This window comes from Callorhinchus milii, unplaced genomic scaffold, assembly GCF_018977255.1.
Source record: "Callorhinchus milii isolate IMCB2004 unplaced genomic scaffold, IMCB_Cmil_1.0 Scaffold29, whole genome shotgun sequence".
NCBI classification, from domain to species: domain Eukaryota; kingdom Metazoa; phylum Chordata; class Chondrichthyes; order Chimaeriformes; family Callorhinchidae; genus Callorhinchus; species Callorhinchus milii.
Genome location: NW_024704770.1, coordinates 111,100 through 181,553, shown reverse-complemented (window position 1 = coordinate 181,553; position 70,454 = coordinate 111,100). Strand labels below are relative to the sequence as shown.

General features: G+C 48.7%; 4 protein-coding genes across 4 annotated transcripts in view; all 4 read right to left on the bottom strand.

Annotated features, from left to right (window-relative positions):
- LOC121851088 (adhesion G protein-coupled receptor E1-like) overlaps positions 1-3,419 on the bottom strand; it is an 11,543-nt gene extending 8,124 nt beyond the window's left edge. Inside the window, exons 1-4 of the mRNA XM_042344604.1 lie at positions 3,410-3,419; positions 3,125-3,204; positions 1,442-1,613; positions 238-354 (exon numbers count right to left, since the gene is read on the bottom strand). Of these exons, the coding sequence (XP_042200538.1) occupies positions 238-354; positions 1,442-1,613; positions 3,125-3,204; positions 3,410-3,419 (379 nt within the window). The remainder of the gene's footprint in view (positions 1-237; positions 355-1,441; positions 1,614-3,124; positions 3,205-3,409) is intronic.
- Positions 3,420-39,105: 35,686 nt separating this feature from the next.
- LOC121851125 (adhesion G protein-coupled receptor E3-like) lies at positions 39,106-43,654 on the bottom strand. The gene is made up of 4 exons (XM_042344696.1): positions 43,647-43,654; positions 41,360-41,448; positions 40,528-40,696; positions 39,106-39,309 (listed from the first exon to the last, which is right to left on the bottom strand). Exons 2-4 carry the CDS (start codon positions 41,392-41,394, stop codon positions 39,262-39,264), a joined length of 252 nt encoding a protein of 83 aa, XP_042200630.1. The 5' UTR covers positions 41,395-41,448; positions 43,647-43,654; the 3' UTR covers positions 39,106-39,261.
- Positions 43,655-48,704: 5,050 nt separating this feature from the next.
- On the bottom strand, positions 48,705-54,602 carry LOC103173425 (adhesion G protein-coupled receptor E1-like). Its single transcript, XM_042344603.1, has 8 exons — positions 54,518-54,602; positions 54,216-54,359; positions 52,296-52,439; positions 51,932-52,017; positions 50,710-50,811; positions 50,073-50,250; positions 49,612-49,731; positions 48,705-48,964 (listed from the first exon to the last, which is right to left on the bottom strand). The coding sequence occupies exons 1-8, from the start codon at positions 54,600-54,602 to the stop codon at positions 48,705-48,707; spliced, it is 1,119 nt and encodes a 372-aa protein (XP_042200537.1).
- A 360-nt stretch (positions 54,603-54,962) lies between these two features.
- Positions 54,963-58,382, bottom strand: LOC121851124 (adhesion G protein-coupled receptor E1-like). Its single transcript, XM_042344695.1, has 5 exons — positions 58,286-58,382; positions 57,670-57,762; positions 55,900-56,043; positions 55,416-55,518; positions 54,963-55,015 (listed from the first exon to the last, which is right to left on the bottom strand). The coding sequence occupies exons 1-4, from the start codon at positions 58,317-58,319 to the stop codon at positions 55,481-55,483; spliced, it is 309 nt and encodes a 102-aa protein (XP_042200629.1). The 5' UTR covers positions 58,320-58,382; the 3' UTR covers positions 54,963-55,015; positions 55,416-55,480.
- Positions 58,383-70,454: the final 12,072 nt, after the last annotated feature.

Sequence of the window (70,454 nt, the reverse complement as noted above, 5' to 3'; positions counted from 1 at the left end):
GGGGGTTGCAGAGGTGTGTGAGTTGGTGGGGGGGAGATTGATGGAGGGATTTAAAGACAAGAAGGAGGATATTGAACTTGATCCATGGGGTGTTGGGGCAGTCAGTGGAGCCAAGCGACGATGGGGGTGACAGGGGACATGGGCTCTAGAGTTCTGGATGGTGTGTAGTTTGGGTAAAAGAGAGCTGGGCAGTGTGGCAAAGAGAGCATTAGTATAATTAAGCCATAGAAACATTACCAGATTGGTTCTCTGCAGTTACAATCCTCCAATAAGTGTTCAATGTGTTGTCAGTCATGTCTAATGCCAGCGTATCATTCAGAGAGACATTCTCTGGAGCAACATGCACTTCAATATCTGGTAAATTAAACAGAAAATGGGGGTCAATGTAGCTTTCTCCTTGTCAACACTGTAATCCCCCCACCAGCCTGTCTCAGTGGTACCACTCTCGCCTCACCGTCATTAGGTTTGTCAGTCCAAGCTTCTATTTGGGAACTTGGAGTCACATAGACTAAGCTGACATTGGCTGCTGTGCGAACCCACAAAATACACAGTTGCTACACTTTACAGTATATCCTGTGAAGCGCTTTGGGACATCCTCCCCTTGTGAAAAGCACAATAAGAAATATAAGGATCATTGAAACAATAACATGTGTTTATACAGTGCCCTTTGGAAGGTAGCGTCTCAGAGTGCTTATAGTGTACAGGGGAAGAAGGTTAAGCCAGAAATATGGGGGAAAGCCATTTTGTCTGTCTTAAGAGGTGTCCGCGGTTAAGCCAAAATACTATTCCTGCCCACCAGATGGGAGGCAGTGGTGCCACATAATAATATGCAATAATCTTGATTCATTCGAAGCAATGTTCACTAACCAAACAGACATCAGGTATTTTAACTTGAAATATCGTCACAGATTTATCCAGTAAAAATCTAGTAAGCTTTGCTTGGTTACAACATTCCCACCCAGAGAGGAGTGAGGGCGGTGCCTCCTCCCTCCCATTACCATTGGTGTCAGGAAGGGGAACCATTAGCGGTGCCTCCGAGGTGATAGACAGCCTTGAGGCCGCTCGTGAGCGGATGGGTTCCACCCATTCACAGGCAGCTCCGGCTGTCAATCAATCACTCCTCCCATTCCCTCCCTTGTTTATTCCCCGTCCCTCTTCCCCCGCCCTGATTGACAGCCCGACTTGTGACTGGCTGGAGTCCGCTGTCAATCAATCACAATTGGACTCGTCCCATCTCCCTCCTGGAACCACTCGAGACACAGAAGGCATTCAGCAGTGACCAGCGTGGTATTTTGACCGGATTAACTGGATTTCTGTCTGAATCTACCGGTGTAGATAGGAATACAAATGAATCAGGGCCGGGCGTGTGTTCTATCTGATCGGCATCCGGCTGAAGCAATTCCATAGTATATTGTAGAGCGCAGAGACTGTGTGTATTTACCTATATATTGGGATGTTACTGACACTCTTCCATTGGATGCATTGAAAGTCTCCAACACGTAGTTTGCCACTGTGTCCAGCAATGATGAAGCTGCCCTGTGTCTGTCTCTGCGATCTATTTGCTCCCACTGCTTCGTGTTGCTCACAATGCTGTCTACCAACTTCACAACACCCTGTGGGTACAACACAATACAAAGTTACATTTGTATGGAGCCTTTCACTTTGGGAGGATGTCCCAAGATGCTGGACAGTCAGGGATTTGGACCCAAGCGGGGTGGGGCGCGGTTGGGGTAAGGGAGGTTGGAGCGCATGGACGGTGACTGAAGGCACGGTTGAAGAGGAGGGTCTTGAGACTTGCCTTGAAGGTGGCAATGGAGGTACTGAGGCAAAGGGTCTGTGGCATGGGGTTCCAGAGGTTGGGGGTTGAGAGGCTGAAGGCCTGACCGCCGATGGTGGGGCTGGCCGGGCGGGGGACGTGGAGCAGGCCGGAGACTGCTGAGCGGAGGAAGCGGTTAGCAGGTCCCAGAGGTAGGAAGGGGCAAAGCGACGGAGGGCCTTATAGGCAAGGACAAGGATTTTGAACTCTATCTTCTGAGGGATGCGGAACCAGGAGAGCCGAGAGCGGGTGGGGTGATGTGGTCATGGCATCTGGTGTGGGAGAGGACATGAGCTGCAGAGGTCTGGGACATCCTCCCAACATTTTGTTGTTGTTGTTGGATGATCTGCAGCAGTGTGGAGAGGTCCCGATGCCATGGTGAGTGTGGAGAGCACCTGATGCCATGCTCAGTGAGGAGCACTCCTGATGCCATGCTGAGTGTGGAGCACTCCTGATGCCATGCTGAGTGAGGAGCACTCCTGATGCCATGCTGAGTGTGGAGCACTCCTGATGCCATGCTGAGTGCGGAGCACTCCTGATGCCATGCTGAGTGCGGAGCACTCCTGATGCCATGCTGAGTGCGGAGCACTCCTGATGCCATGCTGAGTGTGGAGCACTCCTGATGCCATGCTGAGTGTGGAGCACTCCTGATGCCATACTGAGTGTGGAGCACCCTGATGCCATGCTCAGTGTGGAGCACTCCTGATGCCATGCCGAGTGCGGAGCACTCCTGATGTTGTGTGTGTGTGAGTGTGTGTCCGCTCTGAGTTTGTGAGTATCTGAGTGTGTGTTTCTCCTCTGTATGTGTGTGTTTGTGTGTTTGTATATATTTCTGAGTGTGTGTGTGTGTGTCTCTGTGTGTGCGTTTGTCTGTCTTTGATTGTGTGTATGTGTTTATGTCTGTCTCTGAGTGTGTGTATGTGTGTGTGTCTGTCTCTCTGTTTGTATATGTCTCTCTCTCTCTCTCACGCACACACTCTCTCTCTTCCTCGTTTTCTCTCTCTCTCTCTCTCTCTGTGTGGTGATGGGTCCTGAGAGACAGCAGGTTCCGGCCTCCTGGAGCCCCGCAGTTGTTCTGGGGTTTTTGTTAAAGAAAACTTTAATCTTTTTTTTTGCAGCAATAACAATGGGTTATTTCTTCATGTTCAGTTTTTATCAATAAAGTGAAAAAAATGTACGTTTGGCTGTAAAATGTACCCCTCAATGGCACCAACCACCACTGCAATTTTTCCGCAGAGCGCATGAAATTTCTCCACAATTTTTGGGAAACGTTTCCGCAATTTTCTATTTTCCCTGCTCATAACTTACCGATAATGATTGAGAATTGTTCCCCAGCAGATTGTAGATGTTCAGAGTAGTCAAGTCAAAGAAGCTCTTCAAATCGATTTCTGAAATTCAAATAATAAATATCGTAACTTGGATCCTTTCTTCCAACATGTAAAAGCTCATCTGATCTCATGCCTGACCTCTCCGCACCAGCTGCCGTACACACAACAGCCAACAGAGAGTGAGTGGACAACCAGTAGAGAGTTACCCAGTCGGGGTGAGGGAAGGCAGTGAGGTGGGAGGGTGACCGAAGGTACGCCCTCCTACTTCTCTTCATCAATGCACCTCAAAGTGCATCATCTAAATCACTGTAAAGTGCAGCGACTACGTGTTTTGTGGGTGGAAGTCCTACATAGCACCATGGAATGAATGGCCGGTTTTATGCTCGGGATGTTGGCCAGGAAACCGGGAGCGAGAAGCTCCCTTCTCTTTTCCAATTGTGCTGTGGGACCTGTAACATTCACCTGAAAAGGCACAGATGGGGCTTTGGTTTCATCTGAAGGACGAATGGGCTATAGATTAATATTTGCAATTTGTTTTTTCTAATCTATTGTGTCCAATTCATTCCAAATTTTCTCCATCCTCAGAAACACTATTTCAGTGAGTGAGCAGTAAATGTATGGAACAGACACCTTGGGAGTCAGAGCTGCAGAAAGTGTTGATTGTTTCAAAAACAAATGAGATCATAGAATCATAGAATTGTACAGCACAAAAAGAGGCCATTCGGCCCATCGAGTTTGTGCGGCTCTTTGAATAGAGCAATGTAATGTCAGTCCCACTCCCCGACCCTTTCCCCATAACCCGCAAACCCGTCCTCCTCAAATACCCGTCCACCGCATTTTTAAAAGTTGTTATTCAATCGGCCTCGACCGCCCTTTCAGACGATGCGTTCCAGATTCCAACAACTCGCTGCGTGAAAACATTTCTTCTCACCTCCTCTCGGTTTCTTTTAGAAACTATTTTGAATCTGTGACCGCGAGTCACCGACACACCCACCAGTGGAAACAGATTTTCCCTTTCTAACCTATCAAATCCCCTCATGATTTTGAAGACCTCTATTAGGTCCTCGTAACCTTCTCTGCTCCAATGAGACTAATCCCGGCCTCTCTCGCCTTTCCTCATCATCACGGTCCCTCATTCCTGGTCCCATCCTCGTAAATCTCCTCTGCGCCCTTTCCAACGCCTTCACATCCTTCCTATAGTGTGGTGCCCAGAACTGGGCGCAGTATTCTAACTGAGGCCTAACCAGTGTTTATATAGGTTAATCATAACCTCCGGACTCTTGTACTCTATGCCCCTATTTATAAAGCCTAAAATCCCATACGCCCTTTTTACAGCCTTATCTTCCTGTCCTGACACCTTCAAGGATTCATTTACCTGCATCCCCAGGTCTCTGTTCTTTTGTCCCCCTTAAGATTGTATTACCGCCTATATTGCATTCCCTCTTTCTTTCTACCAAAATGCATTACCCGCATTTCTCCACATTGACACTCATCTGCTGTGTCGCCCATTTTACTATCTGTCTCTGTCTTCCTGCAGTCGGCTCCTATCCTTCTCACTGTTTACCCCCTCCCTAAACTTTGTCGTCCGCAAACTTGGAAATGGTACTTGCTATACCCAAGTCCAGATCATTTATGTACATTAAGAAGAGCAGTGGTCCTAATACCGATCCCTGGGGGACACCACTGTACACTTCCCTCCAGTCAGAAAAGCAGCCGTTCACCACAACTCTCTGCTCTCTGTCTCCCGGCCCGTTCTGGATCCGCTGACACTGTCCCTTTTATACCGTGGGCTTCTATCTTTCTTACAAGTCTTTCACGTGGCACTTTGTCAAATGCCTTTTGAAAGTCCATATAAACTACATCAACTGCACTACCTTTATCCACCCTCTCCGTTACCTCATCGAAAAATTCGAAAATTATAGATTTCTGCTTGGAAATAATAGTTGAGGACACAATAAAAAGTTTGGGACACGACCTGTGCATGCGACTGCCAGGATGGTACAAGGTGAACTGGATGGACCTTGGTTTCTTTTGTCCAATAATTCTTATGTTATTACGATTGCAGGTCCAATGATTGCAGGAGATGAAAAGAGATCAGTAAGTGCTTCAGATCAGGATGAATCCAATCTGAGAGACATCTTATTGCAACAAGAAAACCCGAATGACAAAGGATCGTAGCCCCAAAACAAGGACATGAGACGACATCAAGGAAGTGCCCAGGAAGGCCAATCTGAGACCCATCTTATCGTCACCAGTACCAACCTCCACACCCCAATTATCCCAATCCTCGCCAGCCTCCACTGGCTCCCTGGCTTTGAAAGGATTGATTTCAAACTGAACAAACACAAACAGAAGTACAGCGCCACTGCTCTGGGATTGACTGCAACAAAAGCACAAACTACATTAATACAGTGCCTTTCACATCAGGAGGACATCACAAGGTATTGGACAGTCAGGAATTGTGCCTGAGCTGGGGATTGGTATTAGGAGGGGTGGAAGGCAGGGAGGGTCAGGGTAGGAGGGTGACCGAATGCGCTGTCAAAGAGGAGCATCTTGACTCATTCCTTGAAGCAGACGGGGAGGGAGTGAGGCGACGGGACTGAGGAATGGAATTCCAAAGGATGGAATTCCAAAGGATGGGAGCAGAATTCCAACAGAAGCACAGCGCCATTGCTCTGAGATTGACGAGAGGGCAAGTCAAGCCTTTACCTTCAGAGTGATTGGTTGTGTTGTTGGGGAGGCAGAACCTGGATCAAACGTGCAGTGGAAACTTCCCTCCGTATTGTGACAAGTTTCGTTGGAGCCACATGGGCTGCTTTCACACTCGTCGCGATCTGTAATAAGAAAATCCTAGTAATTGTTTTCTGTGTGAAAACAGCCACAGTTTCAGGGAACGTGGACTTTCTGTGATAAGATCAAAAGATGGGTATAACATGGACTATAGCTTTGGTAATTGTATGATGACGCCATCTCCACCCTGGACTTCCTTCAACTTCCTCCCTCCCTCACATCATTTAAGATCTGTCTCAATGACTTCCTCTTTGACCACACACACAAGATCACAAGATGGGTTTCGGTGAAGACAACCCTTCAGCCCATCTGATCTCATCATCTCTACAACATTCGTTCAACCATCCACCCATTAACAGCCTCCGCAGGAATGGGGAACCTTAGCTATGAGGACAGGCTGGAGACGTTATGACTTTTCCCATTAGAGCAACGAACGTTACTTGGGGACCTGATATAAGTCTTCAAGATCATGAAAGGTTTCGACAGGCGAGATAGGGAAAAGCTGTTTCCGCTGTAGGTGTGTCTGTGACTCGTGGTCACAGTCTTAAGATATCTACCAAAAGAAGCAGAGAGGAGGTTAGAAGAAATGTTTTCACTCAGCGAGTTGTTGGAATTTGGAATGATCCGCTCGAAAGGGCAGAGAAGTCCGATTCGATAACAGCTTTTAAGAGAGAACTGGACAGGTATCCGGGGAAGACGGGTTTGTGGGGTTATGGGGAGAAAGCTGGTGATTGGGGTTTGTGAAAGTGACGCTCTGTCAAAGAGCCACACAGACTCGATGGGCCGAATGGCCTCCTTCTGTGCCGTAACATTCTATGAATCTATGAATCTATGAAAAAAGAGGTTTCTGCAATGAGTCGAGCATCCAGGTGTTATGATTAAAATATATGCTGTATAATCTCACAGCAGTTAAAGTAGTTCCATGAGTAAATGCAATCAAAGCAGATGTAAGATGTTAATTGTAAAAGCTGTTATCACTCTTATGAGACAGTTTGCAGGCAGAACCAAGTCTGAACAACAGAACCAAGGTCACGGTGCGGAGTGCGAAGCAGAAGGATGAGTGGGAAACAGGAAGCGGTTGTGTTGCTGTTACTCATGTTGCCCGGCAGGGAAACTGACTTATGAGCTTTTTGTATTAAACAGAATTAGACTTTAGTTTTGTCTAGTCTGAATTCTTTACACAGGCCTCAGTCAGCCTTCCTGACAAATGATCCAAGGCATCAATACCAATTTGGTAAAGAAATACTTCCTGGTGCCCGCCCTGCCCAACGCAACCCTGAAGCTGCGCCAGCTTGTCCTGCTGCCTCGGTGCAATGGAAAGTATTGTTCTGGGTTTACTGTCTGAATCCCATGAAAATTCTTGTACATCTCTACATGGCCAACTCTAAGACATCTTCTTTTAAGCCGAAAGAGTCTCCAGCTTCTCTAAACATTGTCGAACAGCAACAACAACAATTTGCATTGAAACATTACATTTCAGGTAGGGATGACATCCCAAGGCGCTGTATAGTTTGTAACTGAGCTACAGACTGGTGTCAAGAGGGTGAAGGTGGAAGGCTGACCAAAGGCCTGGTTAAAGAGTAGGGTCTTGAGATGGGCGTTGAAGGAGTCAACGGAAGGAGAGAGAATGAGGGGCTCTGGGATGGGCTGAAGGCCTGACCGTCAATGGTGGTGTGGGCACGGCGGGGACGTGGAGCAGGCCAGTGGCCGCTGAGCAGAGGGAGCGGACAGTTTGGTATGGTTCTCGGAGGTCACAGAGGTGGAGCAGAGCAATGCCGTGGATGGCTTTAAAGGTGAGGACAAGGATCTTGAACTCGATCCTCTGGGGGATGGGGAGCCAGTGAAGCCTGGTGAGGATCGGGGTGATCGGTCCATGGAGCCTAGTGTTGAGAGGGAAATGCACACCTGGGGGTCGACTTTGTATTATGAATTCTTCTTCTTAATAATGATATTAATCCTTACATTTTGAGGATTTGCTGTAAAGTGCAGTGACTGTGTTTTGTGAGAAAAGACAGCAGCCAATTTTGCACACAGTCATGTCACACAGAGAGCCATGGAGTTAGTGACTAATTGTGTCTGGGGGATTGTCGGCCATGACACTGGGAGAGAGAAACTTCCTTCTCTCGGATTAATGTCTCATCCAAAGGACGGCCGGCAGTGTACAGTGCATTGCTGCAACAAGAACGATTTCATCTTATTGTTTAGCAACCAGGGGTCAAAAGCCTTCAATAGCCACACTCAAAGCCAAACAACACCAACGTGCATTTATACACTGCCCCTCACACAGTGTAGCTCCCAGAGCACAAACAGTGCATGGAATGGTCTCCACAGGGATACGAGCCGGGCACATGCCGAGGAAGGCGACTGCAGGACATGAAGAAGGAGCAGGGAATGGGGATATGGGTGGATGGTTTGTTGGAGGAGCAAACACTGGCACAAACAATGGGCCAAAAGGCCTCCGACTGTGTTGCCCATTTCCATGGATGGGACAGATATGGAGCAACGACAGCAGATGTCAAGGAAGATCGAAGCCAAACAGAAGCGCAGTTCCATCGCTGTGGGATTGTCTGAGAGGGACAGTCAAGTCTTTACCTTTACAGTCAGTGATGGTGTTGAAAGAACCTTCTCCGGGGCCGGAGACAAACCCTTTGTCACATACACACTGGAAACCTCCCTCTGTGTTGTCACAAGTTGCGTTGGAGCCACACGGGCTGGACTGACACTCATTGATATCTGTAATAAAAACATCTGATGAGAAAGGATCACAACAACAACACCAGCAACTTGGATTTATGTAGTGCCCTCCACGGCATATGGCGTCTCAGAGCGCTTCACAGTAACAGGTCCTGGGGCCGAGCCAGGGTGAGGGGGAGGAGCCAGGGGGAGGGGCCAGGGGTGGGGGAGGAGCCAGGGGAGGGGCCATGGGGGTGGGGGAGGAGCCAGGGGAGGGGCCATGGGGAGGGGGAGGAGCCAGGGGGAGGGGGAGGAGCCATGGGGAGGGGGAGGAGCCAGGGGGAGGAGGAGGAGCCGGGGAGGGGGAGGAGCCAGGGGAGGGGGAGGGGCCAGGGGTTGGGGGAGGGGCCAGGGGAGGGGGAGGGGAAGGTGACCAAAGGTGTGGAAGAAAATAAAGGTCTTCAGCAGAGACCTGACAGTAGGAGGAGAAGGGGCGAAGCGAAGGGGGAGAGTGAGTCCCAGAGCCTCGGGACACAGTGACTGAAGGCACAGCCGCTGAAATAAGCTCAGGAACGGGAACTGATAAAAATACAATTTTGTTTCTATTGCTCCTCTATTTTTTGCTCTCTCTCTCTCTCTTTCCTTCTTTCTCTCTCTCTTTTTCTACCTCTATCTATTTTTTTCCTCTATCTCTCTGTCCTCTAATCCTCTATCTCTCTCGGGGAGTCCTGCAGCTCAGTGGTTAGAGCACTCGCTTTGCAAGTGAGAGACCAGAGTTCAATTCCCGGCAGTCAGGGCCAAACCTCGGGCGAGTTTCCTTACTCCACACAGAGCCTAATAATACTCCCTCCAAAACCAAAACAATAATAAATTGGTCATTTTCAATCCACGACTGTTTGTAGGACATTGCTGTGCGCAATTGGCTGCCGCGTTCGCCCACAAATATACAGTCAATTCAGTTTACAGTCTATTCTGTGAAGCGCTTTGAGACATCTCGAAGATGTGAAAAGCATTATAGTAAATGCAAGGATTATTATTATTATTGTCTTCCTCTCAGGTTCTTTCTTGCCCTTTCTATCTTTGTATATCCCTCCCTCCCTCCCTCCCTCCCTCCCTCACTCACACTCACTCAATCACTCACACACACACACACACACACACACAGAGTATCTCCCAGAGCACAAACAGTGCATGGAATGATCTCCACAGGGATACGAGCCGGGCACATGCCGAGGAAGGCGACTGCAGGACATGAAGAAGGAGCAGGGAATGGGGATATGGGTGGATGGTTTGTTGGAGGAGCAAACACTGGCACAAACAATGGGCCAAAAGGCCTTCTACTGTGTTGCCCATTTCCATGGACGGGACAGATATGGAGCAACGACAACAGATGTCAAGGAAGATCAAAGCCAAACAGAAGCGCAGTGCCATCGCTGTGGGATTGTCTGAGAGGGACAGTCAAGTCTTTACCTTTACAGTAATTGATGGTGTTGAAAGAAGCTGTTCCGGTGTTGGAGACAAACCCTTTGTCACATACACACAGGAAACCTCCCTCTGTGTCGTGACAAGTTGCGTTGGAGCCACATGGGCTGGACTGACACTCATTGATATCTGTAATAAACACATCTGATGAGAAAGGATCCCAACAACAACAACACCAGCAACTTGGATTTATGTAGTGCCCTCCACGGCATATGGCGTCTCAGAGCGCTTCACAGTAACAGGTCCTGGCGCCGAGCCAGGGGGAGGGGCCAGGGAGAGGGGGAGGAGCCATGGTGGAGGGGGAGGAACCAGGGGGAGGAGGAGGAGCCAGGGGGAGGGGGAGGAGCCATGGGGGAGGGGGAGGTGCCGGGGGAGGAGGAGGAGCTAGGGGAGGGGGGGAGCCAGGGGGAGGGGGAGGAGCCAGGGGGAGGGGGAGGGGCCAGGGGGAGGGGAAGTTGACCAAAGGTGTGGACGAAAATAAAGGTCTTCCGCAGAGACCTGACAGTAGGAGGAGAAGGGGCGAAGCGAAGGGGGAGAGTGAGTCCCAGAGCCTCGGGGCACAGTGACTGAAGGCACAGCCGCTGAAATAAGCTCAGGAACGGGAACTGACAAAAATACAATTTTGTTTCTATTGCTGCTCTCTTTTTTGCTCTCTCTTTCCTTCTTCCTCTCTCTCTTTTTCTACCTCTATCTATTTTTTCCTCTATCTCTCTTTCCTCTAATCCTCTATCTCTCTCGGGGAGTACTGTAGCTCAGTGGTTAGAGCACTCGCTTTGCAAGTGAGAGACCAGAGTTCAATTCCCGGCAGGTCAGGGCGAGACCTCGGGCAAGTTTCCTTACTCCACACAGAGCCTAATAATAATCCCTCCAAAACCAAAACAATAATAAATTGGTCATTTTCAATCCACGACTGTTTGTGGGACATTGCTGTGCGCAATTGGCTGCCGCGTTCGCCCACAAATGTGCAGTCAATTCAGTTTACAGTCTATTCTGTGAAGCGCTTTGAGACATCTCGAAGATGTGAAAAGCACTATAGTAAATGCAAGGATTATTATTATTATTGTCTTCCTCTCAGGTTCTTTCTTGCACTTTCTATCTTTATATATCCCTCCCTCCATCCCTCCCTCCCTCCCTCCCTCTCTTCCGCCCTCCCGCTCTCCCTCACTCACACACGCAGTGTAGCTCCCAGAGCACAAACAGTGCATGGAATGGTCTCCACAGGGATACGAGCCGGGCACATGCCGAGGAAGGCGACTGCAGGACATGAAGAAGGAGCAGGGAATGGGGCTATGGGTGGATGGTTTGTTGGAGGAGCAAACACTGGCACAAACAATGGGCCAAAAGGCCTCCTACTGTGTTGCCCATTTCCATGGACGGGACAGATATGGAGCAACGACAGCAGTTGTCAAGGAAGATCAAAGCCAAACAGAAGCGCAGTGCCATCGCTGTGGGATTGTCTGAGAGGGACAGTCAAGTCTTCACCTTTACAGTCAGTGATGGTGTTGAAAGAAGCTGTTCCGGTGTTGGAGACAAACCCTCTGTCACATTCACACCGGAAACCTCCCTCTGTGTTGTAACAACCTGCGAAGGATCCACATGGGCTGGACTGACACTCATTGATATCTGTAATAAAAACATCTGATGAGAAAGGATCACAGCTCCGAAATCAGCTCAGGAACGGGAACTGATAAAAATACAAGTTTGTTTTTCTTTCTCCTCTCTTTTTTGCTCTCTCTCTGTCTCTCTTTCCTTCTTCCTCTATCTTTATTTTTCTACCTCTATCTATTTATTCCCTCTATCTCTCACTCTCTCTGTCTGTCTGTCTGACTGTCTGTCTGACCCACACACCCACTCACACACTCACTCACTCACTCACTCACTCACACTCGGTAGTTCCCAGAGCACGAACATTGCTTCCAATAAGCTCCACAGTGAAACACGCCAGGCACAAACAGAGGAAGGCTACTGCAGGACATGAAGAAAGAGCATAAGAACATAAGAACATAAGAATTAGGAGCAGGAGTAGGCCATTCGGCCCCTCGAGCCTTCCCCGCCATTCGATGAGATCATGGCTGATCTTCAGACCTAACCCTAATTATCTGCCCTCTCCCCATATCCCCTAATCCTTCTATTTTTAAAAAATCTATCAGTCTCAGCCTTGAAGATGTTAAGGACTGAGCATCTACAGCCTTCTGGGGGAGTGAATTCAAGGTCTCACCAAGGCCCTGTACAGTTGCAGCAAGACTTCCCCACTCTTGTACTCTAAACCTTTTGCAATGAACGCTAACGTGCCGTTCGCCTTCTTAGTTGCTGCTGTACCTGCAAACTAACTTTTTGAGACTGGTGTACAAGGACACCCAAATCCCTCTGAACACTAACACTATCTAATCTTCCCCTCTAGAAAATAATCTGTTTTTCTATTTTTTCTACCTAAGTGAATAACTTCACACTTCCCCACATTAAATTCCATCTGCCACCTACTCGCCCACTCCCCTCGCCTGTCTATATCCCGTTGCAATCTTTTTGCAACACCCTCAGAGCTTACTCTCCCACCGACTTTAGTGTCATCCGCAAATTTAGATACGTTACATTCAATGTCCTCGTCCGGATCATTGATGTAGATTGTCAATGGCTGAGGCCTAAGCACTGATCCTTGTGGCACTCCACTAGTCACATCCTGCCAACTCGAGAAGGACCCGTTTATCTCTACTCTCTTTTCTACCCGTTAGCCACTCTTCAATCCATGTTTATAAGTTCCCATTAATCCCGTGGGCCTTAACCTTGTGCAATAGCCTTTTGTGTGGCACTTTGTCAAATGCCTTTTTAAAATCTAAATATACTACATCTACTGGTTCCCCCCTCTCTAACCTGTGAGATACATCTTCAAAAAACTCTAAAAGATTAGTTAAGCATGACTTCCCTTTTGTAAAGCCGTGTTGACTGTCTAATCTTGTTATGGTTTTCCAGGAATCCCATAACGACATTTTTAATTATGGACTCAAGAATTTTCCCCACCACTGATGTCAGACTAACTGGTCTATAGTTCCCCATCTTCTGTTTCAGATCCTTCTTAAATAATGGTGTTATGTTTACAATCTTCCAATCAATGGGAACCGTTCCAGAATCCAGAAGAGAATTTTGGAAGATCAAAGACAAGACGTCCACTATCTCAGTAGTCACCTCTTTTAAAACCCTGGGATGTAGGCCATCAGGTCCACGAGATTTATTAGTTTTAAGACCTGACATTTTACCTCAAACCATTTCTTTACTAATATTAATTCCCCCAAGTTGCTCACTAACATTGTCTCCTTGGTTCCCCTCTATTCTTGATAGTTAATGAGCAGGGAATGGGGCTATGGGTGGATGGTTTGTTGGAGGAGCAAACACTGGCACAAACAATGGGCCAAAAGGCCTCCTACTGTGTTGCCCATTTCCATGGACGGGACAGATATGGAAGAACGACAGCAGATGTCAAGGAAGATCAAAGCCAAACAGAAGCGCAGTGCCATCGCTGTGGGATTGTCTGAGAGGGACAGTCAAGTCTTTACCTTTACAGTAATTCATTGTGGTGTTGAAAGAAGCTGTTCCGGTGTTGGAGACAAACCCTTTGTCACATACACACAGGAAACCTCCCTCTGTGTCGTGACAAGTTGCGTTGGAGCCACACAGGTCGGACTGACACTCATTGATATCTGTAATAAAAACATCTGATGACGAAGGATCACAACACCAACAACTTGATTTATATAGTGCCCTCCACACGATACGGCGTCTTAGAGCGCTTCAGAGTAATAGATCCCGGGACCGAGCCATGGGTAGGGGGAGGAGCCAGGGGGAGTGGAGGAGCCAGGGGGAGTGGCCAGGGGGAGTGGCCAGGGGGAGTGGGAGGTGCCATGGGAGGAGCCAGTGGGAGGGGGAGGAGCCAGGGGTGGAAGGAGCCATGGGAGTGGCCAGGGGGAGGGGCCAGGTGGAGGGGGAGGAGCCTGGGTTGGGAGGAGCCAGGTTAGGGGCCAGGGGGAGGGGCCAGGGGGAGTAGCCAGGGGGAGAGGGAGGATCCAGGGGAGGGGGAGGAGCAAGGGGAGGGGGAGGGGCTGTGGGGAGGAGCCATGGGGAGGAGCCAGGGTAGGGGGAGGAGCCTTGGGGAGGGGGAGGAGCCAGGGGGAGGGGCCAGGGGGAGGCGGAGGGGAAGGTGACCAAAGGTGTGGACGAAAAGAAAGGTCTTCAGCAGAGACCTGACAGTAGGAGGAGAAGGGGCGAAGCGAAGGGGGAGAGTGAGTCCCAGAGCCTCGGGACACAGTGACTGAAGGCACAGCCACTGAAATAAGCTCAGGAACGGGAACTGATAAAAATACAATTTTGTTTCTATTGCTCCTCTCTTTATTGCTCTCTCTCTCTCTTTCCTTCTTCCTCTATCTTTCTTTCGTTCTTTTTCTACCTCTATCTATGTTTTTCCTCTATCTCTCCGTTTCTCTTCCTCTCGGTTTCTTTCTTGCTCCTTTCTGTCTGTCTGTCTGTCTGTCTGTCTGGCTGTCTGTCTGTCTGTCTGTCTGTCTGTCTGTCTGTCTGTCTGTCTGTCTGTCTGTCTGTCTGTCTGTCTGTCTGTCTGGCTGTCTGTCTGTCTGTCTGTCTGTCTGTCTGTCTGTCTGTCTGTCTGGCTGTCTGTCTGTCTCATTCACTTGTGCTGTGGGACCTGTAACATTCACCTGAAAAGGCACAGATGGGGCTTTGGTTTCATCTGAAGGACGAATGGGCTATAGATTAATATTTGCAATTTGTTTTTTATAATCTATTGAGTCCAATTCATTCCAAATTTTCTCCATCCTCAGAAACACTCCTTCAGTGAGTGAGCAGTAAATGTATGGAACAGACACCTTGGGAGTCAGAGCTGCAGAAAGTGTTGATTGTTTCAAAAACAAATGAGATCATAGAATCATAGAATTGTACAGCACAAAAAGAGGCCATTCGGCCCATCGAGTTTGTGCGGCTCTTTGAATAGAGCAATGTAATGTCAGTCCCACTCCCCGACCCTTTCCCCATAACCCGCAAACCCGTCCTCCTCAAATACCCGTCCACCGCATTTTTAAAAGTTGTTATTCATTCGGCCTCGACCGCCCTTTCAGGCGATGTGTTCCAGATTCCAACAACTCGCTGCGTGAAAACATTTCTTCTCACCTCCTCTCGGCTTCTTTTAGAGACTATTTTGAATCTGTGACCTCGAGTCACCGACACACCCACCAGTGGGAACAGTTTCTAACATATCAAATCCCCTAATCATTTTGAAGACCTCTATTAGGTCCTCGTAACCTTCTCTGCTCCAATGAGACTAATCCCGGCCTCTCTCGCCTTTCCTCATCATCACGGTCCCTCATTCCTGGTCCCATCCTCGTAAATCTCCTCTGCGCCCTTTCCAACGCCTTCACATCCTTCCTATAGTGTGGTGCCCAGAACTGGGCGCAGTATTCTAACTGAGGCCTAACCAGTGTTTATATAGGTTAATCATAACCTCCGGACTCTTGTACTCTATGCCCCTATTTATAAAGCCTAGAATCCCATTTGCCCTTTTTACAGCCTTATCCTCCTGTCCTGACACCTTCAAGGATTCATTTACCTGCATCCCCAGGTCTCTGTTCTTTTGTCCCCCTTAAGATTGTATTACCGCCTATATTGCATTCCCTCATTCTTTCTACCAAAATGCATTACCCACATTTCTCTACATTGACACTCATCTGCTCTGTCGCCCATTTTACCATCTGTCTATGTCTTCCTGCAGTCGGCTCCTATCCTTCTCACTGTTTACCCCCTCCCTAACTTTGTCGTCCGCAAACTTGGAAATGGTACTTGCTATACCCAAGTCCAGATCATTTATGTACATTAAGAAGAGCAGTGGTCCTAATACCGATCCCTGGGGGACACCACTGTACACTTCCCTCCAGTCAGAAAAGCAGCCGTTCACCACAACTCTCTGCTCTCTGTCTCCCGGCCCGTTCTGGATCCGCTACCACTGTCCCTTTTATACCGTGGGCTTCTATCTTTCTTACAAGTCTTTCACGTGGCACTTTGTCAAATGCCTTTTGAAAGTCCATATAAACTACATCAACTGCACTACCTTTATCCACCCTCTCCGTTACCTCATCGAAAAATTCGAAAAATATAGATTTCTGATTGGAAATAATAGCTTAGGACACAATATATAGTTTGGGACACGACCTGTGCATGCGACTGCCAGGATGGTACAAGGTGAACTGGATGGACCTTGGTTTCTTTTGTCCAATAATTCTTATGTTATTACGATTGCAGGTCCAATGATTGCAGGAGATGAAAAGAGATCAGCAAGTGCTTCAGATCAGGATGAATCCAATCTGAGAGACATCTTATTGCAACAAGAAAACCCGAATGACAAAGGATCGTAGCCCCAAAACAAGGACATGAGACGACATCAAGGAAGTGCCCAGGGAAGGCCAATCTGAGACCCATCTTATCGTCACCAGTACCAACCTCCACACCCCAATTATCCCAATCCTCGCCAGCCTCCACTGGCTCCCTGGCTTTGAAAGGATTGATTTCAAACTGAACAAACACAAACAGAAGTACAGCGCCACTGCTCTGGGATTGACTACAACAAAAGAAACAAACTACATTTACACAGTGCCTTTCACATCAGGAGGACATCACAAGGTATTGGACAGTCAGGAATTGTGCCTGAGCTGGGGATTGGTATTAGGAGGGGTGGAAGGCAGGGAGGGTCAGGGTAGGAGGGTGACCGAATGTGCTGTCAAAGAGGAGCATCTGGACTCATTCCTTGAAGCAGACGGGGAGGGAGTGAGGCGACGGGACTGAGGAATGGAATTCCAAAGGATGGAATTCCAAAGGATGGGAGCAGAATTCCAACAGAAGCTCAGCGCCATTGCTCTGAGATTGACGAGAGGGCAAGTCAAGCCTTTACCTTCAGAGTGATTGGTTGTGTTGTTGGGGGATGCAGAACCTGGATCAAACGTGCAGTGGAAACTTCCCTCCGTATTGTGACAAGTTTCGTTGGAGCCACATGGGCTGCTTTCACACTCGTCGCGATCTGTAATAAGAAAATCCTAGTAATTGTTGTCTGTGTGAAAACAGCCACAGTTTCAGACTACGTGGACTTTCTGTGATAAAATCAAACGATGAGTATAACATGGACTATAGCTTTGGTAATTGTATGGTCGTTTGTCCTACACCATCTCCACCCTGGACTTCCTTCAACTTCCTCCCTCCCTCACATCATTTAAAATCTGTCTCAATGACTTCCTCTTTGACCACACACACAAGATCACAAGATGGGTTTGGGTGAAGACAACCCTTCAGCCCATCTGATCTCATCATCTCTACAACACTCGTCCAACCATCCATCCATTAACAGCCTCCCCAGGAATGGGGAACCTTAGCTATGATGACAGGCTGGAGACGTTAGGACTTTTCCCATAAGAGCAGCGAAGGTAACGCGGGGACCTGATAGAGTTCTTCAAGATCATGAAAGGGTTCGACAGGCGAGATAGGGAAAAGCTGTGTCCACTGTAGGTGTGTCTGCGATTCAAGGTCACAGTCTTAAGATATCTACCAAAAGAAGCAGAGGGGAGGTAAGAAGAAATGTTTTCACTCAGCAAGTTGTTGGAAGTTGGAATGATCTGGTAGTATTTTGTGTCATGAAACAGGGCTGATCAGCAAACTGGAACTTAAGGCTCCTCTCGGGCAAAGCGATCATAATATGGTGGAATTTAGCATTAAGTTGGAGGGGGAAGTAGTTTAGTCTGAACCAAAAGTCTTCAATTTAAATCGAGCCAACTTTGCTGGTATGAGAGAGGATTTAGCAGAATAAACTGGGAGACTAAACTTAAAGATTTGACGGTAGACCAGCAATGGCAGACATTCAAGGAGATAGTGCAAAATTCCCAACGAGCACATATTCCTTTGAGGAATAAGAATGCCATGGGAAAGGTGGTGCAGCCATGGCTAACTAGAGCAGTTAGGGAAAGTATCAAATCAAAAGAAAAAGCCTATAAAACAGCGAAGATGAGTAGTAAACCCGAGGATTGGGAGAACTTTAGGGAACAACAGAGGAGGACCAAAAAATTGATCAAGAGGGAGAAAATAGATTACGAGGGCAAACTAGCAAAGAACATAAAAACAGACTCCAAGAGTTTTTACAAATATATAAAGAGGAAAAGGCTAGCGAGGGTGAATGTGGGTCCATTACAGGCAGAGACCGGAGGAATTATAATAGGGGACAAAGACATGGCAGAGTCATTAAACAAGTATTTTTCTACAGTCTTCACCGTAGAAGACACTGGAAACATACCAAAAATAGAGGACCAAGAAGACAATGTTAGCGAGCAACTTAGGGAGATTAACATTAGTAAAGAGATGGTTCTAGGTAAATTGTCGGGTCTTAAAACCGATAAATCCCCTGGACCGGATGGCCTGCATCCGAGAGTTTTAAAGGAGGTGGCTACTGAGATAGTGGATGGCATGTCTATAATCTTCCAAAAGTCTGTGGATACTGGAAAAGTTCCCATTGATTGGAAGATTGCAAACGTAACTCCACTATTTAAGAAGGGTGGGAGAGAAAATAGGGAAAACTATAGACCAGTTAGTTTGACGTCAGTTGTAGGGAAAATTCTTGAGTCCTTAATAAAAGACGTAGTTATGGGATACCTGGAAGACCATAAAAAGATTAGGCAGAGTCAACATGGCTTTACAAAAGGGAAGTCATGCTTGACTAACCTTTTAGAATTTTTTGAGGATGTATCCAGCAGGTTGGATAAGGGGGAACCAGTAGATGTGGTATATTTGGATTTTAGGAAGGCATTTGACAAGGTGCCACACAAAAGGCTGTTACTCAAGATCAAGGCCCACGGGATTAATGGGAAAATATTAACATGGATAGAAGAGTGGCTATCGGGTAGAAAGCAGAGAGTAGTGATAAACGGATCATTCTCGAATTGGCAGGAGATGTAACTAGTGGAGTGCCACAAGGATCAGTGCTTGGGCCTCAGCTATTTACCATTTACATCAATGATCTGGACGAGGACATTGAATGTAATGTGTCTAAATTCGCGGATGATACTAAACTCGGTAGCAGAGTGAGCTCTCAGGATGATGCAAAAAGATTGCAACAAGATATAGATAGGCTCGGGGAGTGGGCAAGTAGGTGGCAGATGGAATTCAATGTTAGCAAGTGTGAAATTATTCACCTCGGTAGCAAGAATAAAAGAACAGATTATTTTCTGGAAGGGGAGAAGTTAGATAGAGTTAGTATTCAAAGGGATTTGGGTGTCCTTGTACACCAGTCCCAAAAAGTTAGTTTGCAGGTGCAGCAGCAACTAAGAAGGCGAACGGCAGTTAGCGTTCATTTCGAAAGGTTTTGAATATAAGAGTAGGGAAGCCTTGCTGCAACTGTTTAGGGCTTTGGTGAGACCGCACCGAGAATATTGTGTGCAGTTTTGGTCCTTATTTAAAAAAGGACATACTTGCCCTCGAGGGGTGCAGCGTAGATTCACTCGGTTAGTTCCTGGGATGAGGGGACTGACCTATGAGGAGAGGTTGAATAAACTGGGGCTGTATTCTCTGGAGTACAGAACAATTAGGGGGGGATCTTATTGAAACTTATAAGATTCTTAAAGGGCTGATAAAGTAGACACAGAGGGACTTTTTCCCCGGTAGGAGAATCTATAACCGGGGGTCACAGTCTGAAAATTACGGGTCAGCCTCTTAGAACAGAGTTGAGGAAACATTTCTTCACTCAGAGGGTAGTGAACTTATGGAATTCACTCCCCCAGAAGGCTGTAGATGCTCAGTCCTTAACATCTTCAAGGCTGAGACTGATAGATTCTTGAAAAATAGAGGGATGAGGGGATATAGGGATAGGGCAGGTAATCAGAGTTAGGTGAGAAGATCAGCCATGATCTTATTGAAGGGCCGAATGGCCTACTCTTACTCCTAATTCTTATGTTATTATTTTCTTATGTTCTTATTGTTTCATTTCGCGTCTATTACTCTTGCTGTTACTCATGTTGCCCGGCAGGGAAACTGACTTATGAGCTTTTTCTATCAAATAGAATTAGACTTCAGTTTTGTCTAGTCTGAATTCTTTACACAGGCCTCAGTCAGCCTTCCTGACAAATGATCCAACGCATCAATACCAACTTGGTAAAGAAATACTTCCTGGTGCCCGCCCTGCCCAACGCAACCATGAAGCTGTGCCAGCTTGTCCTGCTGCCTTGGTGCAATGGAAAGTATTGTTCTGGGTTTACTGTCTGAATCCCATGAAAATTCTTGTACATCTCTACATGGCCAACTCCAAGACATCTTCTTTTAAGCCGAAAGAGTCTCCAGCTTCTCTAAACATTGTTGAACAGCAACAACAACAAATTGCATTGAAACAATGCATTTCAAGTAGGGAGGACATCCCAAGGGGCTGTATAGATGGACCTGAGCTACAGGCTGGTGTCAAGAGGGTGAAGGTGGAAGGCTGACCAAAGGCCTGGTTAAAGAGTAGGGTCTTGAGATGGGCGTTGAAGGAGTCAACGGAGGGAGCGAGAATGAGGGGCTCTGGGATGGGCTGAAGGCCTAACCGTCAATGGTGGTGTGGGCATGGCGGGGACGTGGAGCAGACCAGTGGCCGCTGAGCAGAGGGACAGGACAGTTTGGTATGGTTCTCGGAGGTCACAGAGGTGGAGCAGAGCAAGGCCGTGGATGGCTTTAAAGGTGAGGACAAGGATCTTGAACTCGATCCTTTGGGGGATGGGGAGCCAGTGAAGCCTGGTGGGTGGATGGCTTGTTGGAGGAGCAAACACTGGCACAAACAATGGGCTAAAAGGCCTCCTACTGTGTTGCCCATTTCCATGGACGGGACAGATATGGAGCAACGACAGCAGATGTCAAGGAAGATCAAAGCCAAACAGAAGCGCAGTGCCATCGCTGTGGGATTGTCTGAGAGGGACAGTCAAGTCTTTACCTTTACAGTGAGTGATGGTGTTGAAAGAATCTTCTCCGGTGTTGGAGACAAACCCTTTGTCACATTCACACCGGAAACCTCCCTTTATGTTGTGACAAGTTGCGTTGGAGCCACACGGGCCGGACTGACACTCATTGATATCTGTAATAAACACATCTGATGAGAAAGGATCACAACAACAACATCAATAATTCGGATATATATAGTGCCCTCCACACCATACGGCGTCTCAGAGCGCTTCACAGTAACAGATCCCGGGGCCGAGCCAGGGGGAGGGGGAGGAGCCAGGGGAGGGGGAGGAGTCAGGGACAGGGGGAGGGGACAGGGGGAGGGGCCAGGGGGAGGGGGAGGGGAAGTTGACCAAAGGTGTGGACGAAAAGAAAGGTCTTCAGCAGAGACCTGACAGTAGGAGGAGAAGGGGCGAAGCGAAGGGAGAGAGTGAGTCCCAGAGCCTCGGGGCACAGTGACTGAAGGCACAGCCGCTGAAATAAGCTCAGGAACGGGAACTGATAAAAATACAATTTTGTTTCTATTTCTCCTCTCTTTTTTGCTCTCTTTCTCTCTCTTTTCTTCTTCCTCTCTCTTTTTCTACCTCTATCTATTTTTTTCCTCTATCTCTCTTTCCTCTAGTCCTCTATCTCTCTCGGGGAGTCCTGCAGCTCAGTGGTTAGAGCACTCGCTTTGCAAGTGAGAGACCAGAGTTCAATTCCCGGCAGGTCAGGGCGAGACCTCGGGCAAGTTTCCTTACTCCACACAGAGCCTAATAATAATCCCTCCAAAACCAAAACAATAATAAATTGGTCATTTTCAATCCACGACTGTCTGTGGGACATTGCTGTGCGCAATTGGCTGCCGCGATCGCCCACAAATATACAGTCAATTCTGTGAAGCGCTTTGAGACGAAGATGTGAAAAGCACTTTATTAAATGCAAGGATTATTATTATTATTATCTTCCTCTCAGGTTCTTTCTTGCTCTTTCTATCTTTATATTTCCCTCCCTCCCTCCCTCCCTCCCTCACTCACTCACTCACTCACTCACTCACACACACAGTGTAGCTCCCAGAGCACAAACAGTGCATGGAATGGTCTCCACAGGGATACGAGCCGGGCACATGCCGAGGAAGGCGACTGCAGGACATGAAGAAGGAGCAGGGAATGGGGATATGGGTGGATGGTTTGTTGGAGGAGCAAACACTGGCACAAACAATGGGCCAAAAGGCCTCCTACTGTGTTGCCCATTTCCATGGACGGGACAGATATGGAGCAGCGACAGCAGATGTCAAGGAAGATCAAAGCCAAACAGAAGCGCAGTGCCATCGCTGTGGGATTGTCTGAGAGGGACAGTCAAGTCTTTACCTTTACAGTCAGTGATGGTGTTGAAAGAAGCTGTTCCAGTGCCGGAGACAAACCCTTTGTCACATACACACCGGAAACCTCCCTCTGTGTTGTGACAACCTGCGAAGGAGCCACACGGGCTGGACTGACACTCATTGATATCTGTAATAAGAACATCTGATGAGAAAGGATCACAGCTCCAAAATCAGCTCAGGAAAGGGAACTGATAAAAATACAAGTTTGTTTTTGTTTCCGCTCTCTTTTTTGCTCTCTCTCTGTCTCTCTTTCCTTCTTCCTCTATCTTTATTTTTCTACCTCTATTTTTTCCTCTATCTCTCTTCTTCTCTTCCTCTCTGTTTCTTTGTTTGTTTCTTTGTCTGACTGACCGACCCACTCACTCACTCACCCCACCGGGCCAGGGGGAGTGGGAGTGGAAGGTATATCTTTTTCTTTTTCTCTCTCTCTTTCTTTTTTTCTTTCTTTCCTTCCTGCTTTCCAGGTTCCAAGGAAGCTTCATTCTACTCGGGATACGATACAGAAACAACAATGACAAGATTTCATTTGTAGAGCGCCTTTCCCGTCGGGAGGACGTCCCAAAGCGCTGAACAATCAGGTGTCGGGGTCCAAGCATGGGGTAGGGGTGAGGGATGGGGGCAGGGCTGGTGTTGGGCTGATGGATTGGGGGAGGCCTGGTGTTGGGGTGAGGGATGGGGGGAGGGCTGGTGTGGGGCTGAGGGATGGGGGAGGGCTGGTGTTGGGGTGAGGGATGGGGGAGGGCTGGTGTTGGGGTGAGGGATGGGGGAGGGCTGGTGTTGGGGTGAGGGATGGGGAGAGGGCTGGTGTTGGGCTGAGGGATGGGGGCAGGGCTGGTGTTGGGGTGAGGGATGGGGGAGGGCTGGTGTTGGGGTGAGGGATGAGGGGAGGGCTGGTGTTGGGCTGAGGGATGGGGGGAGGGCTGGTGTTGGGCTGAGGGATGGGGGAGGGCTGGTGTTGGGCTGAGGGATGGGGGAGGGCTGGTGTTGGGCTGAGGGATTGGGGGAGGGCTGGTGTTGTTGGAAGGGTAGGCGGAGCTGTGGGAGGCAGACCAAAGGCATGGTCGAAGAGAAGGGTCTTGAGACCGGCCTTGAAGGAGGCGAGGGGAGGAAGCGAGGACAAGGGACCGTGGGATGGAGTTCCAGAGTATGGGGGCAGAGAGGCTGAAAGCCCAGACACCGATGGTACGGCGGGTCGGGTGGGAAACATGGAGCAGCCGGAGCCCGATGAACGAAGGGAGTGGGCAGGTTGGTAGGGAGTCAGCAGGTCAGAGACGTAGGAGGGGGCAAGGCCATGGATGGCCTTAAAGGTGAGGACGAGGTTCTTGAACTCGATCCTCTGGGGGATGGGGAGCCGGTGGAGTCGGGCGAGGGTGGGAGTAATGGGGTCGGTCGCGGAGCCTGGTGCGGGAGAGAACACGAGCTGCAGAGTTTGGGATGATCTGCAGCTTGTGAGGGGAAGCGTTCGGAAGGCCGTTAATTACTCTCTGTGTAAAGAAACACTTCCTGGTGTCTGTCCTGAAATTGCCCTTTTGCAACTCTAACCCTGTGGCCTCTTGTTCCGCTGTCTCAGTGCACCCAAAGTATTGATCGGGGTTTAATGTTCAATCCCATTTACAATGTTACACACTTCTAACATAACATAACACAATAACATAACATGTAGGAGCAGGAGTAGGCCATTCAGCCCTTCGAGCCTGCCCCGCCATTCAATCATGGCTGATCTTCTAATCTAACTCCAGCTGATACCATATCCCTGCCTTATCCCCATAGCCCTTCATCCCTTTTGCAATAAGAAACATATCTATCTCAGTCTTGAATATGTTCAAGGACTGAGCATCAACAGCCCTTTGGGGTAGTGAGTTCCATACATTCACTACCCTTTGAGTGAAGAAGTTCTTCCTCAACTCAGTGCGAAAGGGCTGCCTCTCATTTTAAGGTTGTGACCCCTGGTTTTAGTTTCTCCAACCGGGGAAACAATCTCCCACTGTCTCCTCTATCATTGCCCTTTGATGATCTTATAGGTTTCTATAAGATCCCCTCTAATTCTTCTATATTCTGGAGAATATAGGCCCAAATTGGTCAGCCTATCCTCGTAACTGAACCCCTTCATCCCTGGTACTAACATAGTAAATCTACGCTGCACCCCCTCCAAGGCAAGTACATCCTTCATTAAATAAGGAAACCAAAACTGGACAGTATTCCAGGTGTGGTCTCACCAGGGCCCTATACAGTTGCAGCAAGACTTCCCTACTCTTATACTCTAATCCTTTCGCAATGAATGCTAACATACCGATCGCCTTCCTAATTGCTGCTGCACCTGCAGACTAACTTTCTGTGATTGGTGTACAAGGACACCCAAGTCCCTCTGAACGCTAACCCATTCCAATCTCTCCCCTTCTAAACAATAACCCGCTCTTCTGTTTTTGCTCCCGAGGTGGATGACTTCGCACTTCCCTCCATTATACTTCATCTGCCATCTATCTGCCCAATCACCTAACCTATCTACGCTGCATTTTTTTAATGTCATGCTCTGTGTTGACACTTCCTCCTAGTTTTGTGTCATCCGCGAATTTAGATATATTAACTTTGATGTCCTCATCTAGATCGCTGATGTAGATGGTAAATAGCTGAGGCCCAAGGACTGATCCTTGTGGCACTCCACTAGTCACATCCCGTCAATCTGAAAAGGACCCATTTATCCCTACTCTTTGTTTCCTACCCGTTAAGCATTCCCTAATCCACATTAAAAATAGAGGGATTCGGGGATATGGGGATAGGGCAGATAATTAGAGTTAGGTCTGAAGATCAGCCGAACGGCCTACTCCTGCCCCTATTTTTTGGACTAACCTTACATGCGGCACCTTATTGAATGCCTTCTGGAAGTCCAAATAGACCACATCCACTGATTCACCCTTATCTAGTTTAAATATCCTCAAAAAACTCTATGAGATTTCTCAAACATGACTTCCCTTTTGTGAAGCCATGTTGACTTGGCCAAATTATATTGTGCCCTAAATACTGCACTACCACATCCTTAATCGATGATTCTAAAATGTTTCCTATCACTGATGTGGGACTAATTGGCCTATAGTGCCCCATCTTTTCCTTTCCACCTTTTTTAAATAAGTGGTGTGACATTTGTGATCTTGGGGACTGTTCCAGAACCCAAGGAATTTTGGAAGATCAGACACAAGGCCTCCACTATCTCATAAGCTCCTCTTTTATAACCCTGGGATGCAAGCCATCGGACCAAGGGATTTGTCACTATTTAGTGCTAACAGTTTCCCAGCACCAATTCTCCACTAATGAAAATTTCCCTAAGTTGCTCCCTGTCCTCATCCCTTTGGTGCATCTCTATTGTGGGCAGACTTGTTGTGTCTTCCAGGGTGAAGACAGATGCAAAGTACCATTTAGGAACTCTGCCATGTCCTCATCCCCCATTACAACTTCTCCCGACTCTGACTGACTCCATAAGGTCTCCTCTGAGACACTTTCTCTCAAGGACTGAAGAGCCCCCTCGCTTGTCTAATCATTGCCCGTAGCTCATTGCTCTAACACTGGGGACCATCCTCGTTGCTCTCCTCTGCCCTGTCTCTGGGACCTAGGCAGACCCTCATGTCACAGTGACCAGAACTTGATGCAGCTCAAGTTGCAGCCGGACCAGACACTGTACAGTCCAAGTGGGACCTCTGGGGATCTGATCTCAAAAGATTTCACAATTCAGCCGAGCATCCTGTTTGTGTTGTGACACAGAGAGTGACAAGTCAACTAACGCCTCTCAGCTTCCCCCCTCTTGGCAAGTTCCGTCCCATCCATGACTTGTATTTCATATTCTTACATCCTGTACGTAGTGACTTGTCTTTATTTGTATTTCAGTTCATGTGCCAGTTATCAGCACAATTTTTGTATTTTGTATAAAACCTTTCTTTGCACATAAATGAAGAAGATATGCAACTAAACTGAGGGACTGTCTCAAGGAGGGTGTCTGTGCACGATAATAATAATAGTCCTTGCATTTGATACAGCACCTTATCACATCATTGAGACATCTCAAAGCCCTTCACAGAGTAATTGCAAAGTAAATTGACTTTGTGTTCAAATCGCGGCAGCCAATTGCGCACAGTCTTGGGTTGAGCGGCCAAATTATTTATTTGTTGTTATTTTGGAGGGCTTATTATTCCAAGAAAGATCCGTGAATTGACTAAGAACTGAGTTGCTCCTTAGTGCTTGGTAAACAGAGGTGTGTGTGTGGAGTAAGGAAACTTGAGTGAGCTTTCGGCTGGGAATCAACCCAGGGACCTCTCGCTTGTGAAGAGAGTGCTCTAACCACTGCTCCATAGGACGATGAGCGGAATGGCCCTTCGACCATTGGGAAAATGCAGCAACGTCCAGTTTGCTGTATATCGATACATATCTGTACCAATATGCCCGCTGTTAAACAGTGAGATGCCAATCACGTGCCAATTCACTTCATGCCCGCACTGCCATGCGACGGGAATCCCGCACTCATCACCCATGAACACACTTGATCGTATTCACATGCCAACCAGCCCACCTGTGCCCATCTGGGTTAACAGAGCTCCCTTCACTCAGCCTCACACCAAAGGCAAGACCTCAAGTGGTACAGGAGAATCGGGGGATGCAAAGGGCATTTGGGGCACGGGGGAAAGGGCAAGGGGGCAAGGGGGAGGAAAGGGGCCAAGGAGAGTAAAGGGGGCAAGGGGTAAGGAAAGGGTGCAAGCAGTGAAAAGGGGCAAGGGGAAGGAAAGGGGGTAAGGGTGGCAAGGGGGTAGGAAAGGGGCCAAGGGGAAGTAAGGGCGCAAATGGGCAAGGAGGAGTAAAGGGGGTAGGGGGGGAGAGGAAATCCTATTCTGGAATGCTAAATTGCCCCAAAATATTTGGGCGAAATAACAAAACAATGTGTTGTAGCAAATTTAGCCCCAAATCCTCAAAATATGTACTGCAAATTTTCAAATTATAGGACAGAGGGGTAAATTTGACTTGAATACTCTTGAGCAATGGTGATGGGTTTCCTCATGTGTCAGACACTCGGCTAAGCTAAAAAGGAAGGNTTTTTTAGGCGGAATTTGAAAGTGTGGAGGGAGGGGCAAGACGGAGAGATTGAGGGAGAGAGTTCCAGAGTTTTGGGGATCAGTGGCTGAAGGCACAGCCATCAATGGTGGAGCGGAGTGGATGAGGGACAAACAGGAGGCTGGAGCCGGCCGAGTGAAGGCCGAGTGAAGCTGGTGGTGGTGGAATGGGGGGTAACCAAATCGGAGAGGTAGGGAGGTGTGAGGGCCTGAAGGGATTGGAGAATGAGTGAGAGGATCTTGAAATCGATCCGTTCAGTGATTGGGAGCGAGTGGAGCCTGGAAAGCACTGGGGTGATGGGGGCACAGAGGTCCGTGAGGAGTTTTGAATTAATTGAATTTTGTGTGCGGTGGAGCTGGGAGACCAGCGCGGAGGGCACTGGAATAGTCCGGTTGGGACGTGACAAAGACTTGGACGAGGGTTTCAGCTGCTGTGGTTGTGAGGTACGGATGGAGGTGGGCAATGAGGTGGAGATGGAAACATTCGGTCCTTGTCGGGATGTGGAGCAGAAAGGAAGGCTGGGGTTGGAACCTCATGTCTTTGTTACACATGGGTTTGCTGAGAGGGGAGAGAGAGGAGGGGAGGGAGGAGGGTGGAGAGGGGAGAGAGAGGAGGAGCAGCTGTGATTGTAGGTATAGTTTGAGACTCACCGACACAGTCAGATTTTGATGAAAGCTCATAACCATCCGGGCACTCCCGGCTTGTGACGAGCTGTGGATACCACACACTGCAAACCCACATCACTGAAAACAACCAGAAGACACTTTTACAACATCTGACAATCTGACCGTGGAGTCCTGTAGCTCAGTGTTTAGAGAGCGCGCCTCGCAAGCGAGAGGATCGGGGATCGATTCCCGGCACAGGGGGAATGTTGAGCAAGTTTCCTTACTCCACAATCCACTGTGTACCGAACAGTAAGTAGGAACCTGGTTGTTAGTCGATTGGCGGATTGCTTTTCCGGGGTAATAATTCATTCAAAAATTAATAATAATACATTTTTCACTTCAATCCACGACTGTTTGTGGGGACGCTGCTGTGCACAATTGGCTGCTGCGTTTCGCCCACAAAATATACAGTCAATTCACTTTACAGTCAATCCTGTTAAGCGCTTTGAGACGACTCGAAGGTGTGATAAGGCGCTATATCAAATGCAAGGAATATTATTATTATAATTATCACAGTGCAACAACATAAAATCTAACACGTTCCCATCACCAGCTCTAACCAGGCTCCACTGGCTCCCTATTACACACACTGAACCCCGTACCCCATCACACCAGCCCTCGCCACTCCACTGGCTCCCTATTACACACACTGAACCCCGTACCCCATCACACCAGTCCTCGCCACTCCACTGGCTCCCTATTACACACACTGAACCCCGTACCCCATCACACCAGCCCTCGCCACTCCACTGGCTCCCTATCACCGGACGGATTAATTTCTCCGACCTGCTTACTCCCCAACCCACTATCCGCTGCCTCTGCTCGACTGGCTCTGACCTCCTGCTGGTCGCTCGTCCCCTCTGTTCCACCATCAGTGGCCGCACTTTCAGCCGCTACACCCTGAAACTCTGGATCTCTCTCCCTCAATCCCTCCACCTTGACCCCTCCTTCCCCACCTTCAGGTCGTGCCTGAACACGTTCCTCTTCGACCGCCACTGTCAAGCGCTCTGGGGCGCTATCCTGAGTGAGGGGCGGAAATGCAAGTTGTTGTTGTTGTTGTTGTTGTTGGGGGTCGGGTTTACACTGGGCACTAATGCTCATAAAAACAGTCTCGGCTGAATCTCCAGTGCAGTGCTGGGGGAGCGCTGTAATGTCGGAGACGCTCTCCTTCAGATGAGACATTAAACCTCACTCCCCATCCGTTCTGGTGGATGTTAAAGATCCCACAGCACTATATAAAAAGAGAAGGGAGTTTCTCTCTCTCCCGGAGTCCCGGCCAATAATCGCACCTAAATAAGATCACTCATTCACTTCATGGCTGTTTGCGGGGATCGCTGTGCGCAATTGACTGCTGCTCCGACCACAAAATGTACAGTCACTACACCTTATAGTGTAGAGTGAATTGAGTGTATATTTTGTGGGCGAAACAGTCATTTTCCATCAAGGCAATAGTTGGCAGTAGATCACCCGCAAACCACACAGTCAAACCATTTTGCAGTGAAATCCTGTGACGACGCCTCGATGACGCGATAAGGAGCCGATCGAATGACAGGAGTGTAAGTTGCACATCAACTTTCATATAAGAACAGCCTCACATCTCAGAGCACTTCACAGCACAAATCAACACAACAACTTGCAATTTTGGGCATCTAAATCGATTGGAAATAAAGTGGATATTGTCAGCCGGGCTCAGTTGGCAGCAAATTAAAGAAGGAACTATCCCAACAAAACCTCCCCCCCTCCCTCCCTCCCCCCCTCCCCCCCCCCCCTCCCCCCCCCCCCCCCCCTCCCTCCCTCCCTCCACGATAAAATTCACAGTTGTTTGCGGGACAGTGCTCTGTGCAAATTGGCTGCTGCGTTTGCCTAAAAACTACACCTTCACTGCACTTTACAGTAAAATAACAAGAAGCACTTTGAGACGTCTTCCCGACGTGAAAAGGTGATACATCAAATACACAGATTATTATTCTTGTTATAATTTTGGAGAAAGTGAGAGGAGAGAAGGTCTCCAGTGTCCGACAGAGAGAGAGAAAGAAGTCTGGAGAGTTTTATATCTTAGAGAGGCAGAAAGAAAGAGATGAGAAGAAGAGTTAGAGAGTGGTGGATGAGACAGCGAGACAGGAAGAACAGGAGAGTTTGATGAATCTGATAAAGATGAAGGGTACAGAGAAGCAAACGAGAGTTTAACACAGTCAAACAGACAGGACATGTATTGCTCACACACTGATGTCCTGAACTAACTTACCCAGAATAAGGACTTCAGTGTTCATGATCCCAGACACAGAGTTCCTCACAACCAGTTTACAGAAAGTCCACCAGTAATCTCTTGCTCTCTCGCTCTGTCTCTCTCACACTCACACTCACACTCAGTGAGAAGGGAAATAAACTGTACAGTTATATGAGACACACCCAAAAAACTTTAGCAACAGGCGAATAAGAGGGGGAGGAGCCCTCTTAAAGTTTGGCAGCACTCAACGAGGATTGTTGAACTCAAGGAAATGTTTAAACCCGGTGTAATCTACTCGCACTGAACATTAATGCTCTCTTTTCGTTTATTTTCTCTTGTGCCAGTCCGGCTCAGCCGCCAGCGCTCTCGCCTCTGAACTAAACAACAACAACAACTTGGATTCACATAGCGCCCTCCACGCCGGACGGCGTCTCAGAGCGCTTCAAAGTTCATAACCCCATGTTAGAAACTTTCAGCTAACATATTCCAGACTGATGCTGCTGTGCGTGTGTGTGTGTGTGTGTGCTGTGTGTGCGTGTGCGTGTGCTGTGTGTGCTTGTGTGTGTGCGTGTGTGTGTGCGTGTGCTGTGTGTGTAGTATCAGAAGTGAATGTGGGTCCATTCCAGGCAGAGACAGGAGGAATTATAATGGGAGATAAAGATATGGCCGTCATTAAACAAATACTTTTCTTCTGTCTTCACGTTAGAAGACCGTGAACACTTACCAAATATAGAGGGGAACCAAGAAGCTAATGTTAGTGCCCAACTTAAGGGAATTAACACTAAAGGATTAGGGAAAATGTTGGGATTGAAAAATGACCCATCCCCTGGACCTGACGGCCCACATCCCGGGGTTTTAAAAGAGGTGACGGCTGAGAGAGTGGACGTCTTGTCTTTGATCTTCCAAAACTCTCTGGATTCTGGAACGGTTCACATTGACTGGAAGATCCCAAACGCAGCACCGCTATTTAAGAAGGAACTGAAACTGAAGATGGGGAACCATAGACCAGTCAGTCTGACATCAGTGGAGGGGAAAATTCTAGATTCCTTAATTAGGGAAGTCGTAGTGGGGCACTTGGAAGACCATAACATGGTTAGGCCGAGTCGTCAAAGGTTTACAAAAGGGAAGTCACACTAACAAATCTTGTAGAGTTCTTTGAGGATGTAACAATAATAATAATAATAATAATAATAATAATAATCCTTGCATTTGATATAGCGCTTTTCACGTCGGGAGGATGTCCCAAAGCGCTTCACAGAACACACTGTAAAGTGAATTGACTGTATATTTGTGGGCGAACGCGGCAGCCAATTGCGCACAGCAATGTCCCACAAACAGTCGTAGATTAAAAATGACCAATTTATTATTGTTTTGGGTTTTGGAGGGATTATTATTAGGCTCTGTGTGGAGTAAGGAAACTTGCCCAAGGTTTCGCCCTCTGCCTGGAATTGAACCCAGGTCTCTCACTTGCAAAGCGAAACTAATAGGTTAGATTGGGGGGAACCAGGAGATGTAGTGTATTTAGGTTTTCAGAAGGCGTTCGACAAGTGCTACATAAAAGACTACTACACCAGATTAGGGCCCATGGAATTAAAGGCAATGTATTCGCATGGATTGAAGAGTGGCTAACGGGGAGGAAACAGAGAGTCGGGATAAACGGTCCTTCTCAGATTAGCGGAACGTGACTAGTGGAGTGCCACAAGGATCAGTGATTGGCCCTCAGCTATTTACAATCTACATCAATGCTCGAGACGAGGACATAGAACTTAAACTATGTAAATTCATAGATGATCCTAAGCTCAGTGGGAGAGTAAGCTCAGAGGATGACACAAAAAGATCGCAAAGGGATATAGACAGGCGAGGTGAGTGGGCAAGAAGGTGGCAGATGGAATATTATGTGGGAATGTCTGAAGTTATTCACCGTGGCAGGAAAAATAGAAAAGCAGATTATTTTCTAGATGAGGAGAGGCGAGAAAGTGTCAGTGTTCAGAGGGATTTGGGTGTCCTTGTACACCAGTCACATAAAGTTAGTTTGCAGGTACAGCAAACAACCAGGAAGGCTAATGGCATATTGACATTTATTGCAAAAGGGTTAGAATACAAGAGGAGGGAAGTGTTGCTGCAATGGGCCTTGGTGAGACCGCACCTCGAATATTGTGTGCACTTTTGTTCCCCTTATTTAAGAAAGGACGTACTCGCCTTAGAGAGGGTGCAGCGGAGACTCACTTGGTTAGTTCCTGAGATGAGGGGTTTGACCTATGAGGATGGGTTGGGTAAACCAGGCCGACATTCTCTAGAATATAGAAGAATTAGGGGTAATCTTATAGAAACATATACGATTCTTATTGGGCTTGACAGAGTAGACAGTGAGAGACTGTTTCCCCCGGGAGGAGAATCTAGAACGAGGGGTCACAATCTGAAGATTAAGGCTCAGCCTTTTCGAACAGAGTTGAGGAAACACTTCTTCACTCAGAGGGCAGTGAATTTATAGAATTCTCCACCGCAGAAGCCTATAGATGGTCAGTCCTTGAACATATTCAAGATTAAGACTGATAGATTTCTAATGGATAGAGGGATTAAGGATATGGGGATAAGGCGGCAGATGGAGTTAGGTTAGAAGATCAGCCATGATCTTATTGAATGGCGGGGCAGGCTCGAGGGGCCGAATGGCCTACTCCTGCTTCTAAGTCCTATGTTCCTATGTGTATGCGTGTGCATATGTGTGTGAGCTCTGTGTGTGGTGTGTGTGATGTTTGTGTGCTGTGAGTGTATTGTGTGTGTGTGTGTGTGTGTGTGTGCATATGTATGCTGTGTGTGTGTGGTGTGTGCGCTGTTGTGTGCTGTGAGTGTATTGTGTGTGGTGTGTGCTGTGTGTGCGAGTGCATGTGTACCTCTATGTGTGTGTATGTGTGCGTGTGATTTTATTGCACAGCTTCTGAGGTGAGGACACCAGACTGACCACCTCTGACATACCTGTTGCTTTCTGAGCACAGCTTAACAGCACCAGTCTCTCAGACTGATGTCGCTGTGGTAAAGGAGATGGAGGGGGTTTGGGAAAGGAGGAAAAATAATAATATAATTGGAATCCTTGCATTTCATACAGCATCTGATCATAGGAACAGATAAACAGGAGAAGGCCATTCAGCCCCTTGAGCCTGTTCTGACATTCTATGAGATCTCGGCTCCTCTGTACCTCATCCAACAAACGTCTGTCCACCTCAGTCTTGAGACTGTGAAGTCTCACATCGTTGAGCCATTACAAAGCTGTAAAATGTAGTGACTATATAGTTTGTGGCCCAAATAATTTCAAATAGAAAAATATTTTTTAAAAAATCTATGGTTCGTCCACAAGATTCACAGTTAATCCACTTTATAGTACATACCGTGAAGGGCTTTGAGCTGCGATGACGTGATAAGGCGCTATAGCAAATGTAAGGATTGAGGATTAGGTTAAAGTCACTCTGAATTTGCCGGAAATTGTCTCATATTTTTCTTTGTGTAACTCGGGACTCCCCTTCTCTAAACAGTCATGTGCGCATTAATGTCAAAACAGATTTAGCTGCAGGAAATCCTTGCCAACAGTCTTGGTGTGTGGATGTGTCTCTGCTCACAACCGGTCTCCTGCAGCCTGGCTCAGCCGCACTCGCTCTCACCTCTCACCGTGTTAAAGTGTTAAATATCCCACAGACTATTGGAAAGAAGGGATTGTTGTCACCGCCGGGAGTCTGACACACACACAAACCCATCCAAAAGCCTCAGCGATGTGCATCTTCCTCAGTGTGAAGGACTAGGAGTTCAGGGTGACAGCGGCTGTGTTGGTTTCGGGCTCTGTACAAGTTGGTACATTGGCTGAGAGTGACACAACCCCTTATCACATCTTCAGACATCTCAAAACACTTCAATTGAGGTCATTCAATCCACGACTGTTTGTGGGACGCTGCTGTGTGCCATTGACTGCCGTGTTTTGCCCATAAAATACACAGGAACTACACTTTACAGTATACGCTGTGAAGCGCTTTGAGACGTCTAGAAAATGTGATAAGGCGCTATATGGAATGGAAGGATTATTAGTATTGTCGAAGGATAATGTGGACCTGAGCCGTGTCTTCATAAACAACCGAGCAAGTCAGGTGGCCGATGGTGGAAGTTTGCGGTGAGGTGTGAGCAGCCACATGTGGTCACAGAAATGCTGCTTTGGTGTTTTCTTTCCACAAACTGACAAACACTTTGAAGTTCATAGATGTGAAGCTGAACGGAGAAAAATATCGACCTGCGGAAGTGTCAGCCCGGTCTCTCTCTCTCTCTCTCTCTCTCTCCCGTCTGGGTCAGAGGTTGTGGGTTGAAGCTCCACATCGGGGTCTTCGAGATCAAGTTCTCGATTCATATCAATAACATACATTACATTTGGTGCAGCGCCTTATCATGTTGTTGAGACATCACAGAGTATACTGTAAAGGGAATTGACGGTATATATTCCCTCTGTAACAAGGCCCCGGTCATCAACGATCTCATCCTTGATGAGAGCGTTGACATCATGGCCTTAGCGGAAACCTGGCTCACCCCAGGCGACACCTTCCCCCTCACGGAGGCCACACCACCCGGCTACACCTCCCACCACATCCCTCGCCCCAACCGCCGTGGCGGTGGTGTTGCCCTTATCTTGAGGACACCACTTGCCCTCTCCCCCTACTCCTCTGGCTCTTTCCCCTCTTTTGAGCACCTCATCCTCTCCCACCGCTCCTTCCTCTCACTTAAAATCCTCCTCCTCTACCGGCCCCCTAAAGCCTCTCCCACCTTCATCTCTGATATCTCAACACTTCTTACATCTCTTTGCCTCTGCTCTGATCGCCTCATCATCCTCGGCAACTTTAACCTGCACTTCACCCCCTCCTGCTCAATCACCTCAGACTTCTCTTCCCTGCTCTCCTCACTCAACCTCTCCCTCCACATCAACTCCCCCACTCACAGTCACGGTCACCCACTCGACTTGGTGATCACCCGGGGCCTCAGTGTCTCGGATGTCACTATCACCGACAAGGCCGTCTCCGACCACCACTTCATTCCTTCACCACCTCCANCCCCCTCCCCACCTCCACCAGACTCACCACCATCATCTACCGCCCCTGGAAGAAGTTACCCCCACAATCTGAAACCGCTGCCTTGGAGTCCTCTGAACTCCTCTCCCTCTGGCCTTCAACCCTCACTGACCCCTCTTCTGCTCTCACCCTTCTCCACAACACCCTCTCCTCCACACTCGATACTCTTGCCCCCATCCCTCCCGTACTGTCTCCTACTCTCGCTCCTCCCCCTGGTTCACCACCCACCTCCGCTCACTGAAGAGCCAGGTGCGGGCCGCTGAACGCACTTGGGTCAAATCTGGCCTAATGGTCCACCGACAAATCTGGCTGAACCTCCTCAAAATCTACCACTCCACTCTAGCCTCGGCCAAGTCGTCCTTCTACTCCAGGATAATCCTGGAGGCGAAGAACAACCACAGGCTACTGTTCTCTACCACATCCCGACTCCTCCACCCCCCCCGCCACCCCGCGCAGGTCATCTCCTCCAACCTTCACTGCGAGGAGATGCTGGATTTCCTTGAATCCAAAATCAAGGGAATATATCACAGACATCGTCAACCTGTCCCTCTCCTCTGGCTCTGTTCCCATTCCCTTAAAAACTGCCACCATCGCTCCCACCTTGAAAAAATCCTCCCTTGATGCGTCGCAGCTATCAAGCTACCGGCCCATCTCCAACCTCCCCTTCCTGTCCAAGGTCCCCTGGAACGAGTTGTCGCCTCCCAACTGCGCTCTTTCCTCTCCAACCATTCATTATTCGAACCCCTTCAGTCAGGTTTCCGTGCTGCCCATAGCGCAGAAACTGCCCTGGTCAAGGTCACCAATGACATCCTGACCATCTGTGACCAGGGCTCCCTCTGCCTCCTCGTCCTCCTCGACCTATCGGCAGCATTCGATACGGTCGCCCACGCTATCCTCCTCCACCGCTTGTCCTCCCACCTAAACCTTCAAGGCCCTGTCCTTGAGTGGTTTAGGTCGTACCTCTCCCACCGTCTTCACTTTGTCTCCACGAATGTTTTTTCCTCCACCCCCTGCACTGTCTCGTGCGGTGTCCCTCAGGGCTCTGTCCTCGGTCCCCTCTTCTTCACCCTCTATATGCTCCCCCTGTGGTGACATCATCTGCGGATGACACTCAACTCTACCTTTCCTCCTCTACCCTCAACTCCACGACCCCCGATGTCCTGACAGCTGTCTGTCCAACATCGAGTCCTGGATGAGAGACAACTTTCTTCAGCTTTGTGCGTAAAACTGATGCCCTCCTGATTGGCTCACGTCAGCACCTCCGGCACTGACAGCATCAGCATCCAAGGCTGCACTCTCCACCTCTCAAAGCCATCAGGAACCTCGGCGTTCTGTTCGACCCTGAGCTGTCCTTTCTTCCTCATATCCGCGGCACAACTGGCACCGCCTTCCATCACCTCCGGAATGTCGCCAGACTACGGCACTACCTCACCCCTCACGCGGATGAAACTCTGGTCCACGCGTTTATCACCTCAAGGCTGGACTATGGGAACTCTCTCCTCGCCGGCCTTCCCGGCCCTCCCTCCACACTGCAGGTCATTCAGAACTCTGCAGCTTGTGTACTGTCCCGCACCACATCACTCCCAACCTCACCCTCACCCTCGCTCGCCTCCACTGGCTCCCCATCCCCCAGAGGATTGAATTCAAGATCCACATCCTCACCTACAAGGCCATTCACGGCCTCGCTCCCTCCAACTTCTCCGAGCTACTATCCCCCTACCTACCTGCCCGTACCCTCCGTTCCTCCGGCTCCGGTCTGCTCCACATCCCCCGCCCCAACCCCCCTACCATCGGTGGCCGGGTCTTCAGCCTCTCAACCCCGAGGCTCTGGAACTCTATCCCCCAGTGCCTTCGCCGTTTCCTCTCTTTCTTCCTTCAAGGCCGGTCTCAAGACCTTTCTCCTTGACCGAGCCTTCGGCTCCCCTCGCGACTCTCTACCCGCTGCTCGCTCCCTCCCTTCCCTCCCCTCACCCTAACCATTTCGCCCCTGATCGGGTCCTGACCCAACTGTACAGCGCCTTGGGACGTCCTCCCGACGTGAAAGGTGCTCTATAAATGGAATCTTGTTGTTGTTGTTGTATATTTTGTGGACGAAACGTGGCCGCCAATCGCACACAGCAGCGTCCCATAAACAGCCATGGATTGAATGACCAAATAATAATAAGTTATTTTTGAAAGGGATTATTATTCCTCAAAAAGCTATTTGCCATTCGACTGATATCCGGGTTCCTACATACTGTTTGGTAAACAGAGACTTGTGGAATAAGGAAACGTACCTGAGGGTTCGCTCTGCCCGGGAATCAAACCCGGGTCCACTCACTTCAGAGGCGAACATTCTGACCACTGAGCGTCAGGAAAGTAAATGTGTTCCAAACAAACCCTTTGCCAAATTAAAACCCCAATAACTTTATTTAAAGGAATCCAAACATTAAAGAAAATAAAGTCTCTGGTTTGTGGCTCAATGAGCAGAAATCACAGACAATGGGAAAGACAAACTATAAATCCCACAAAGGAAACAACAGCACAGTGTCTGCGTTGGCCCTTTGTGAAAGCAGATCCCCTCAATAATAATAATAATAACAGTGATAATAATCCCTGCATTTGATATAGCACCTCATCACGTCATTGAGACATTTCAAAGCATTTCACAGGATAGACTGTAAGGGGAATTGACTGTATGTTGTGGCCGAAACATGGCGGCCAATTACACACAGCAGCGTCCCACAAACAGTCGGGGATTGAGTGACCAAATGAATATTTTTTTGTCCCTTTGTCTCCCCAAATCCACCAGCAGATCAGTCTGGAGAGGGCGGATTTGAGGCCCTTTCATCTTCTTCTCTGACACGGAGCAATAGTGCAAAAAATATCTGTGATGATTTCCTGTTGAGTTTGGTTCCTGAGGACTTTGCCAACTGAATGTCAGTCTGACTCAGTGGGTCGTGTTCTCGCCTCCGAGTCAGATGTTTTGTGGGTTCAAGCCTCCATGTCTGGGTCTTTGAGCTCACAGTCGAGGCTGATGCTCCAGTGCAGTTTTGAGGGGAGACAGAGCTGCACATTGTCAGAGACACCGACCTTAAAGATCGGACGTTAAAGATCCTGCGGTCACTGCTCGAAAAGACAAAAGTGTTTTTCTCTCTCCCTGTGTCCTGTCGGGCAATTTGCTCACAGCAGCATCTCCACAAACAGCCACAACTTTATGTAGGTGGGGGTGGTATGGGGTGCGGGGGGTTGATGGGGTGCGGGTGGGGGGGTTGTGGGAGGGGAGTGGGGTGGTGGTGGGAGAGTGACTGTTGACCAGGATACCAGGAGATAGAGAAACTCCCTTCATTTTCCTGCAGGATCTTTAATGTCCACCTGAACAGGGCACAGTTGGGAGCTTGGTTTAACGTCTCATCTGAAGGACGGCGCCTCTGACAATGTGGAGCTCTCTCCTTAGACTGTGGGCTCAAAGTCCCTGAGTCAGGGTTTGATCCCACAGCCTTCTGCTCTGGGCTTCCAGAGGACCTCTCAATCCATGTCCCAGTTGCTCATTGGGTCCAAAAGACTGTTCCTCAGTGATGTCCATCTTCCTCAGTGTGAAGAACTCAGAGTTCCGGGTGAAAGTGGTTGTGTTCGGCTGAAAGTGGATGAAGAGGGATGGTGAATTTCAGGGAACACACTTTGGATTGAGATGAGTTCCTGATCTCACACCAGCACAGCCCTGAGGACTCCAATTTTTCATTAATTCGGTTCCTTCTATCTCCGTCTGGTTCTCTCACAGCATCTCTGCAACTCAACCCTGACCTGAGGACAAAACGATACCAATACCAGTGATAACAGACTCTGTCCTGTTTCCACACCTTAGCCCTAACTGTCCTGTGCCTCTGATCTCCGTGTGGCAGTCTGGCTCAGTTGGTAACAACCAATAATAATAATCATTGCATTTGATACAGCGCCTTATCATGTTGTCGAGAGGGATCAAAGCGCTTCACAGGATACACTGTAAAGTAAATTCTCTTTTAGTTCACTAAGTTTACATCCCTCAACTATCCTTTCTATCCCACATCCGCACCATGACCCGCTCTGCCTTCCACAAACTCCGACTCATCGACCATCTCCACCACTGTCTCAAACCACAGGCCACCGAAACCCTCATACAGGCTTTCACTACCTCAAGGGTTGACGATGCAAACTCATTGCTTGTCGGTCTCCCCAACTCCTCCCTCAATAGGCTGCACATCATCCAGAACTCTGCAGCTCGCGTCCTCTCCAGCACTAGGCTCTGTGACCCTATCCCCCCCATCCTCACCCAACTCCAGTGGCTTCTCAAACCCCTACCTCTGCGACCTTCTAAACTCCTACCATCCTGCTCGCTCCCTCCGCTCAGCGGTCTCTGGCCTGCTTCACGTCCCCTGCCTCGCTCGCCTGTTGTTGTTCTTGTTTATCTTGCAGTGTTAAATCATGGCAGTCTTATCAGTTTTATGTTTATTCTTCAAACAGAGAGAACATTCTGCGAACCTCGATGCTGTCAATTGTGTTTGTAATTTTAGAAACGGCAATGAAACCGTCCTCTGCTCTCAGGAACATAACCCCAGTCTACCCGCCACGCAGTGAGTGACCGAATTTATGTGGCCAGGGATTATCCAGGGATCTGGCCAGGGATTGTCAGCTGGGACACTGGGAGAGAGATCAGCGCCACAGGAACTTCAACGACCGTCTGCACAGACACAGACGGGAGCTCGGTTTAGCGTCTCATCTGAAGGACGGCACCTCCGAAAATGCAGTGCTCCCCGAGCACTTGCTCAGAGTATGTGAGTTCCGATTCCCGATATGGGGCTTGAACCCCAAACCTTTTTCTGCTTCAGAGGCACGAGCGCTACCGACAGAGCCGGTCTGACACCGAAAACATCTGAGAGCTGAAGTCTTGACCTGCTCAGAGACACCGTATTAAATCCCCTTCCACCCCCGCCCTCGGCACACACACACTCACCCCCACCCTCAACCCCCTCCACCATCAATTACCTCTGGTTTTAACAGACACAGGAAGATGAAGATAAAGACGCCCTGGAAGCTGTTGACGATGGTGAATAAATAAGCCATGACCACCGTTTCCTTCTGGAAGTGAAACGCTCCCAGGATCCAGGTACAGCCCAGGACAAACACCTGCCCCACGGCTTTAAACGCCAGCATCCTGCCCAGGAACAAGACAACCGTCAGAGTAAGGCTCACACCAACAAATAACCGGCTCACTCACTGCACGGATGTTTGCACAGACATCGCTGGCTGCCACAGTCACCTACAAACACACAGTAACTGGGCTTTACACTGAACCCTGTGAAGGGTTCTGGGATGTGAAAGGCGCTCTAACAACGGTAAGGAACATAATTATTGTTGTCCAACGGCTTAAATCGCCAGCATCCTGCAGGGAGGGAAATAATACAGAGAGACGGGCCCTGCAAGCTCTCTGGGATGCAATGCAAGTTGTTGTTGTTGTTGGTATATCCCTGCTCCAGGCACGTAAACCTGACTGTAACGTAAAGACGGCCGACGTATATGTCACTTCTTCTTCACTGAGTTCATGTCACTTCCTCAAAAACTGGAAGCCAAAAAAGGGAGGTTGGGGGGTGGGGGGGGGGTAGGGGCGAAGGGAAGGGGCGAAGGGAAGGGGCGAAGGGAAGGGGCGAAGGGAAGGGGCGAAGGGAAGGGGCGAAGTGAAGGGGAATGGGAGGGGGAGAACAAGAGAACAAGATTCACAGGATTTTCCTGTAAAGTGCAGTGACTGTATTTTGAGGCAAACATTAACAAGCGGCCAGACAGCAACACTGTGCAGGAGCTGAGAGTTGCTGTCCCTCACCTGGTGTTGATGTTTGGTAGTTCCATGCTCCGCATGGTGACCTTGTGCCTCAGGATACACAGCACCGTCACGTACAGAGCAAGGTTGATCTGTCGGGCAATAAGTTACTTGTCATTAAAATAATATAACATATATATGATATAATAATCCTTGCAATCGATAGAGTACCTGATTATGTCTTCAAGACGTCTCAAAGCGCTTCACAGAATACACTGGAGAGTGAATTGACTGTATGTTTTGTGGGGAATCGCGGCAGCCAATTATGCAAAGCATTGCCCACAAACAGTGGTGGAGTGAGTGACCAATTTTTTTTAATTTAAAGGGCTTATTACCCCTGAAACTGATCCACCAACCAAATAACTAGCGGGTTCCTACTTCCTGCTGTGTAAACAGAGGCGAGTGCAGTAAGGAAAGTTGCCTAAGGTTTCATCCTGCCCGGGAATCAAACCCAGGTCCTCTCGCTTGCGAGGTGAATGCTCTAACCAATACACTACAGAACTCCATTATCATGTTGCCTATCACCCCAGTCCCCGACAGTTTCCACTGTCTCTGCAGGTGGACTTCATGGTCCTCCCCCTTACACTCACGCACCTCCCTATCACTCTCTGACCTGCTCATAACCCGCTCCTCGCCCTCCAACAACCCCACCACCACCACCACGTTACACTGAACTAACACAGGTCCATGTCCTTAATCACCACCATTGATGGCCAAGCCTTCAGCTACTATGTCCCTAATTCCTGGAATTCCTTCCCTCTACACCTCCCCCCATGAGCTCTGTCCTGCTCCACATCCCCTGCCCAGTCTGCTCCATGTCCCCCACCTGGTCCACCCCACCATCAGCGGTCAGGCCTTCAGCCTCTCTGACCCCACCCTCTGGAACTCCATCCCACATTCCCTTTGCCTTGCTCCCTCCCGTGCCTCCTTCGAGGCATATCTCAAGACCCTCCTCTTCGAACCTGGCTTTGGTCACCCTCCTCCAGCCATCCTCCCTGCCCTCCATGCCCATCCCCCAAATTCCGGACTGTCCAGCACGTTGGGACATTCTACCCATGTGAAAGGCACTGTGTAAATGTAATTTGTTGTCGTTAACCCTACTCCTATCTTTAAATCCCACCTAATCACCTTCCCCTTCAACTGGGCCACTGGTCATCTCTCCTTTTCCTTTGCAACTTAACTTTCAAACACACAGTCACTTGCAGTAAAAGTCTGTGAAGTGCTTTGAGCCGTTTTCCCAATGGGAAAGGTTCTGTATCAAATCTCGCTTACAATGTGTTGTAATGTATGATTCCAGGGCTGTGCTGTCATGATAGACTGACTGAGTTAGACCTTTCTTCACCAGAGAGGAGACACTTGAAGTAATAATAATGATAATAATAATAATAATCCTTAATAGCGGTGTTTAAAATTACAAACATTATAAAGCTTTGCATAATTAGTCTGTTTCCACTTGTGGCCGAACTGGTAACACGAGTGTAAGAGAGCAACGAGAGGATCTAAAAGAGAAATTAGGAGAAAAGACTTCATAACGAGGGCAGTGAGATTGAGAAACTCGATGCCTGAAGTGGTGAATGCATCACATAGTGTTGATGCATTGATAACAACTTACTTTTATATAGTGTACCTCATGAAGGGTAGAATCATACAACACAGAAGGAGGCCATTCAGCCCATCGTGTCCAAATTAAATCCCATTCCTCCCCTCTCTCCCCAAAGACCTGCATATTTGTCCTCCCCAAATATCTATGGATAGCATCCCAGAGCGTTTATAAGGGGAAGCGAGACCTCCGCCTGAGGGAATAGAGGGTGTGGGAGGGGGTACGGAGGCTGTGTAAATGCTGGCACCGCTTGTTTGGAGCAAAAGGCCTGTTTCTCTGCCGGTCACTCAGTGTAAATCTATGTAATTTGTGGTAAAATATAAATGCTGTGAGAAGCCGTCCGGCCTGAAGGGTGACATGTAAATACAAGTTGTTGTTGCCGTCATCCATTGGACATCCACACTTTGACGTGTAGACCTCCCGATGTGGATCTTATCCGAAGGACGGCGCCTCCGACAATGAGTCCCAGTGCCCCCCCGGCACATCAATGGATCATCAGCTTAGACTGTGAGCTCAAAGGCTCAGTCAGAAGGCTGTGGCCTTGAACCCACAACCTTTTGACTGAGAGACGAGATCGCGAGCGATGTCGCAGCCAACAGATGGGCAATTGGCCTTCTTCTCCCAATGCTATACCGACACCTGCTGGTTAGTTTGGGTACTGCACCATGTATGTCATTCCATGAGTATTACCACAATGATCAGACAGATGGGACCCAGGAAACTCCATCTCAATCCATATTTTTCACTGAGCCAGCAGCTGGAAATCAACCACACAACACAACAGTGAGCAGGGATGTTTAGGGTGAGACGGTAGGTGTCAGCCTGGCTCAGTGGCTCGCGCTCTCTCGTGCCTCTCAGTCAAAAAAAATTGTGGTTTCAAGGCCCAACGTCAAGACTTCGAACTTACAGTGTCGGCCAGAGCTCCAGTGCAGTGCTGGTGGGAGCAATGCATTGTCAGGGGCTCCATCCTTCGGATGAGACGTTAAAACAAGTTTCTCTCTCTCTCTCTCTCCCAGCGTCCCAGCAATGTCCCACAAACAGCCATGGAGTGAGTGACCAATTTTATTTGGGGACTGTTGGCCTGGACACAGGGAGAGAGAACCTCTTTTCCAATTGCCCCACAGGATCTTTAACGTCCAAGTGATCGGAGCACTGACAGGAACTCGGATTAACATCTCATCTGATGGACGGCGCCTCTGACAATGCAACATCCCCCCAGTGCTGCACTGCAGAGTCACCTTAGGCTCTGTGATTCCAAGTCCCGATGTGGGTCCTGAACTCACAACCTCCTGACTCAGAGGCGCGAGCGTTACTGACTGAGCCCGGCCAGGCTGACACATAAATATTCAACAACCACAATTTGCCTTCAAACAGGGCAGCATCTTGGAGCACTTAATAGGTGCGGAACCTGACACCGAGGCGGGAGGTTGGGGGGGAGGTAACCGTAGGCGCGGTCGAAGAAGGTCCTCTTCAGGCACGGCCTGAATACGGGCAAAGACGGGGCGAGGCAGAGCGATTGAGGCAGAGAGTTCCAGAGGTTGAGGGGGTAGTGGCTTAAAGCACAGCTGTCAATGGTGGAATGGAGGGGGACGAGGGCAGTGCAGGAGGCCGGAGCCCGGCTGAGCAAAAGGAGCGGGTAGCGGAGTGAGGTGTGAGCAGGTGGGATGGGTAGGGAGGTGATTGGGTTTCAGTCGCATGTCGGGACTTGGAATCGCACGGCCTGAGCTGACACTGCTCCAATGCAGTGCTGGGGGGGGGGGGGGGGGGGGGGGCGCATTGTCAGAGGTGTCGGAATCCGGATGAGACGTCAGAATGGGGTGGGAAGGGTAAGGATCTGCTGTGTGACAGAGGCCCAGCGAGGCCTGGCAAGGGGTGGGGCGATGTGCGTGTGTGCGCGTGTGTGTGTTTGTATAAGTGTGTGTATAAGTGTGTGTATGAGTGTGTGTGTAGGTGAGTGCGAGTGCACATGTGAGTGTACACATGTGTGTGAGCGTGAGTGCGTGTGTGAGTGTGCGCAACCCAGTGGCGTGTGAGCATTAACACGTGAAGCAGAAAACGCCAGGAATGGCTCAGCGAGGACGGTACTCACTGCTTGTGGGTGCCATAGCCCTCGTAACCCACAGCGACAGACACAGCCACCAGCAGAGCTGGGACTCCGTAGCCCAGAGCGTACATGCAGCCTCGGAAGTGCGGAGTGGGTTGTTGCAGTTTCTGGATGTCCCGAGCCATCAGGCACAGCTGTACACCTTCCAGGAACATCCAGGCAAATGCCACCAGGAACCAGTAATGGAGCAGACCAGCGACAATCCCACACACAATCTGAAATCAACACAGCAACGCCGTTAAACACAAGCCCACGGGGTCTCATATCTACAGGGATTGTAGCAGAGCAGTTCGTGCACGCGCCTGGCAAGCGAGAGGACCCGGGTTCAATTCCCGGGCAGTCCAAAACCTTTGTCAAGTCTCCTTACTCCATACGCCTCTGTTTATCTCGCTGTAAATAGTAACCCAGGTGTAATTCCCGGGGGTAATAATAAAGCACTTCATCACATCATTGAGACGTCTCAAAGCGCTTCACAGAATATACTGTGAAGTGAATTGGCTGTGTATTTTTGAGGGGAAACATGACAGCCAATTGCCACAGCAGTGTCCCACAGACAGTCGTGGATTTAGTGATCAAACTTTTTATTTTGTGTTTATTTTGAAGGAATTATTACGTCCAGAAAAGCTATCCGCCAATCAACTTACAATCAACTTACTGCGACGTAAACAGAGGAGTGTGTGAGCCGTAAGGAAATTTGCCTGAGGCTTCTCCCCGCTCCAGGAATCGAACCCTGTCCTCTGACTTGTGAGGTGAGAGCGCGAACCACTACACTGCAGGAGTCCTTGTTGTGGTTGTCTTACCCGGTTGTTGGTTTGGTTGATGCCAACGAGGAAGATGAAGAGAGCCAGGAACAGGCTGAGGCACAGCTGAATGTTGGTGACGGTCAGTGAGTTTTTGGCCTTGGCCCAGAAGGTGAACATGCCGATGCTGATGGCCAGACACACCAGGGAAGCGATAATCCCCACGTAACTGATGATAATCAGAGCAAAGGGAGGATCCTGTAAACAGTTACAACAATCATGTGAGTTTCACTCACAAAATTACATCCAATCAGTTTGTGTGTGTCAGCCGCGCTCAGTCGGTAATGCTCTCACCTCGGCTCAGGCGGTTAGAGGTTTGGGACTTGGAACTCATATAGTTTCACTTAGAAACCACACTACAGTATTTGAACCACGTTGACACATCTCAATGACGTGATAAGGCAGTAAATCAAATGGAAGCATTTATTATTATTATTCTGACTCGGAGGCGACATTGCTGTGACTGAGCCAGGCTGACAGACATGGGGTTTCACATACACAGGGCTTTGAAGGTGGAAGGTTGATAGAGCTGTTAAAAAAAACAAATGGGATCCTTGGCTTTATAAATTAAAGGCATAGAGTACAAAAACAAGGAAGTTCTGCTAAACCTTTATAAGTCACTGGTTAGGCCTCAGCTGGAGTATTGTGTCCAATTCTGGTTCCAATTCAGGGCTATTGACTGAGCCAATCTGACACTCACCAAATGATTGGATCTAACACTCTAAATTAAGGATATCAAGGCCTTGGTGGCAGAGGAGATTTCCTTGAATGGTACCAGGGATGAGGGACTTCAGTTATGTGGAGAGACGAGAGAAGCTGCAATTGTTCTTGGAGCAGAGAAGGTTAAGGGATGATTTAATAGAGGTGTTCAAAATTATGAGGGGTTTTGAGAGAGTAGATAGGGAGAAGCTATATTCTCTGGTCTGTGGGTCAGTAACCAGGACCCAAAGATTTAAGATAATTGGCAAAAGAACCAGAGGGGAGATGGGGAGAATTTTTTTTCACAGAGATTTGTTATAATTTGGAATGCACTGCCTGAAAGGGAGGTGGAAAGAGATTCAATAACAACTTTCAACAGGGAATTGGATAGGAAAAATTTACCAGGAAAGAGCGAGTCAATGGGACTGATTGGGAAGCTCCTCCAAAGAGCTGGCACAGGCACGATGGGCCAAATGGCCTCCTTCTGTCCTCTAATATTTTATGATTTTATGATGTTGAAAGAGCTTCATAGAATCATAGAATCTGTGCCCAATTGGTTGCTGCATTTTGCCCACAAAATATACATTAATTTAACTATACAGTGTACACTGTGAAGACGTCTCGAAGGTGTGATGAGGCGCGATACCAAATGCAAGGAGTATGATTGATACCGTGTCATGATGAGCCATGATCAAAGCGAAGGATCTCAGGTGATGATGGTCACATTCACACTTTATGTGAGTTTTGGTCTGTTCTCTCAGTTCACATTCCTTATGGGACCAGTACCCACTGTTCTCTAAGAACCTCCAGACAACACAGAACATTTTTAGTTCGCTTTCATTCTTCTGTGGAGATAAAAGGTTCCCCGTTACATTCTTCAAGTCTCAGCACATCATCAACATCAACAACATCATCATCAACAATGACCACATCAAAAACAACAACAACATCAACAACACATTGTGTTTACACAGCGCCTTTCATGTAAGGAGGTCCCAAGGCTCTGGACAGTCAGGGATGCACAACCAAGCTGGTGGTGGGATCAGGAGGGGTGGAGGGCAGGGACTGTAGGGGTAGCAGGATGAAGAGCAGGGTTTTGAGAAAGCTCTTGAATGAGCCAAGGTTGGGGTGGGGGGTGTCAAGATGGAGGGAGTGTGGGATGGAACTCCAGAGGGTTGGTGTGGAGAGGCTGAAGGCCCACCTGCAATGGTTGAGCAGGCAAGTTGGGGGACGTGCAGCAGGCCAGAGACCGTTGAACAGAGAGAGTGGACAGGTTGGCAGGGGGTTACGAGGTCACAGAGGTAGGGGGGGGAGCGAGGCCGTGGGGGGTGTGAAGGTGAGGACCAGCATCTTGAACTGTATCCTCTGAGTGATGGGGGGCCAGTGGAGCCGGATGAGCGGGTGGGAGGGAGTGATAGGTTTTCAGAGCCTTGTGCGGGAGAGGACATGGGCTGCAGAGTTCTGTATGATCTGCAGCTTGTAAAGGGAGGAGTTGGGGAGGCCGGCAAGCAGGGATCTTGTGTCATCGAGCCGGATGTTGTGACTGCATGGATGAGGGTCTCGGTGTTCTGTGGTGTGAGACCGTGGCAGAGCCGGGCGATATTGCAGTGGTGGGGAAAGGCAGAGCAGGTCATGGTATGGATGTGGGGTATGAATGACGGTTGAGGGTTGAACTGAATGCCGAGGTTCCATATTGGCTCCTTGAGGTGTAGAGTGCATCCATGGAGGGAGATGCTGTCAGCGCCCGAGGTGAGGAGGCGCTGACGGGAGCCAAGCAGGAGAGCCTCGGTCTTGTTGACATTCAGCTGCAGGAAGTTAGTTCTTATCCAGTTCTTGATGTCCAACAGGCAGTTTGTGAAGACAGCAGTGGACCTGGAGGTGGAGTTGTAGAGGTACATGTCTGAGGTGGACAAATAGTGCTCTCAATGGCAAGCTCTGTGGTTTTAATTGGATAGACTCCAGCAGTTACCCCAACCCACACCCTGGGGTCTCCAAGCCTGCGCTCGTGCCTAATGCTTTCCTGAATAAACCGGATGGGTCTCTCCAGGTAGAGAGAGCGCATTCCATTCCAGGAATCAACGGTGATGGGTGTCTGCACAGTTCAGACACCTGACAATGGTAAATTGATTAAATGGTTCTTATTGATTAGCTCCAGCGGTTATCCCTTCCCCATTCCAATTGATCATCATCACTCACTGAAGTGAGGCCTCTATCCCAAGACTCCTTGTGTCTGAGAGTGAAATTCACGGTCTGGTGGGGTGTGTGACCTGTCCTGTGGCTGAGAGAGGCTGAGATGACCTCAGACGCCAAGTAGAAATGCCTTGTTTTTCCGTCGATGATGAATTCTGTGCCGTTCAGCACTGCATCCAGGTCTCTGTAGGCGATGAAAGAAACAGCACCAAAACCTGGGGTTGGGAGGAGATTCTTATGTTAGTGCAACGACGACAACAACTTGAATTGGCACAGCAGCTTTGACATAGAGTAATGTCACTCTGCCCCCACATACTCACCTGCATTAACCTCCATATCCCCATGGCACCAGTTCTAGCCGGCTCCACTGGTGCCCTATCGCCAAATGGATCAATTTCAAGATCCTTGCACTCGTCTTCAGATCCCTTCATGCCCTGCACCTCTCTATCTCTCTGACCTACTTGCCCCTAAATCCACTGCCTCTGCTTAACAGGCTCCAGCCTCCTGCACGTCACTCATGCTCTCCATCCCACCATCGGTGGCCGCGCTTTCAGCCACTACACCCCGAAACTTTGGAACACTCTCCCTCTATCACTCTGCCTCGCCTCTTTCTTCTCCATCTTTAGGTCGTGCCTGAAGACCTTCCTCTTCGACCGTGCCCAAGGTCACTTGCCCCCTTCCCCCATCTTGGCCTCGTGCTCCACCACTCTTAAGTTCTCTGGCTTCGCTGCCAATAGCACCACACGGGATATTTAACATCCACCTGAACAGACTCGGTTTAGCGCTTTGAGAGGTCTCAATGACATGATAAGGCCCAATATCAAATTCAAGGATTATTATTATTATTATTATCCACACGTACCTGTGGTTTTCCCCCCAGTCACTGTGTCCCGAAAGATGTCCATCGTGTTGTTCCTGGCCTGTAACCTCACCCTTTCCCGCTCGGATGTCCCTTCCCCACGAAACATCCGCACTTCCACTTCTAAGAAGCAAAGGACACAAACACGGGTCGGTTCCGAGGGCAACGGGACAGCATTCAATGCGTTAAACAATGATTTATGTACCGACCACTGTTAGTAACATTATTATCACTTTGAATATTAATTAGTTATAATATTACATTAATCATATAATATTATTGAGGGTTTATTATTACTAATATTAATATTTCTGTGTATCTTTATTACAAATACATGACATTATTTGTAAGAGTCGGGGTGTCGTGACATAATTACTTAACACTGCAGTGCCCTTCACGTTGGATGTCCTCCAGACGTGAAAGGCGCTACACAAATGCAAGTTGTTGTTGTTGTTGTTGTTTACCCATGATTTCCGTCTGGTTCCTCCTCACTCCCTGATCGGGCAGATCCAATGCAGCCGCAATTGCGGATTTCTCCACCAGGGTTAGGAAGGCGTTAGCAGATTGCATGCGCTCGTCAGTCTCCATACTGTTCCACAGCTCGTCTCTGCCCACGAGGTCGCTTGCGAATGACGTGACGTTCTGTTGACATGACAGCGTTGGTTATAGCACTCGCCTCGCAAGCGAGAGGACCCCGGTTTGATTCCCGGGTCAGAGCAAAACAACAGGCAAGTTTCCGTACTCCACCTGCCTCTGTTTACTCAGCAGGAAGTAGGAACCTGGACTGAGTTGATGATATAGACTGATGTTAGTTGATTGGTGGAATGCTTTCCGGACATAATAATCCCACTAAAAAATAATAATTTGGTCACTCAATCCACGGCTGTTTATGTTACACTGCTGTGCGCAAACTGGCTGCCACGTTTCGCTCACAAAACACACAGTCAATTGACTTTCCAGTAGATTCTGTGAAGAGCTTCGAGACGTCTCGAAGATTTGATAAGGCGCTGTGTCAAATGCAAGAATTGTCATTAAAATGGTGAGGCTCTTGGCTTGAGTATTGAGGCAAAGGGAAAAGGAGATGTCCTGTATGTTACTGACCTCCAAAGCGAGTCGCCTGGTAAAGTTTTGACAGAACTCATCAGCCAAGTGGAAGATTTTCTCGATCACAGGGCAGAACTCACTGCCGAGCAGCTGAGGATTCTGTGACAAGAAAGTAAATATCATGGGATGAGATCCAAGTGACTTTCTCTGTGCTTCAACTTACACAATTCATTGCGTTACTGTGACCGACAGATACACACAGAGCAAACACGCAGAGATAGACATAAGAACTACATTTAACAGAGATAGACACAGAGATACATTTGACAGCGATAGACACAGAGATACATTGACAGAGATAGACACGTAGACAGAGATAGACATGGAGATACAAAGACAGAGAAATAACAACAACCACTTGGCCCTCATGCAGGGCAGTGTCCCAGAGAGCTTGACAGTGGTGGAGCACAATGCTGAGCCGAGGGGAGGGCGCGGTCGAAGAGGAAGGTCTTTGAAGATGGGTAAGGAAGGGGCAAGGCAGAGAGATTGAGGGAGAGAATTCCAGAGAGATATGGTTAGCGATCTCCAGACATGGAGACATAGCGATACGTATTTAGGATGAGCATAAAGCCTATCTGCCACCACCATCTGGAATTCCATCCCTGAGTCCCTCCAACTCGCTCCCTCCATCACCTTACTCAAGGTGCGTCTCGAGATCCTCCTCATTGACCATGGCTTTGGTCACCTTTCCCCTTCCCCCCAACCTTCCCCACCCTTGCCACCCCCTCACCCACCCACCACGGGTAACCAGCCAGGATTGTTAAGCACCTTGGGACGTCCTCTCAAGGTGAAAGGCACCTCGTAAATCTAATTTGTATTGTGTTATATAGAGAAAGGGATATAGAGAAACATCCGATACACACAACTACTACACACAAAGATACGGACATATATATAGGAACAGGAGTAGATCATTCAGACCCTTGATCCAGTTCCGACATTCTATTAGATTACAGCTGACGTGTACCTCCAGTCTAATTACCCGCCTTTGCCACAAATCTCTTGATACCTTAACAAATACCTCTCCACCTCTTGGAAATTTGAATTACTCAGCATCCACAGCCTTTGGAGGGAGAAAGCTCCAGATTTCCACTCCCCTTCGTGCAACTGTGTATAACGCATGTAATAACTCTATGGCAGTGTATCTCAAAACACGGACGGGGGACAGCGTTGGAGTGGAAGGGGTGCGAGTGGTGAGCTGGAAATATGTGGACCCTACCTTTCGGAATCCGACTGGGCGGCTGGAATCACATCGCTCCCCAATGATTGCATCGTGCTTGTTCACGTCAGGAAGACAGTCAAAATCTATCGCGGGAATGAAACCAAATCAGCCCTCAAATAACAGCCCTCCATAAAATCGCTCACTCACTTCACAGCTGTTTGTGGGGACGCCGCTGTGCAACATTGGCTGCCGCGTTTGCCTACAAAACACACAGTCACTGCACTGTACAGTAAATCCTGTGAAGCCCTTTGGGACGGTCCTCTTGATGTGAAAGGCGCAGTACCAAATGTAAGGATTATTGTGATTAAGAAGAGGGAGGTTTGAGTTTGCGCAGAGATACAGAGATGAATAGAGTCTTTACGTTCACAGTGAGTTGTTCCATTGGTGAAGGAAGCTTCTCCGGTGGTAGAGACAAATGTTGTGTCACACGTGCAGTAGAAAGCTCCCACGGTGTTGTGACAAGTCGCATTGGTGCCACATATGTTGGATTTACACTCATCCAAATCTGCAATAAGAAATACAAATGTCAGTTACTCCTTGGGCTTCATTTCTCCCACAAAACATACAGTCATTTTACAGTATATCCTGTGACGTCTCGATATTGCGAAAGGCGCTCTATCAAGTGCAAGGATTATTATTATTATTTGCGTTGTAGTGGAGTCCTGTAGCTCAGTGGTTACAGCACTCACCCGGCAATCGAGAGACCTGGGTTCGCTTCCAACAGAGTGAAATGTTGGGCAAGTTTCCTTACTCCACAGGGCTCTGTTTACTGAGCAGTAAGTAGGAACCCGGTTGGTAGTCGATTGGCAGATCACGTTTCTGGGGGTAATAATTCCTTCAAATTTGTTTTACTAAAAATTGGTCACTTCATTCCACGACTGTTTGGGGGACACTGATGTGCGCAATTCGCTGCCGCGTTCGGCCCACAATATATACGGTCAATACACTATATAGTTTTGTTATGGTCTGGAATGCACTGCCTGAAAGGATGTTGGGAACAGGTTCAATAACAACTTTCAAAAGGGAGTTAGACAGGTACTTGAAAAGGAAAAGTTTGCAGAGTTTGGGGAAAGAGCGGAGAGAGTTGGACCAATTGAGTAGCTTTGCCAAAGAGCCAGCACAGGCACGATGGGCCGAATGGCCTCCTTTTCTGCTGTAATATTCCACAATTCTATCGTCAGTGAAGCTCTTTGAGACGTCTTGAAGATGTGATAAGGCGCTATATCAAATGCAGGGATTATTATTATTATTATTGGGCTGTGTGCTGGTCAGTGCTCTCTCCTGGAGATTCGATTGTGTGAGGGAGCAATGATCGGAGTCTCTCCATGATATAGCTGTGAATCAAGTTGAGAATCAAATACCCGGGACTAACACTCCAGTGCAGTGCTCGGGGAGTGCTGCATTATCGGTGGATACTGTCCACTGGAGACACAGACTCCAGCAATTGAGCTGCTATGTTTGCCTGCAAACACAAGGTCCCTACACTTCAGTGCCAGCCTGTGGCTCAGTGGTAGGGCACTTGCCTCCGAGTCAGAAGGTTGTGAATTTAAGTCCCGACGTCAGGACATTGAATCACAAAGTCTCGGCTTACGCCCCAATGCAGTGCTCGGGGAGCGTAGCATTGTCAGAGACGCAGTCCTTTGGATGAGACAATACGCTGAGCTGTGCTCTGTTCCGCTGATCGTTAAAGATCTTGAGCTGCTGTTGGAAAAGAGAAGGAAGTTTCTTTCTCCCCGTGTCCTCGCTGCTGCATTTTGCCCACAAAACTTTACAGTATATTTGATTATAATAAAGATAATAATAATCCTTGCATTTGATAAAGCAGCTCATCACGGCTTTGAGACGTCCCAAAGTGCTTCACAGGAAATAATGCCAAGTGAACTGACTACATTTTGTGGGTGAAACATGGCAGCAAATTGTGCACAGCAGCGTCCCCACAAAATCATAGGTTGAGGGAACAATTTATTATTCATTTTTTGAAGGAATTATTATCCCTGGAAAAGTGATCGGCCAATTCATTAACAGCCAGGTTCCCACTCATTGCGGGGTAAACAGGGGCGTGTGTGGCGTCAGGAAACTTGCCCAACGTTTGCCCCAACTGGGAATCGAACCCGGGTCTCTCGCTCTCACTGAGCTGCAGGACTTGTGGAGAGAGTGGACGGGTTGGTAAAGTTTTAGTAGGTTACAGAGGTGGGGAGGAACAAGATCGGGAAGGGTTGTCATCTGAAAAGCAGTCGAGGCGGGTGTGGTGGTGGGGTGGGGTTGGTTGGGGGTGTATTACCTTCACAGACAGTCGTTGTGTTGACGAAAGTAGTGTTTCCGGTGCTCGTGGCAAACCCTGGGTCACACATGCAGTAGAAAGCTCCCTCTGTGTTGTGACACGTTGTGTTGGGGCCACACGTAATGGATTTACACTCCTCAATATCTGTAGGAGACACAATGGTGATTTTCAGTGTTTGACAATTTAATCATCTCCACCATTGGCGGTGTGTGGTTCGGTGTGAGCTGCAAGGGGTCAGGGCCGTGCTCTCACTGAGTCAGAAGGTTGTGGGTTCAAGCCCCACATCAGGGTTTTCAGCTCACAGTCTTGGCTGTCGCTATAGGGCAGTGCCGGGGGGAGCGCAGCATTGTCAGAGGTGCCGCTGTCCTGGCTGACAATACCCCACATACAGTTGGTCACTCACTTCACGACGGTGTGTGGGAGAGAGAGAGAAACTCCTTTCTCTTTTCCAACAGCATCTCGGGATGTTTAACATCCTCCCGAACAGGGCACAGCTCAGTGTAACTTCTTATCTGAAGGATAGCGCCTCTGATGAAGCAGCATTCCCACCACATTGCACTGAAGTGTGTTTATGTCAGTCCCACTGAGGGGCTCAAAGGCACAAACAATGGGTGTGGGGGGAGTGGGGGGGCGGTGGGAATGGGGGAATGATTTACCTTCACAGAGAGTGCTGTCGTCACTGAAAAAAGATTTTCCAGTGCTGGTGACAAAGCCGGGATCACATACGCAGTAGAAACTTCCCAGTGTGTTCTGACAACCTGCATTGGAGCCACACGGACTGGATTCACACTCGATGCGATCTGTAAGGAACACAGGGCTGACAATTGCTGTGTCATAATTTCATAATCCTGAACATTAAGAGTGATTTTTTGTGTAGGTCAGTTGGGTCCCTATAAACAGTCGTGGATTAAATTGGAGGGATTATAACCCTCAGAAAGCGATCTGCCAATCGACTAACAACTGGGTTCTTACTTACTTACCCAAACGCTCCAGGACACTACTCCGCCTGAAGGGCTTTATATAAATGTAAGTTGTTGTTGTTACTGCTCGGCAAACAGAGGCGTGTGGAGTAAGGAAACTTACTGTCCTGCCGAGGAATCAAACCCAGGTCCTTGTGCTTGCAAGGCAAGCCTCGAACCACTGAGCGACAGGACTGTGTGAATGCAAGTTACTATTGTTGGTTGTGAATTTCCTTTTTACCTTTGCAATATGATTTGACTGTGAAGTTCCTTTCCCCTCGAATAGTTTCGTAGCCTTCGTAACAGCTACAGTAGAAGCTCCCAATAGTATTGTAACACGTTGCCTGAAATGAACAGGTGAACAAACCAAATTTGGTTTCACACTCATTTATATCTGCAACAACAAGAAGGAAAGCACAAACTGCATTTACACAAAAGGTTGTTAGGTTACACTCTGCCTTACACCATGAGTCATGGAAGGTTGGGGAGAATCGAGTGCCTCACACTCATCTTCAAATCCCTTCACGCCCTGGTACCTCCCTACCTCTCCGAGCTGCTTATTCCCCAACCCACAACCTGCTGCCTCGCTCGACTGGCTCCATCTTCCTGTTGGCCCTCATGCCCTCCATTCCATCATTGGGAGCAGAGCTTTCAGCCACTATGCCCTGAAACCCCTCCTCTATCCCTCCGTCTTGCCCCCTTCCTTCCCCGTCTTCAGGTTGTACCTTCACAGCGAATCGTTAAGTTGGTGAACTCAGTCTCTCCTTTGATGGAGGCAAACCCTGCGTCACACTTGCAGAGGAACGCTCCCTCTGTGTTGGTGCACGTTGCGTTGGAGCCACACGGGCTGGATTCACACTCGTCGCGATCTGTAAGTGACACAAGGGTGACATTTGCTGTGTTTGACAAGTTAATAACCCCCAAAAATTAACAGTGAACAATTGTCACTATTAAGAGTGATTAATGGCCCACGCGGAAACCCAGCGCCAAGCTTGAAAGTCTCAGATCCAAGCTGCAGAGAGTTCCACATGAGGGGTCAATCTCCCTCTGTGTGGAATGAACACAGTAAATTGTCCTGTTGTGTTACACACGTAACTGCAGCAATTACCCCCAAAGCCACAAACTCTGGGCTCGAGCCAACCTGCACCTAATCCTCTCCAGGATTATGTAAGAAGGGTGTTTCCCTCCGAGGGATGAGAGGAAGAGAGAGTGTGCATTCCTTCCCAGACACCAGGGAGATCTCCAGTTGTGTTGTACAGAAGGGAGGGAGTCCTCTCATCCCTTGGAGGGTTGCACACTGTTCCTTCAACTACCGAGAGGATAAGGGGTAATTTTTCTGGTTAGACAGGTGTCTGACACCTGCCAAACCCCATCACCGCTGTTTAAGAGTCTCCAAACCACATTATGTTCCAGAACCCTCGTTTACGTATGGAGGAACTTGGCTGTTCGCCAATTGGTGGATATCTTTCCCTCCACAGAAAATAATCCTTCCCCAAATATTTGGGTCACTCGATCCATGACCGTTTGTAAGGCAATTGCTGAACTTCACCCGCAAAATACAGTCAATTCATAGTCATAGAATATTATTTATTTACTTTAATTATTTACTATTCAGTATATTCTGTGAAGCGCTTTGAAATATCTCAAAGGCGCTATACCAAATGCAAGGATTATTATTATTAATATTATTACAGAAGGAAGCCATTTGGCCCGTTGTGCCTGTGTCGGCTATTTGGAAGAGCTACACAATCAGTGCCGCTCTTTCCCCACAGCCCTGCAATTTTTTTTTCTTTTCTACAGATCTAATTCTCTTTTGAAAGTTGTTATTGGATCTGTTTCCAAACCCTTTCAGGCAGTGCATTCCAGACTGTAACAACTCTGTGTAAAATAATTTCTCCTCGTCTTCCCTCCGGTTCTTTTGCCAATCACCTTAAATGTTTCTGCCCTGGTTACCCACCCACCGGCCAGTGGAAACAGTTCCTCCCTGTCTGCTCTATCATAACCCTTCATAATTTTGAACACCTCTATTAAATCCCCCCTTAACCTTCTCTGCTTTAAGGAGAACAATCCCAACTTCTCCGGCCTCTCCTCATAAATAAAGTCCCTCATCCCTGGTAACATTAGGTAAATCTCCTCTGCACCGTCTCCGCGGCCTTGACATCCTTCCTATGGTGCGGTGTCCAGAATTGCACACAATAATCCAACTGAGGTCTAACCAGTGACTTGTAAAGGTTCAACAGAACTTCTTTGTTTTTGTACTCTGTGCCTCGATTTATAAACCCAAAATCCCATGTGCTTTTTTAACAGCTCTATCAACCTGTCCTGTCACCTTCACAGCCCTGTGTATGGGAACCCTCTCTGTTCCTGAACCCCCTTTAAACTGTGCCATTTAGTGTGTAGGTACTTTGCAGCATATTCTGTGAAGCACTTTGAACGTCGCAACGACATGATAAGGCGCTATACCAAATGCAAGGATTATTGTTATTATTACTCACCGAGGCACGTCCCATTCCCGGACTGTTGATATCCTGGGGAGCAGGTCTGGCTGGTGACAGTCAAAGGCTCCCAAACATTGCCCAAGTAAATCACTGAGAAACAAAAGCATTGGTCTCTTTTAAAAATCTCATAACATGTCCCTCCTGGTACAGTCGTAGTGCTCTCGCCTCTGAGTCAGAAGGTTGTGCGTCCAAACCCCGATGTCAGGACTTGGAATCACATATAAAAATTTACACAGACTGTACAGCCTGTAAACAGCCCACTCGGACCAACCGGTCTGTGCCGGTGTTTATACTCCACATGAGTCCTGACAATCAATGACATCCCAGAAACAGCCAGGGAGTGAGCGATCGATTTTATCTGGAGGATTGCTGGCCAGGACATCGCGACAGAGAGAGAGAGAGAGAGAGAAAGTCCCGTTAACAATGCAGCATCAGCTGAGACTGTGTGATTCCACTCCCCGACGTGGTGGCTTCATCCCACAACCTGTGAGTCAGAGGCGAGAGCGCTCCCGACTGAGCCGGGCTGACACACGACAGCGCAGAGGGAAAAGATAAAGGGTTCTGCGTTCACTGTGTTTCCATCCACTAATCACTCCGCACTCCGCTCACGTACCCAGCAGTAAGCCAAACCAGTTTGCTTTCCTCATTCTGGCTGATGTGTCCACTCAGAAGTCAGTGATCTGCACAGGAACGGCTTCTCCTTTTGTCTCTGTGTCTCTTCTCTGTCTCTCTTTCTGTTTCTCTCTATCTCTGTCTCTCTCTGTCTCTGTTTTTCTGTCTCTCTCTCTGTATGTCTCTGTCTGTCTCTCTTTCTTTCTCTGTCTATCTCTATTTCTCTTTCTTTCTCTTTCTCTCTGCAGCTCCTGTTCTTTCTGTCTCTCTCTCTCTCTCTCTCTCTCGCTCTCCCTCATTCAAGTCAGAACCTGTCCACACAGATTTGGCTCTGAGTGCAAATGAAGGCGAAACTTTACCACATCACTTGAGCACTGATGGAGTGAGATGGGGAAATCGCTGAACATTTATAAGGGTGTGAGTTTGTGCCATCAAAGCTGTGCTGTGTGCCACATGCCTGTTATTGTTAAAATTGTGCCCCACCCACAAACTATCATTATATGACAATAATAATCCTTGCATTTCATACAGCACCTCATCTTGTCATTGAGACGTCTCAAAGTGCTTCATAGGATATACTGCAAAGTGAATTGACTGTATATTTTGTGGGCGAAACTCGGCAGCCAATTGCGTTCAGCAGCGTCCCACAAACCGTCATGGATTGAGTGATCAAATTATTCTTTTTATTTATTGCTGTATGTAAATACTTGTGTTTATTTATTTGTTTATTTATGAAGGGATTATTACCACCAAAAGAGATCCGCTAATCGACTAACAACTAACGACCGGGTTCCTATTTACTGTGAGGTAAACAGAGTCACGTGTGTGGAATAAGGAATCGAACGCAGGTCTCTCGCCCGCGAGGCAAGAGCTCTAACCACTGAGCTACAGGATTCCTGACAACCTGAAAAAGAACGTTGTCAAACTGTTTCTGCTTCCACACGTCCCGTCCGGATTTCCATTTGGCCCAAATCCATCCGCGAAACAGAGAAAAAATAAACCCATTACCTCAGCAGAGCAGGAAATGAAGCCTCACCCCGGGATTCCTGGAACAGTTCAAGGCAGTGCGATGGCATCCCAGTACGTTCCTAAGAGGCTTAAAAGCTACTCACCAAAAGAAACAGCAATTATAAGGCAATTTTATTCCCTTATAATCCATTGAGTAATCACAGCAGCAATAATTTGTTTCCTCACAACCCCGAGTGCCGGCCCGGCTCAGACAGGAACACTCTCACCTCCAGCTCAGAAGGCTGTTGGCTCAACCAACAACAACAAATGGCATTTCAGCCGAAGACGTTGAGCGTTGTGTTTGTTTGGCATTTCTGTTGTTCCAAATATTATATTGATGAATAAATACATATTTAATACAAACAGCAAAATAAAAACATTTTGAGTGTGGTGCCCGGTTCTCAGTGTCCCGCTCTGACGAGGATGTCAAGACCACGGCGAGAATATCAAGCATATCCACTGGGATTATAAAAGGGATGAGTGGCTCTACTTATCAGAACAACGGGGGATAAAAGATCTTTTTTTCTCTGGGTAGTGGGATATTAGGACTTGGAATGAAGCACAATTTATAACAGTTTTAAAAGGGAATTAAAGAAAAAAAGCACTCTGAAGAGTCTCCAAACGAAACTACTGAGATTTCTGTGTTTTATGTATCTGGGGTGTGCGCTCCCTTCTCAGAGGAACCCACCGGCTTACTTCATTGTGGAGACTTTAGGTGCAGTTTGGCCAAGTGTTGCAGAGCCCTGAGGGGACGTTCAGGTTCGGCTGAAATTGAGCCACCGCCAACTGAGCAGCTTCTGTTCTAAAGCACTGGTAATCTTTCTGATGTCTGTCCAAGTCATGATAATAATCCTTGCATTTGATAGAGCACTTTTCACGTCTTCTATACTTCAAAGTAAATTGACTGTATATTTGTGGGTGATACGCGGCAGCCAATTGCACACAGCAGTGACCCACAAACAGCCGTGGATTGAAGGGGACAATTTGTTATTTTTCTTGAGGGATTATTATCAGGTGTGTGGAGTAAGGAAACTTGCCCAAGGTTTTGCCCTTCTGGGATTCAATCCCAGGTCTCGCTTGCGGGGCAAGTGCTCTAACCACTGAGCTACAGGAGTCCATAGCTCTGAATGTTTGCATGTGGATATAACACGTCCTACAGCAGTTTTCTGCGTACGTGATGGAGAAAACAGAGAGGACTCGGAAGGGGCATTGGAGGCTTTGGGAGTTCCAGTGGAGTGTAACCACCAGACGAGCTGTGCCAAATAGGCTGTTTCTGTGCCATAACATCCTATGTAATTACTGAACCACATTCCACTTTGCACTGTTAATCACTGGAAAGTTTCTGGTTATATCAACGATGTGATCAACGAACAAACAAACAAACAGAGAATACATTTGTGTAGCGCCTTTCACGTAAAAGTATCCTGAAGGCATAAATATCAGTGTTGTGGGATGAAACTTCATCTGCTATCCAAGTTGCTTCTCTAAAGTCCTTGCTCTGTAAAACATTTTGTATCTGTAGTGAAGCGACGCAGTGGAAAACCAGAGAAAAACTGGACTGAGTTTCACTTCCTATCTCGGGAGCTGAAGGAAATTTACTGATGAGACCAGACAACTCAGTGCAGACCAATAAAACTCACTACGTACCAAGAATCTTTAGCTCAGTTATTCACTGCACAAGTTTGTTCAATTATCAGAAGAAACTGTGGAATTTCCTTCTAGTCAGTGTAAAACACACATACGTGTGGATATTTTAACAAAATACATTCAAAGCCAAACATTTCTGAAACAACGCGTCTGATGCCACATGTCTCTCATTTCCTTAAGCGTCTGATACAGGACTTCACGTTCAATCAGCGAACATTCACCAAATAATAATTCTCGCATTTGATATACAATACAAAATTGCATTTAAATAGCGCCTATCAAGTCGGGAGGATGTCCCGAGGTGCTGATATGGAGCCCTATCATGTCGTTGAGATGCCACAAAGCGCTTCACACACTATATTGTAAAGTCGATTGACTAAATATTTGTGGACAAGACACGGCAGCAAATTGCCCACAGCTTTTCGCTCCAAAAGTCGGAAAACAGGACTAGGAGGTAAACAGGAACATTCAGTCCACTGAGCCGGTAATACCAGTTTATTAAATCTTGGCAAATCCTTTAATCCCAATGGCCCACCCGTTCAACGGCCCAGTTATACCTTTAACACCCAAGTCTCTGGGTGTTTCTCTTCTAATTATCTCTGATGATTCCACAGCTTTGTGGGGCAAAATCATGTTACCTCAGAGAACATGGATATTAAACCCACTTGTAAATACAAGTTGTTATTGTTGTTGATTCACCTCCCAAGAGGAATGTTAATCCTATTGTGAAGCTGGGAGGTGCTGGGAAAGGCCACCCGTGATGTGGGAGAGGCAAGGTGATGTGTGACACACTCAGAGATACACTTCCTTCTCCCCTTCAAGGCCTTCAAGGTCCTCGCCCTCACGTATCATCCCTTCACATCCAAACACCTCCCCACCGCTCCGAGATGATGTCCTGTGTAGTGGAGCACTGTGTAAATGCATTTACATTCCTTGATGTTGGATTCCTTCGATATTTACAAACACACTTTACATTATTTCCTGTAAAGCGCTTTTGGGATGTCCTCCCGATGGAAAGGTTCCATATCAAACTGCAAGGCTTACAAATGTATAATTGATATCATTAGTGTTGTTAATATATGACAATATTAATGTCCCTGAGCAGGAGGGGAGATTATTGGCTGTGTGTCTAACTTGTGTCTTGACAGATGCAGAAACTCATTGCCAGGATTAAGAGACTCCAAAACAAATGACTCAAAGCTCTGCATCATGTTTTCCATTTGTCCGGTATGGACTGGGACTCTCTCTCTCTTTCGCTCTCCTTTTCTTTCTCTCTCTCTTCCCCCAGAGTGACACCTGCTTCTAACCACAGAGTATTAGGCAGGTTGGCGAGAGCCAAGGTTTGGGCACTCCAGATGTGTGTTGGGGTAACTGCTGGAGTCTAACCAGCGAGAACCCCATAACTTGCCGTTGACAGCACTGCCCAGCAAGCTTTCCCGCTGCTTGTCTCACTCGGGGAGCTGGAGGGCGCTATATAAGTGCAACAACAACAACAACAACAAGATTCCATTTATAGAGCGCCTTTCACGTCAGGAGGACGTCCCAAGGCGCTGCACAGTTGGGTCATGACCCGAGCAGGGGGGAAATGGTCAGGGTGAGGGGAGGGAAGGGAGGGAGAGAGGAGGGGGAAATGGTCAGGGTGAGGGGAGGGAAGGGAGGGAGCGAGGAGGAGGAAGAGAGTCGAGAGGGGAGCTGAAGGCACGGTCAAAGAGAAAGGTTTTGAGACCGGCCTTGAAGGAGGAAAGGGAGGAAGCAAGGCGAAGGCACTGGGGGATGGAGTTCCAGAGCCTCGGGGCTGAGAGGCTGAAGGCCCGACCACCGATAGTAGGGCGGTTGGGGCGGGGGACGTGGAGCAGACCGGAGCCAGAGGAACGGAGGGTACGGGCAGGTAGGTAGGGGGATAGTAGGTTGGAGAGGTAGGAGGGAGCAAGGCCGTGAATGGCCTTGTAGGTGAGGATGAGGATCTTGAAATCAATCCTCTGGGGGATGGGGAGCCAGTGGAGGCGAGCGAGGGTGGGAGTGATGTGGTCCCGAAGCCTGGTGCGGGACAGTACACGAGCTGCAGAGTTCTGAATGACCTGCAGCTTGTGGAGGGAGGTGGCGGGAAGGCCGGCGAGGAGAGAGTTCCCATAGTCCAGCCTTGAGGTGACAAAGGCGTGAACCAGGGTTTCAGCAGCGTGAGGGGTGAGGTAGTGCCGTAATCTGGCGATATTCCGGAGGTGATGGAAGGCGGTGCCAGTTGTGGTGCGGATGTGAGGGAGAAAGGACAGCTCAGGGTCGAACAAAACGCCGAGGTTCCTGACTGGCTTTGAGAGGTGGAGAGTGCAGCCTTGGATGCTGATGGTGTCAGCGCCTGAGGTGCGGAGGCGCTGACGTGAGCCAATCAGGAGGGCCTCGGTTTTTTGCACGTTGAGCTGAAGAAAGTTGTCTCTCGTCCAGGACTCGATGTCGGACAGGCAGGCTGTCAGGACATCGGTGGTCGTGGAGTTGAGAGTAGAGGAGGAAAGGTAGAGTTGGGTGTCATCCGCATACATGTGGAAGTTAACCCCATGTTTGCGGATGATGTCACCAAGGGGGAGCATATAGAGGGTGAAGAGGAGGGGACCGAGGACAGAGCCCTGAGGGACACCACATGAGACAGTACGGGGGGTGGAGGAGAAGCCATTCGTTGAGACGAAGTGAAGACGGTGAGAAAGGTACGACCTAAACCATTCAAGGACAGTGCCTTGAAGGTTGAGGTGGGAGGACAAGCGGTGGAGTAGGATAGTGTGGTCGACCGTATCGAATGCTGCCGATAGGTCGAGGAGGACGAGGAGACAGAGGGAGCCCTGGTCACAGATGGTCAGGATATCATTGGTGACCTTGACCAGGGCAGTTTCTGTGCTATGAGCAGCACGGAAACCTGACTGAAGGGGTTCAAAAAGAGAATGGGTGGAGAGGAAAGAGCGCAGTTGGGAGGCGACAACTCTTTCCAAGACCTTGGAGAGAAAGGGGAGGTTGGAGATGGGCCGGTAGCTTGATAGCTGCGACGCATCAAGGGAGGGTTTTTTCAGGGTGGGCGTGATGATGGCAGTTTTTAATGGAATGGGGACAGAGCCAGAGGAGAGGGACAGGTTTATGATGTCAGTGATGTGTGGGGCAAGAAAATGGAGCTGGGAGATAAGGAGTGGAGTGGGGATGGGGTCAAGGGAGCAGGTGGTTGGTTTTAGGGATAGGATGAGTTCAGTGACAGAGGGTGGGGAAACGGGTACGAAGGTGTGTAGGGGAGGATGGGTAGGAGTCGGAGTGTGGGAGGGAAGGGGTGGGTGGTGGGTGGAAGTTGGAGGGGAAGTGACCGCGGAGCGGATTCCCTTGATCTTGGATTCAAGGAAATCCAGCATCTCCTCGCAGTGAAGGTTGGAGGAGATGACCTGCGCGGGGTGGCGGGGGGACGGAGGAGTCGGGATGTGGTGGAAAACAGTAGCCTGGGGTTGTTCTTCGCCTCCAGGATTATCCTGGAGTAGAAGGACGACTTGGCCGAGGCTAGAGTGGAGCGGTAAATTTTGAGGAGGTCCAGCCAGATTTGTCGGTGGACCGTTAAGCCGGATTTGACAAAGGTGCGCTCAGCAGCCCGCACCTGGCATTTCAGTGAGCGGAGGTGGGTGGTGTACCAGGGGGAGGAGCGGGAGTAGGAGACAGTGCGGGAAGTGATGGGGGCAAGAGTATCGAGTGTGGAGGAGAGGATATTGTGGAGGAGGGAGAGAGGAGAAGAGGGGTCGGTGAGGGTTGAAGGCCAGAGGGAGAGGAGTTCAGAGGACTCCAAGGCATCGGTTAGGGATTGTGGGGGTAACTTCTTCCAAGGGCGGTAGAAGATGTTGGTGGGTCTGGTGGAGGTGGGGAGGGGGTGGAGGTGGTGAAGGAGATGAAGTAGTGGTCGGAGATGGCCTTGTCGGTAATAGTGACATCCGAGACACTGAGGCCCCGGGTGATCACCAAATCGAGTGGGTGGCCGTGACTGTGAGTGGGGGAGTTTATGTGTAGGGAAAGGTTGAGTGAGGAGAGCAGGGAAGAGAAGTCTGTGGAGATGGAGCAGGAGGGGGTGAAGTGTAGGTTAAAGTCGCCCAGGATGATGAGGCGATCGGAGCAGAGGCAAAGAGATGTGAGGAGTGTTGAAATGTCAGAGATGAAGGTGGGAGAGGTTTTAGGGAGCCGGTAGAGGAGGAGGATTTTAAGGGAGAGGAATGAGGGTTGGGAGAGGGTGAGGTGCTCGAAGGAGGGGAAAGAGCCAGTGGAGTAGGGGGAGAGGGCAAGTGGTGTCCTTGAGATAAGGGCAACACCACCGCCACGCAAGCTGTTGCTGTTGTTGTTGATGATGTGTTCACTCAGGAGGCTTGAACCGTTCTCTTTTCCAACAGTGCCATGAGATCTCTAACGTCTACCTGAACAGGCACAGAGGGTTGAGCTCGATGTGTGTTGTGTGGTTGATTTCCAGCTGCTGCCAGTGAAAAATATGGATTGAGATGGAGTTTCCTGGGTCCCATCTGTCTGATCATTGTGGTAATACTCATGGAATGACATACATGGTGCAGTACCCAAACTAACCAGCAGGTGTCGGTATAGCATTGGGAGAAGAAGGCCAATTGCCCACCTGTTGGCTGCGACATCGCTCGCGATCTCGTCCCTCAGTCAAAAGGTTGTGGGTTCAAGGCCACAGCCTTCTGACTGAGCCTTTGAGCTCACAGTCTAAGCTGATGATCCATTGATGTGCCGGGGGGGCACTGGGACTCATTGTCGGAGGCGCCGTCCTTCGGATAAGATCCACATCGGGAGGTCTACACGTCAAAGTGCGGATGTCCAATGGACGACGGCAACAACAACTTGTATTTACATGTCACCCTTCAGGCCGGACGGCTTCTCACAGCACTTATATTTTACCACAAATTACATAGATTTACACTGAGTGACCGGCAGAGAAACAGGCCTTTTGCTCCAAACAAGCGGTGCCAGCATTTACACAGCCTCCGTACCCCCTCCCACACCCTCTATTCCCTCAGGCGGAGGTCTCGCTTCCCCTTATAAACGCTCTGGGATGCTATCCATAGATATTTGGGGAGGACAAATATGCAGAGCTTTGGGGAGAGAGTGGGGGAGTGGGATTTAATTTGGACACGATGGGCTGAATGGCCTCCTTCTGTGTTGTATGATTCTACCCTTCATGAGGTACACTATATAAAAGTAAGATGTTGTCAATGCATCGACACTATGTGATGCATTCACCACTTCAGGCATTGAGTTTCTCAATCTCACTGCCCTCGTTATGAAGTCTTTTCTCCTAATTTCTCTTTTAGATCCTCTCGTTGCTCTCTTACACTCGTGTTACCAGTTCGGCCACAAGTGGAAACAGCCTAATTATGCAAAGCTTTATAATGTTTGTAATTTTAAACACCGCTATTAAGGATTATTATTATTATCATTATGATTACTTCAAGTGTCTCCTCTCTGGTGAAGAAAGGTCTAACTCAGTCAGTCTATCATGACAGCACAGCCCTGGAATCATACATTACAACACATTGTAAGCGAGATTTGATACAGAACCTTTCCCATTGGGAGAACGGCTCAAAGCACTTCACAGACTTTTACTGCAAGTGACTGTGTGTTTTGAAGGTTAAGTTGGAAAGGAAAAGGAGAGATGACCAGTGGCCCAGTTGAAGGGGAAGGTGATTAGGTGGGATTTAAAGATAGGAGTAGGGTTAACGACAACAAATTACATTTACACAGTGCCTTTCACATGGGTAGAATGTCCCAACGTGCTGGACAGTCCGGAATTTGGGGGATGGGCATGGAGGGCAGAGAGGATGGCGGTAGGAGGGTGACCAAAGCCAGGTTCGAAGAGGAGGGTATTGAGATATGCCTCGAAGGAGGCACGGGAGGGTGCAAGGCTAAGGGAATGTGGGATGGAGTTCCAGAGGGTGGGGTCAGAGAGGCTGAAGGCCTGACCGCTGATGGTGGGGTGGACCAGGTGGGGGACATGGAGCATACTGGGCAGGGGATGTGGAGCAGGACAGAGCTCATGGGGGGAGGTGTAGAGGGAAGGAATTCCAGGAATTAGGGACATAGTAGCTGAAGGCTTGGCCATCAATGGTGGTGATGAAGGACATGGACCTGTGTTAGTTCAGTGTAACGTGGTGGTGGTGGTGGGGTTGTTGGAGGGCGAGGAGCGGGTTATGAGCAGGTCAGGGAGTGATAGGGAGGTGCGTGAGTGTGAGGGGGAGGACCATGAAGTCCACCTGCAGAGACAGTGGAAACTGTCGGGGACTGGGGTGATAGGCAACATGATAATGGAGTTCTGTAGTGTATTGGTTAGAGCATTCACCTCGCAAGCGAGAGGACCTGGGTTTGATTCCCGGGCAGGATGAAACCTTAGGCAACTTTCCTTACTGCACTCGCCTCTGTTTACACAGCAGGAAGTAGGAACCCGGTAGTTATTTGGTTGGTGGATCAGTTTCAGGGGTAATAAGCCGTTTAAATTAAAAAAATTGGTCACTCACTCCACCACTGTTTGTGGGCAATGCTTTGCACAATTGGCTGCCGCGATTCCCCACAAAACATACAGTCAATTCACTCTCCAGTGTATTCTGTGAAGCGCTTTGAGACGTCTTGAAGACATAATCAGGTACTGTATCGATTGCAAGGATTATTATATCATATATATGTTATATTATTTTAATGACAAGTAACTTATTGCCCGACAGATCAACCTTGCTCTGTACGTGACGGTGCTGTGTATCCTGAGGCACAAGGTCACCATGCGGAGCATGGAACTACCAAACATCAACACCAGGTGAGGGACCGCAACTCTCAGCTCCTGCACAGTGTTGCTGTCTGGCCGCTTGTTAATGTTTGCCTCAAAATACAGTCACTGCACTTTACAGGAAAATCCTGAGAATCTTGTTCTCTTGTTCTCCCCATCGCTCTCTCTCTCATCCCTCCCATTCCCCTTCCCTTCGCCCCTTCCCTTCGCCCCTTCCCTTCGCCCCTTCCCTTCGCCCCTACCCCCCCCCCCACCCCCCAACCTCCCTTTTTTGGCTTCCAGTTTTTGAGGAAGTGACATGAACGCAGTGAAGAAGAAGTGACTTATACGTCGGCCGTCTTTACGTTACAGTCAGGTTTACGTGCCTGGAGCAGGGATATACCAACAACAACAACAACTTGCATTGCATCCCAGAGAGCTTGCAGGGCCCGTCTCTCTGTATTATTTCCCTCCCTGCAGGATGCTGGCGATTTAAGCCGTTGGACAACAATAATTATGTTCCTTACCGTTGTTAGAGCGCCTTTCACATCCCAGAACCCTTCCCAGGGTTCAGTGTAAAGCCCAGTTACTGTGTGTTTGTAGGTGACTGTGGCAGCCAGCGATGTCTGTGCAAACATCCGTGCAGTGAGTGAGCCGGTTATTTGTTGGTGTGAGCCTTACTCTGACGGTTGTCTTGTTCCTGGGCAGGATGCTGGCGTTTAAAGCCGTGGGGCAGGTGTTTGTCCTGGGCTGTACCTGGATCCTGGGAGCGTTTCACTTCCGGAAGGAAACGGTGGTCATGGCTTATTTATTCACCATCGTCAACAGCTTCCAGGGCGTCTTTATCTTCATCTTCCTGTGTCTGTTAAAACAAGAGGTAATTGATGGTGGAGGGGGTTGAGGGTGGGGGTGAGTGTGTGTGTGCCGAGGGCGGGGGTGGAAGGGGATTTAATACGGTGTCTCTGAGCAGGTCAAGACTTCAGCTCTCAGATGTTTTCGGTGTCAGACCGGCTCTGTCGGTCCGAAGCAGAAAAAGGTTTGGGGTTCAAGCCCCATATCGGGAATCGGAACTCACATACTCTGAGCAACTGCTCGGGGAGCACTGCATTTTCGGAGGGGCCGTCCTTCAGATGAGACGCTAAACCGAGCTCCCGTCTGTGTCTGTGCAGACGGTCGTTGAAGTTCCTGTGGCGCTGATCTCTCTCCCAGTGTCCCAGCTGACAATCCCTGGCCAGATCCCTGGATAATCCCTGGTCACTCACATAAATTCGGTCACTCACTGCGTGGCGGGTAGACTGGGGTTATGTTCCTGAGAGCAGAGGACGGTTTCATTGCCGTTTCTAAAATAACAAACACAATTGACAGCATCGAGGTTCGCAGAATGTTCTCTCTGTTTGAAGAATAAACATAAACCTTATAAGACTGCCATGATTTAACCGTGAAAGATGGACTAAACAACAACAACAATATTACACATGTATAGCGCCTTTCACATCGGGAGGACGTCACAAGGTGCGGGACAGTCACTGTTTCGGACGCGAGCTTAGGGTCAGGGAGGGTGGAGGGCCGGGGGGGGAATCAGGGAGATCGAAAGCACAGTGGAAGAGGAGGGTCTTGAGATGGGTCCTGAAAGAGACAAGGGAGGGGTGAGGGGGAGGGACTGTGGCATGGAGTTCCAGAGGTGGGGACAGAGTGGCAGAAGGCCCACCCACTGATAGTGGGGCGAGCGAGGCAGGGGCCGTGAAGCAGGCCAGAGACCGCTGAGCGGAGGGAGCGAGCAGGATGTTAGGAGTTTAGAAGGTCGCAGAGGTAGGGGTTTGAGAAGCCACTGGAGTTGGGTGAGGATGGGGGGGATAGGGTCACAGAGCCTAGTGCTGGAGAGGACGCGAGCTGCAGAGTTCTGGATGATCTGCAGCCTATTGAGGGAGGAGTTGGGGAGACCGACAAGCAATGAGTTTGCATAGTCAACCCTTGAGGTAGTGAAAGCCTGTATGAGGGTTTCGGTGGCCTGTGGTTTGCGACAGTGGTGCAGATGGTCGATGAGTCAGAGGTGGTGGAAGGCAGAGCGGGTCATGGTGCAGATGTGGGATAGAAAGGATAGTTGAGGGATGTAAACTTAGTGAACTAAAAGAGAATTTACTTTACAGTGTATCCTGTGAAGCGCTTTGATCCCTCTCGACAACATGATAAGGCGCTGTATCAAATGCAATGATTATTATTATTGGTTGTTACCAACTGAGCCAGACTGCCACACGGAGATCAGAGGCACAGGACAGTTAGGGCTAAGGTGTGGAAGCAGGACAGAGTCTGTTATCACTGGTATTGGTATTGTTTTGTCCTCAGGTCAGGGTTGAGTTGCAGAGATGCTGTGTCAGACGGACATAGAAGGAACCGAATTAATGAAAAATTGGAGTCCTCAGGGCTGTGCGGGTGTGAGATCAGGAACTCATCTCAATCCAAAGTGTGTTCCCTGAAATTCACCATCCCTCTTCATCCACTTTCAGCCGAACACAACCACTTTCACCCGGAACTCTGAGTTCTTCACACTGAGGAAGATGGACATCGCTGAGGAACAGTCTTTTGGACCCAATGAGCAAATGGGACATGGATTGAGAGGTCCTCTGGATGCCCAGAGCAGAAGGCTGTGGGATCAAACCCTGACTCAGGGACTTTGAGCCCACAGTCTAAGGAGAGAGCTCCACATTGTCAGAGGCGCCGTCCTTCAGATGAGACGTTAAATCAAGTT

Bases quoted from the DNA above. Each gene is read 5' to 3' on its own strand.
- LOC121851124 (XM_042344695.1), bottom strand. From the start codon at position 58,319: ATGAGGAAAGCAAACTGGTTTGGCTTACTGCTGG. The intron at 56,044-57,669 runs GTGAGTAATAAT...TGTCACTTACAG, and splicing joins CGGGAATGGGACGTGCCTCG to ATCGCGACGAGTGTGAATCC. The intron at 55,519-55,899 runs GTACAACCTGAA...TGTTCATTTCAG, and splicing joins CTTAACGATTCGCTGTGAAG to GCAACGTGTTACAATACTAT.
- LOC121851125 (XM_042344696.1), bottom strand. From the start codon at position 41,394: ATGCGGAGCATGGAACTACCAAACATCAACACCAG. The intron at 40,697-41,359 runs GTGAGGGACAGC...GTTCCTGGGCAG, and splicing joins CTACCAAACATCAACACCAG to GATGCTGGCGTTTAAAGCCG. The intron at 39,310-40,527 runs GTAATTGATGGT...TTTTGTCCTCAG, and splicing joins TGTGTCTGTTAAAACCAGAG to GTCAGGGTTGAGTTGCAGAG.
- LOC103173425 (XM_042344603.1), bottom strand. From the start codon at position 54,602: ATGTGGGGTATTGTCAGCCAGGACAGCGGCACCTCTGACAATGCTGCG. The intron at 52,440-54,215 runs GTAATACACCCC...TTCTTATTGCAG, and splicing joins CACAACGACTGTCTGTGAAG to ATTTGGATGAGTGTAAATCC. The intron at 49,732-50,072 runs GTAAACAACAAC...TTTGCTTCTTAG, and splicing joins GAACCAGACGGAAATCATGG to AAGTGGAAGTGCGGATGTTT.